General features: G+C 42.3%; 1 protein-coding gene across 1 annotated transcript; it reads right to left on the bottom strand.

Annotated features, from left to right (window-relative positions):
• Positions 1 to 12,795: 12,795 nt before the first annotated feature.
• LOC123087589 (ABC transporter G family member 48) lies at positions 12,796 to 21,286 on the bottom strand. Its single transcript, XM_044509632.1, has 19 exons — positions 20,665 to 21,286; positions 18,604 to 18,686; positions 18,359 to 18,443; positions 17,951 to 18,241; positions 17,771 to 17,861; positions 16,768 to 17,668; positions 16,528 to 16,688; positions 16,332 to 16,435; positions 16,037 to 16,202; positions 15,882 to 15,950; positions 15,699 to 15,799; positions 15,277 to 15,609; positions 14,885 to 15,175; positions 14,662 to 14,745; positions 14,368 to 14,501; positions 13,975 to 14,202; positions 13,705 to 13,876; positions 13,309 to 13,563; positions 12,796 to 13,224 (listed from the first exon to the last, which is right to left on the bottom strand). Exons 1-19 carry the CDS (start codon positions 21,178 to 21,180, stop codon positions 12,955 to 12,957), a joined length of 4,335 nt encoding a protein of 1,444 aa, XP_044365567.1. The 5' UTR covers positions 21,181 to 21,286; the 3' UTR covers positions 12,796 to 12,954.
• Positions 21,287 to 72,089: the final 50,803 nt, after the last annotated feature.

Here is a 72,089-nt window from a genome sequence, read left to right on the forward strand (position 1 = left end):
CCCTCCCGGCAGCCTCCGACATCACGTACCCACCCTCCCGGCGTCGATCAACTGCTTTGAGGTAGCAGATTCCTCCTCTGTGTCTGCTCCTGCAATTAACACTTTGAATGCAATTAACAATTTGAATGTTAACATGGGGCAAAGACAAGATGGATCAGTATATAACAATGGAGTACATGCACAATTAGATGTTCAAGCTGTTTAATGTCACTCCCATCATCACAATTTCATCTCAGGAAATGGAGTAGAATAGATTTAATTGGATGTTTGAATGATATGGTTACTTACAAGTGTCAGGGCTATTACGGTCAGTTAAGTAATTGCACCAGATTAAAGAGGAGCCAAAGAATTTACAAGTGGTCTAGTGCATATGCAAGTGCAAGTTACTCAGTTAAAATTCAGCACTCCATTGCCCAAAATAATTTAGTTACATTTTTGTTAAAAGATCACTCAATTAACCAAGTACTCCAAGTCAGGTCCAGTTACTCAATGCATAATTTCTAAACCTACCATCAATGAAAGGTCACAAATTTTAATTGAGCAGTAGCTAATTGAGGAAACACACTGAGCTTATGCATAACACATTAGCCGCAGAAAGTACTCACCTTGCGGTGATTATTTCACAGGGATAAACCTCCAAATATAACCACTATACCACACTATATAAATTGTGAATCAAGGAACTGCTGCAATTGACATGAGAAGATCAACAATATATGCTCACCTCCAGGAACAAAGTCAGCTCCATATATATGCTAGCTCGAGGGTAAATATGCCACAATATCACACCTTGTGAAAAGAGCATCTTATTAAACAGTCGGTCACAAACATTCTAATTTCTTAACATAATTACAGTAAGTTACTTACTTGCGGTATATACAGGGGATAATTATCATATTAATTAACTTGTTTGAGGTAAATTAATTGCTAAAGTTAACATAAAAATGTAAATTAGATGAACTGTAAACTGTTCAAGGAAACAGAAAGTGCAAACCGCATAACAAACAAAAATAGCAAGATTAGCCTCTTGTTTACCATTAAGTTTGGACTTTTGACTAAACGTGTTTTGATTGATCATACAGTAGATTTACGGGGCATCTCGCTGAAGGACGGGTCCTTGGCGATCTGCTCCGCCATCTCCTTGATGCTCGGGTCCTGCGCCCACGCCACAACAAAATCCACGATTCAAGTTAATTGTCACCCAAATTCCCATGAAATCGAAACAAATTCACAGGAAATTCGAGCTGGTATAAATAAATCTTCCCAAGAACTCAACTTTGACAATGAAGAGAACAGAGCAGAGTATTTCTAGTTTTGCAGAAACTGTAAAATGCTTCAGTCGAGCTTGGTTATATTGAGCAAGTTCGAATATGTTAAAATGGACGCAAATATCTTTAGTGAAACCCAACCAAATTAACAACCGATTCAAACCTGTAGTATATGTAAAATCCTCCAAGAACTCTCGTTTGAAAATGAACAGAACAAAACAGAGTATGAAACTGTAAACGCTTCATTCAGAGAATTCAGTATAAGCTCTTGGTTACATTCAGCAAGTTCATCATGGTGGAGAAGTCGAAGGGGCTGGCCGGAGCAGCCGCCCTGCACGTGGGCTGCCGCCTCTGCTCCTCCGCCATTTAGATCAGTAATGCATTTTATTTCTATCATCTACCTACCACAGATGGATATTAACCAATCATAACAATATCTATATGACATGGCTAAACAAATTGACGATCCCAAAAAATGCTCGAGAAACTCTGAGCGTACTCATTGACAGGGAGCAAAGTATTACATCATATACCTGTATATCCTGGAGACATTAGCACAGCGCCACCCAAAGTCTTGTATAGCAGTCTCAAGTTCAGAATTACTCATATACCCACGAATCATTTCTTCCCTAAATTTGTTGGAAAAATCATTGCGGGGCATGTTTCAACAAATATTCCCACGCAAGAAGAACATGAATAGAAAGTGAAAGCTCTGATTACGAAGCATACGTGATCTCAGGCTTATCCTGAAGAAGAGTACGCGAAAACGACCCATGTTTTTCATCGATGATACCTGGTTAACAATAGCAGATTATTACTTGGGTGAACACCATATGCTAGAAATTGCATGTGAAGTTTATGAAGAATGAATAGACGACCAAATCGATGCTGATTTTTTTTATTCTTATTTTTTTCAGGGAGCTGAATTAATCTATGGCAGGAAAGTGGCAAATCGATATGCGGCCGTGACTGATAAAGCGAGTTTGGGGAAACAGAGAAGATATTTATTTGGTAACATTAATTGCGGGAGCTGAATTAACATGTGGCCAGCAAGTGGCAAATGGATGCATAGTCTTGACTGATAGAGCAAGTTTGGTGACAGACAGAGAGAAGATATGTGCCGTTTCAGGAATCTAGGTTTATGAATTAGTGTAGGAGTCACTCCAAATCATGCATCGGAGAGCTCTTGCTCTTCATCACTGCCACTGCCAGTGCACTGACAGTCTGTCTTAACACCAGTCCCAGTCCGTGAATAACAGCAGCATAATCCACGAATCCAAGCCAACTAACGGATCCGCGTCCTATCGAGCTAGCCACATGTACGATATCGGTCGCCGGTCCAGCACGTGCGGCGTGCGTCGCTGCGCGCAAGGCCCCGGGAAACGGAATCCAGAGGACAAACACGGAGAGTGTGAGAGCGGAGAGAACCTGAGGGAGACGGGTCGAGGCCGCCTCTCGCGGCGGCCGAGATGGGGAGCGAGGCGAAGGCGCGGAGGAGGAGGAGGAGGAGCGGGAGCGGAGCATGGTGTAGATACTTTTAAGCTGGTGTTGCTAGGTTTTAGACCCATAGTAACCGTTTCGATGGCGAGCGGTTACAGTAGGTTTCCTAGTGATGCGTCAAACTCTCATTCGTCCTTTCCCTTCTCCTGATACTATTGTACTGGTGTATTTCCATTCAAGTAATGGAAAGGGGGTCAGTCCGGTTCGGGGAAAAATATAAGCGATTATTAATTCAACAAAAAATAAAATAAAATATATGCATAGAATTTAGCAAGACAAAAATATATTCCTATACACGGGATCAAAGTTTGCATGGCACATCAACCTTTCAGGGAGACAACAAAATGACTATATGAAAATAATACAGTATGTAGGAGAACTTACAACAGATTAGAGGATACTTGGCGAGCAATCCCCTATCGACCATTTGCATTTGTGGCCGAGCCTCCTTTTCTGCACACTTCATCTCGCAGGCATGTCGTATGCTATCGTTGCTCCGAAGTAGGGCCGTTGAACAGAGGATGAAGTGGTGCCATACAGATGCGTCATCTATTGAGCCCTATAATCGTTAATCTCACAATGTGGTCCTGATGGATGGTAGGTCTTGCATGGGCTTTAGGTAGATCATATAGGCAGGTGGAAAAGTTGGACGAAAGCTCGAACCTATGTCGTGCACTGATGATGCAAGAGGAGAACGGCAGCCCCTGGACACTCATGGAGAATCCGGTAAAGGCATGAGGAAGCAGACACGGATCGATGTGCTAATTACCACACCAGGTTATGTTCTCGTCGTTCACACGTACGTGCCGCCGTTGGCTTAGACTTGATGGCCTCTTGATGTAATACAGAACTAACCTGGCAAGGCTAGTCATCTCCTCGTGTTAGCATCCCCCCTCGTTTGCATCTCCTCAACTTCTCTAGAAAAATTTGAGAGGCCGTTAGCTTCCTGTAGGAGACAATGTTTACGTGGATTAAATTGGTGTGCTCTACCCGCAGGAGCTGCCGCTATTGATGAGTCATAATACTCATAGTAGGAGGAGGGCATGTGGTTTTTGCACCGATTTTGGGGACATAAGAGAACAACTACAGGAGTATGCCGTGGTTCTTCTTCCTTTAAAACCATGACGCCGTCAGTCTGTTGTAGATCGTAGTTCTTCCACTCACCAACCATGACGATTGTCTAATCTGATCCAGATGGCCGTGGATGCGCACGGCCGCACGCACGCCGCCGCATGCATCGCGATATTGCCTCTGAGCGCCCACCCGCCGCCACCTGTGCCGCACATCCAGCATACACCCTGCCGACGCATCACCAGAAATACAAACATTAGCTGGCTAGCATCTGCTTGTCAATCTCCAACTCTCGACACTATGCATAAGTTTACATGCAGCTCTAACCTCTTGTCTTCTTCTTCTTCTTCTTCTTCTTTTTTTTTTTGCGGGGTCTAACCTCTTGTCTTCAGTGCTAGCTCTCAAGCATCATGGAGGAGGAGGATGGAGGAGAGCGGCGGAGGAAAGGGGTCTGTCAGAGATTTGTTTTTCTGCCTATACCATATAAGAGTTCGGCAAGGATAAGACCATCGGGTGGGACAATGGGCAAGGACTCCGTGACATATACTTCATCCAACGGTTGTAACTAATTAATGGGAAGATCTAATGGACAATTTTGTTTAACTAGCAAAAGAGCCCGTGCGTTGCAACGGGAGAGAAAACATAAGACACGCTCTTAACCCAACAACCATCACTCAAGACCATAATAGGTCCATCTTCTTTATTTTTGCGAGACATCATATTTGTGTTGCCGCTTATCCTCCTTCTCACCCTCACCGGCGACTGTCTCGGTGTTCACACAAAACAAAACAAAAACGTGTTTGAATATGGTTAATCCTAAGGCGTCTCTCTCTCCCTCCCTCTCTCTCTCTCTCTCCCTCTCTCTCTCGCAATCTCTCACTCCCGCGATGAGAAATCTATTGTTTTCCCCTGTGACATTTTTCAGAGGTATGCATGTGTAGTTAACGATGTTTTCTTTTCTCTATATGGTTATAGTGGGGTGTTTATTTGCAAACCGGATCGCCGCCGGTATGAAAAAATTGGATCTTGCGCTATAAATTATAAGTTTGCTTCCAAAACAATATTTTAAAAATATTTAAAGGTAAAATTAACAACATATTTCGATTCCACACATTTTTCTAATAAAATTTCATATATAATATGTTAAAATCGAAGTTACGGTTTAAAAGATACGAATAATTTAGAAAATCATTTGTTTGACTTAAATATCTTCCAAAATAATATTTAAAATATTTAACAGGTAAAAATAATCTCATATTCATATTCTACATATTTTTCTAATCAAATTTCATATATAACATGTTTAAATCGGAGTTACGGTTTAAAAGATATGGATGATTTAAAAAAGTATTTGTTTGACTTAGATATGATGTGCGGATGAATTACCTAAAACATCGGAGGGGGGTTAGAAAAATGTAAAATAACAGTTCGTGTGTGACTTAAATCCGGACCGCGGGTTGATTTTATCAAAACATAGGGACTTTTCTGAAAAATGCCATGACGAACGACCGAAACCCAATTTGCTATTATTAGGTAAAGATTCCCATAATTAACGGGAGAGCTCGTATGGTGCCTCCAAATAGTGTGTGTGTGTCTCTCTCTCTCTCTGTATATATATATATATATATATATATATAAGAGTGCCCTAGTGTTTCACTTATATCTTTTTAGAGCACAGCGGTGGTTTTATTTTATAGAAATTGTTGATCTCTTATGCTTCACTTATATTATTTTGAGAGTCTTTTAGAACAACATGGTAATTTATTGTGGTTATAAAACTAATCCTAATATGATGGGCATCCAAGATGGGTATAATAAGAACTTTCATATAAAGTGCGTTGAATACTATGAGAGTCTTTATGACTAATGTTGAGTCCATGAATTATACGCACTCTCACCCTTCCACCATTGCTTGCCTCTCTAGTACCGCGTAACTTTCGCCGGTACCATACACCCACTATTACCTTTCTCAAAATAGCCACCATACCTACCTATTATGGCATTTCCATAGCCATTCTTAAATATATTGCCATGCAACTTTCCACCGTTCTGTTTATTATGACACACTTCATCATTGTCATATTGCATTGCATGATCATGTAGTTGACATCGTATTTGTGGCAAAGCCAACGTTCATAATTTTTCATACATGTCACTCTTGAATCATTGCACATCCCGGTACATCGCCGGAGGCATTCACATAGAGTCATATTTGTTCGAAGTATTGAGTTGTAATTCTTGAGTTGTAAGTAAATAAAAGTGTGATGATCTTGATTATTAGAGCATTGTCCCTGTGAGGAAAGGATGATGGAGACTATGATTCCCCCACAAGTTGGGATGAGACTCCGGACGAACAAAATAAAAAAAGAGATAAAAAAAGGCCATAAAAAAAGAGAAAAAGCCCAAATAGAAAAAAGAAGAGAAAAAGATAGAAGGGACAATGCTACTATTCTTTTTCCACACTTGTGCTTCAAAGTAGCACCATGATCTTCATGATAGAGAGTCTCCTATGTTGTCACTTTCATGTACTAGTGGGAATTTTTCATTATAGAACTTGGCTCATATATTCCAATGATGGGCTTCCTCAAAAGTGCCCTAGGTTTCGTGAGCAAGCAAGTTGGATGCACACCCACTTAGTTTCTTTTGTTGACCTTTCATACACTTATAGCTCTAGTGCATCCATTGCATGGCAATTCCTACTCACTCACATTGATATCTATGGATGGGCATATCCATAGCCCGTTGATACGCCTAGTTGATGTGAGACTATCTTCTCCTTTCTGCCTTCACCACAACCACCATTCTATTCCACCTATATTGCTATGTACATGGCTCACGCTCATGTATTGCGTGAAGATTGAAAAAGTTTGAGAACATCAAAAGTATAAAACAATTGTTTGGCTTGTCATCGGGGTTGTGCATGATTAAATACTCTATGTGATGAAGATAGAGCATAACCAGACTATATAATTTTGTAGGGATAGCTTTCTTTGGCCATGTTATTTTGAGAAGACATGATTGCTTTATTAGTAAGCTTGAAGTATTATTGTTTTTATGTTAATATTAAAATTTTGTCTTGAGTCTTTCGGAACACAATAAATAAAATTATATTGATAAATATGCTAGGTAGCATTCCACATTAAAAATTCTGTTTTTATCATTTACCCACTCGAGGACGATTAGGAATTAAGCTTGGGAATGCTTGATACGTCTCCAACGTATCAATAAGTTTTGATTGTTCCATGCTATTATATTATCTGTTTTGGATGTTTAATGGGCTTTAATATGCACTTTTATATTATTTTTGGAACTAACCTATTAACCGGAGGCCCAGTGCCAGTTTCTAATTTTTTTTCCTATTTTAGAGTTTTGCAGAAAAGGAATACCAAACAGAGTCCAAACGGAATGAAAACTTCGCGATGATCTTTCTTGGACCGAACGCAATCCAGAAGACTTGAAGTTGAAGTCAGAAACGCCACGAGGTAGGAGGGCGCGCCCAGGGGGGTAGGCGCGCCCCCACCCTCGTGGGCCCCTCGTAGCTCCACCGACGTACTTTTTTCGCCTATATATACTATTATACCCTAGAAACATCAGGGCGAGCCACGAAACCACTTTTCCACCGCCGCAACCTTCTGTACCCGTGAGATCCCATCTTGGGGCCTTTTCGGGCGATCTGCCGGAGGGGGAATCGATCACGGAGGGCTTCTACATCAACACCATTGCCTCTCTGATGAAGCGTGAGTAGTTTAGCACAGACCTTCGGGTCCATAGTTATTAGCTAGATGGTTTTTTTATCTCTCTTTGATTCGCAATACAAAGTTCTCCTCGATGTTCTTGGAGATCTATTCGATCTAATATTCTTTTGCGGTGTGTTTGCCGAGATCCGATGAATTGTGGATTTATGAACAAGGTTATCTGTGAATATTATTTGGTTCTTCTCTGAATTCTTATATGCATAATTTGATATCTTCGCAAGTCTCTTCGAATTATCGGTTTAGTTTGGCCTACTAGATTGATCTTTCTTGCAATAGGAGAAGTGCTTAGCTTTGGGTTCAATTTTGCGAAGTCCTTTCTCAGTGACAGTAGGGGCAGCAAGGCACGTATTGTATTGTTGCCATCGAGGATAAAAAGATGGGTTTATATCATATTGCTTGAGTTTATCCATCTACCTCATGTCATCTTGCTTAAAGCGTTACTCCGTTCTTATGAACTTAATACTCTAGATGCATGCTGGATAGCGGTCGATGTGTGAAGTAATAGTAGTAGATGCAGAATGTTTCGGTCTATTTGACACGGACGTGATGCCTATATTCATGATTATTGCCTTAGATATCTTCATAATTATGCGCTTTTCTATCAATTGCTCGGTAGTAATATGTTCACCCACCGGAATAAATACTATCTCGACAGAAGGCACTAGTGAAACCTATGGCCCCGGGTCTCTTTTCTATTATCTTACATCTCTTTTCCATTATATCGCCTCTTGTTTACTATTTTGCAATCTTTACTTTCCAATCTATACAACAAAAATACCAAAAATATTTACTTTACTATCTTTATTAGATCTCACTTTTGCGAGTGACCGTGAAGGGATTGATAACCCCTTTATCGCGTTGGTTGCAAGGTTCTTAATTGTTTGTGCAGGTACTAGGTGACTTGTGCGTCGTCTCCTACTGGATTGATACCTTGGTTATCAGAACTGAGGGAAATACTTATGCTACTTTGTTGCATCACCCTTTCCTTTTCAAGGGAAAACCCAACGCAAGCTCTAGAGGTACCAGATGTTCATAATACTGTTTAACCCATGCTTCCTCCACCTTCCAACTTGTATACCAGGATATGGATCGAGCACCCCACATCCAGGCTGTTGATATTGAAGGGGAATATTCTACGTGACCAGATCATCGGCAAAGAGGCTATAAGCCATGAATGTGTGACCCTCATTGTTCGCCGATTAGTACAGATCGAACGGACCAATTCAAAAATCGTGATTTTGCAATTTGGCGAAAGTTCATCTAGCCAGACTTTACGGTACATTCCTATGTGTGCTCTTATATATGCATGATTCCTACTTTCCCTAGGACGACAAGCTCTGACAATAATACAAATGTTTGCAGACACTCGTCATCCACAACATAGACCCAAAGTTCGCCGTTTCAGTCCAAACCGAACTCCTAATGGAGAACCACATCGACCAGTGTCGTATGGTATGTCACATATATAATTTTCCTGACTCCCATGCTCTTTTTCGTTTCAATCAACATTCATCATCTTCCACATTGAAATGCAGTTCATATTCCACAACCCTCTGCACTATGGATGGTGCTGTTATATCTTAGATATGCTGAGGAAGAGGATAGCTGTGCTCGACCCGCAAGGAGGCCCATTTGGATTTACGACCGACAGAGTCAAATTCCATGAACAAACCAGTCATGCCATCCGTGGGGCATTCTTTAGATGTCTGGAATCTGTCTTCTCAAGGTGTCCTTGCACCCCTGATGGATGGACAGGAAAGTATCCTACTTTGATGATAGAGAAAATTGCAAGGTTTGTTTAAATGTTTCTGTTCTTCAACTGATATACTTATTATCATCCTTGTATTCATGTCACCAGAAGTTAACATATTTTGCTACCGTCTTCAGTGAACAGTCCGGCATATATTCATTATTCATGGCAAGCCACTATGACGGCGAGACACTGCGGAGCCTGACGACGAATTTTTGCATACTATCAACTCTTCAATCGTTTCTAAGAAACACATTTAATCACATCAGTATGAAATTATATTCCAGGGAAACATATCTTCTTTTCGCCGAGCCATCCTCCAAGACACCATGAAGCTTGAGGATAACAAATCGGACGCACCATACAAGGCAATGTAGCACATCAGAGCAATTGTAAACAATTTGTATTTTGATAGACATTTTCAGTCAGCAGATGAGAAATGTACCCCCCCCCCCCCCCCCCCCCCCCGCCCCCTAGTCGGCTCATTAGTATTTCAAGTCAGTTAGCAGGAGTTTGGCTTGCACAAACCCCCTTTGGTAATGTACCATTTGCAATTGTTAACTGGACCAATGTTATCTATGACCACCAGTCATCGCTTGCATTTGCCTGTAGCCCATACAAGATGTTAAAAACAGAATGTTCACACGACAAGAACATCATTCATAGAAATTCAAGTTTGCGCACAAACACATGGTTACATTTTGCCACATCATAGCACTTAAAAACAACTTCCAGGGAGCTACAAACCATAAATTCAGACAGACAACCATTCATAAAAGATACATAAACTTAACTTAGGATAATTATTGCTAACGATTTTAAATGTAGACATCTTCATCAGTCCCCCAGATGGATGAAGACGCTGACTCCAATCACAATGCAAGCCACCGGCATCAAAACCAGCAGACCACGTTGTTGCTGGAACCTTGCTATTGACAGGCGCAAGCTGTCATGCATCTTAATGATCTTTAGCAGCAAGCACATCCGACGGGCGACCCCAAGTTGATGCAGTTGCTTCAATATGCTCGAGGTTTGGGCTGCGCCAGCCGTGCATGTTGCGATCAAGGATTCTGTTGCATGCTTCTAGAGCCCACACGACATTCCTGAGATCAAGCAGCAACTGGATGAGAAACGGGCTCGTTTCTTTGTCAACCCACTAGAAGAAACCACGATTGAAAGACTGTGCGTGCAGCATAATTTTAGCAACCAAAATGTATGAAAGATGCTTGCATATGAAAGATACAAGTTTTATCTGAGGAACTCACCCTCCCCTTCGGACAGGCAAGGTATCTTCTCCCTGGGTTGTTGTCGCTCCATGAGATCCACATCGGCGCTTTCGCCCTCGGAGCACAAAAACAGTACTTAGTTGGCTCGTAAGCCAAAGGAGCTTGCCGGTACGGTACCGGAGCGTGGCTTGGCCGGCGAGAAGATCGAGCGGACGACCTTGTGTGAGAGGAGTTGGACACGCTCCGATCTAGGGTTTGGAAGTTCTCGCACAAGAGGGGATTTTTTTTGGGACAGTGGATGCAAGACGTGCGACCAGCATTAGATGCTGGAACCGTATTTATGGCCACGCTGTAACGGCTGTCGCTCGGCCAGCCTCGATCACCTTTCCGGGCCACACCCGAAGCGCAAGTACAGTGTGCACCACCGCAGCCCAGCACCCCTCGTACATACTTTTCCCCGCGGCCGAAATAAGTTGCATGCTCGTCGTGCAGATCGAATCAATCAGCTGGTAAACGCCCAAGTCTTCGCACGCGCTCCATGCATGCATGCACACTGGCAAACTGGCCCTACTGCCACAGCTGGAGCCATCTAGTACATTTTACTCCCGACCTGCTTGCACACTAGCACACACCAACACCACCCCGCACTCTCCACTCTCACACGGTGCTGTTCACAGTACCAACATCCAAGTTCTTGAGTTGTCCATGCAAAATTGGGCCACGAACTCCATGGCCCAGAATGGCATGCATGTGCAAAATATTAACGGGCTCGTATTAGTTGAGTTGTCCTGCATCTAAGATTTTCGGGGAAAACAAATTAATACATTTTTTAACAAATGCAAGCATAGTCAAAGTTTTGGATTAATGTTATTCCATGTCATTGAAACTGCACCAATTTACAGCAGCTTATTTGTTATTCCATGTCATTGAAACCGCACAATGTTTATGCTGGCCCTACCCCATTTGCATGCACTTCACTTGCTCGGCCACAACAAGTTGTGCCATACAACGTACGTCATGGAAAGGGACCTGTTCTAAGTTCGGCCGCGAGCTAAGAAATCTGGAACAGGTGAAAGAGGTTTCGGGGGCGTAGCACGCGAGATACTGGACCGCAAGCGCGTGGTATATGTTCCACGTATTGCTCCATATCAAACGCTGTCGCTCATTTGGCCCCATCACGATGCATGCAGCGCACAGTGTGGATAAAGTGCGCCAATGCCGCCGTGCAATGAAAGTGCGCTCCGGGATTTTGTTGACCCTTTCCTTCCTTCCTTCCTTCCTTCCTTGCTCCTCCCAATGGGTTTTTAATTAATTAATTAATTATAGATAATAAATTGAATCACTTGCTTATTGGCTAGAGTACAATACTACAAAATCTCACTTCATTCATTCTACATCTACATATTAATGACGACAATCAGACAATAATAGATTACAGCCATCCCATGTATGATCAAACATAAATGTTGTAATCTAATTCATATGCACCTTGTTTTCTATCTCACACTTGGGCGGGGTTCCTTTATCCTCATATTTGTTCGTCGGAGCCAGAAAATCTATGCGGTCAATGTCATCTTTTAGAATCATTCTCTTCATAGTGTACAATAGTTGTACAGTAAATTTACGCTACTTTTCTAAAAAAAAAGTCACGTTTGTACATAGAAATGCCACTGCACGGAGCCGTTGCCTGCCTTCGTACCAGATGTCGGCTTGCACTCTGGTTGCTTTCCCTTGTCTCCAATTCCTTCTTTCCTTCCTTCATAAGCCTTTTATTCCTTTAGCTTATAAGTATTTATGCATCAGTTCTTCAAGTGGTCTCACATGTCCCCTCCCGCTTTTTTTATCATCATAACCGTATCCTTGTGAGAGTGTAGGCATCTTCTTACCACTTCTTGTTGTACCCAAGACCTAGCTGAATGAATGCTTCACGTGTTCGATTATACAATGGCAAATTATAACATGCTTCCTCTTGTACAATTACATCCCTAGTTGGCGACAAAGCAATATTACCCCTAAGACGGACTGCCTGCCTTTGAAAACAATCAAATCAAATCATGTGATTTAATTGAATTGATCCACATGGATAAATCTCTCAATCCCGTGAAGGAATTAACGGAGACCAATGATAAATCTACTGCCAGTGAGATAAAAAGAATTACATTAGGGTAACATTATGTTTACTAGACCAAAAATGAACCAAACTTACACTTTGACAACAAACGACAGGCCAAAAATGAACGTTTCCATAATAACGGTAAAAACAGGGCTGGCATATCACTACCAACTCTAAATAGCAGAGTTTATGCAACAATGTCTATGTATGTATCCTACTACTTCCACTATACAGATATACACACCAACTGTAGATTAGGACGTCTCCATTCCTAACGTTTCTGGAAGTTCAACATCTTGATGGAGTAGGCAAACACCAAGAAGAAGCCGATGACGTACGCGAAATGCGCGAGCACGACATACCCAAGGAAATCGTGCTTAATGCCCATACTGTCCTCCAAGAATTGCTTCACCACCACGGGGCTCCCACCGGTGGCTGACACGGGGCTGGAGTTATCGCCAAACTGCGACCCGATGACGCCATATATGGTCCAGGACACGGGGTTTGCCCAGTAGTACCACCTCCACCAAATTGGTATTAACTGCATGCAACAACCAACCAACCAACCATCATCACAACCTCGGTCAACGAATCTAGTTAATTTATCGACGACTGGCTTACTTACCGGTCTCGTAACGAGGAACCCAGCAAAAAGGTTCCAAAGAGGGAGTACAAAGGCTATGATTATGTTTGCGAGCATGGCAGATGAGCTCAGCGCCACCAGCATCATGCCAAATAATGTGAAGTAGTTGAAGCAGGAAATTATGAAGAAGAGGAAATAGAAGAACTTTGCAGCTTTCCACTCATATCCAATCATCGAATAGATGATTAATGTGTATTCAATCCCCTGCATGATGTTGTACATAACCTCCACGCATGTCTGCACAAATCAAAATTTGCACAATCTTGAGAATCGTACTAACTTTGGAATTTGTGCCTTTCATCCAAATAAGCTCAATGAATCTAAAAAATGAATGAATTTTCAATAAAAATGGTTATGAAATTAAGATCGATAAATTACCTGAGCGAATGCATAGGATAATGGAGAGTACATCCCTGCCGCCTTTTCACGGTAGAAAACTGTTCGCTCAATTGTCACAACAGGCTGAACTGTGGTACAGTTGGCAGACCCAAGGAAAAAGACAGCAGCATAAGTGGCTCCAAGTAGATTGAACAGATCTTGTTGCGAGCCTCTGCAAAAAAAATCAAACATAAGAAAAAAAGGCATTAGTGCCTCCACAGAAGCTAATACATTATCATTCAACAATCCCAACTAAGGATAGGATCATACATTTTTGTCCCCTTCTGCCAAAACACCATGCCAAATATAAGGGCATAGATCAAAGTCATAAGGAAGCGCATAGCATTGTGCGCTGGATTCTTCCAATAAGATATGTATTGCTTCCAGAAGTTTGCAACACATTGGTTGTAGAAATTCTGAGAATACTTTGTAGGAAAGAAGAGATCCTCGTAGCCTGGTGGGGCAACGCTTAATTCCTTGATAAGTTCTTGGTTTTTCCTGGTCATATTTGAGAAATAGGAACTGTTGATATTAGAAATGAAAACAACCGCAATCCTGGCACTCCATTTCAAGAAAATGTGTACTTGTTTTGAAGGAATTAACAGCTAATGGATAAAATTAGTGAAAGGTCGTGCTCAAGTTTTAACGAATGAAGCTACTTACCTATAAAGGTCAGAATTAGCATAAATGTCAGCAAAATTTATGTTCAGGTGAGCCTCGGCTAAAGGGGAGCTAACTTCCAACATCCATGTTGCAGGGTTATATCCTTCCGTGATCTTTTCAACACCTGGAATTGCCTGCAAAGCAATGACAACCTCTTCATTTAGGTTTTTCACTTTTCCAAGGAGTTCAAGGCCCACACAAGGCCTGTCATATTTGTAAGCAGGCCATCCGTTCAATTGCAAATTAGTGAAAATCTTGCTACCACACCTCAAAATGTGAAGTAAGGAAACAAACCTCAAAATATTCAACTATTTTATGAGAGTGGTGACCAAGTTCACCAGCATAAATAACCCGTCCTCCTCTTTTCATAAGCAGAAGCTACAAAGGAACCAATGGTGAGTTATTTGCATTTCTAAAAGTTGTAAGAGGATAGTGTGTGTGTGTGTGTGTGTGTGTGTGTGTGTGTGTGTGTGTGTGTGTGTGTGTGTGTGTGTGTGTGTGTGTGGAGAGAGAGTACCTCATCAAAAGACTCGAATATATCGATGCTAGGTTGATGAATTGTGCAAACCACAGTTCGCCCAGTGTTAACTGTATTTCTCACCGCCCGCATTACAATCGCCGCGGCTCTAGCATCAAGACCAGAAGTTGGCTCATCCATGAATATGATTGAAGGATTTGCTACCAGCTCCACGGCAATTGTCAGTCTCTTTCTTTGTTCAGTGGATAACCCGTCCACTCCAGGGAGACCAACCATAGCATTACGCAACACATCAAGCTCTACAAGAGTCATGACTTCCTCCACAAATATCTGTGAGGGCGAAGATTAGTCGGAAACAATTACTGTTTAAAGTTCAAACATAAAGAACACCTCATCTTTACTTGATTCTGAAATGTGGCTGGACAATATACCTTTCTCGTTTTTTCGTCAACATCTGAGGAAAGACGCAGCCAAGCAGAGTAGAGAATGGATTCATAGACAGTAACATTTGGTGAATGGATATCAGTCTGTTCACAGTAGCCGCTGATGCGTGCAAAAGTTTCTTGTTTTTTAGGGTAACCAGAGAGGGTGATGCTTCCCTCAACAGACCCACTAGTTTTCCTTCCTGCCAGGACATCCATTAGAGTGGTTTTCCCAGCTCCACTCACACCAACTAATGCTGTCAGAACACCTGGCCTAAAAGCACCACTTATATCAGAGAGCAACTGGAGACGACTTTCGGCGAATCCTTGCTCTCTCATTTCCTGAAACACAAGTTGAGAAATGTTATCATACATGTGATGAATTTACGACCTAACAAGATATGTGTGAGTAGATAGATAGCTATGCTTACTGCAGGCATGTCCACGTAATAGTTCACATGGTTGAAGGAAAGTGAAAGAGGCTGGAAAGGCAAGGTGATTTGTGATCGAGTTGGCCGATTTGTGGCTTCATCTGCAGAAATTGTTAACTAATTAGAACTATTGTTAATGACTTCAAGTGGCTTGATAAATAGTACAAAGACTTGATATCTCACCTATAGGCATTGAAGTGTTTGTCTCATTCTCGTTCTCCTTGTCTGAAACTGTGTTTGAGCTGCTGCCAACTAGATGAGAACAAATCATATATATCTTGCTCACTAAGGCATCAAACAATAAGTAAACAAACCAGAAGAAAACAAATGCTACTCACAGCTCAAATACGTAAGTGCCAGAAGGTACAATATGTTGAACAGAATAGCGAATCCTACAATGGCTCCAATGGAAACCCAAAATCCCCAATCTCTAGTAAACAATCCTCTAGATTTAAGAATAGCCTCGCCCATTGTTCGTGCAGCGATAGATGTATCATTGTTTGGCTGTAGTAAAAATGAAAAGGTCTAGATTAGTTGATATGTCGTCACCTTGACACCACTAGGATATAATGATCCCTTGCCATCCAGCTTAGAAGAAACTAAAAGAAAAACAGGGTTCTAAGAAAAACTCACGTTGGCCCACCTACTGGAAAGGAATTCATTGACTGATATCGCATTCTGACTGTACATCATAGGAGATGACCAGTAAGCCCAAATCCACCATGGTTGGATGTCACCTGTTCACGTTAAAAATGAGGACGGAGAAGGTTTATTTTCATCCATGCAAATGAGATTTATCGTGCCAAGCTTTTCATGACAGGGTGCTTACCCCTAGGTATGACAAATCCTCCAAATAAAAAAATAATAAGGATCACAAACATCCCCAAGGTGTTGGCCACAACCATTGATTTCAAAACAGCACCAAGAAATCGGAACAAACCCATTGCCATTTGGTGAGTAAGGAAGAAAGCTAAAAGCTGACGAAAGAACCTGCAATGAGCAAATAGATGAATAATGGAGTAACGAATCCAAAGATTAAATACAAAAGAGTTAATATACGGATGTATACCTTCCTGCAGCAGGTGCAAAGCCCATTACATAGTAGGTGAGGACAACCCAGACCGCGGACTCCACAAGCGAAACAGGAACTTTCGAGACGATGTTTACCAGTCCAAAGGTCCATGGAGGAAAGAACAAGAAATCCCTTTGTTTGTAGAACGTAGGAAGCATTTTAATAGTAAATTGTAGCTCAGCAAACCCATTGAACAAGACGATGATTAGACTGAAAGTCAAAGCACCAAAGTATTTGCCGCTGTCAGAAATCTGCCCATATGGCATCTTTGTTCTGAAGAACACAGTCATGGTCACGATCCCAAGGATGAGCAACTGGGTAACCTTGAAGATGTAGATGAAGGAGTTGCGCTTCATCAACAACATCTCTCTTGACATCACTGTCTTGAATGACTCCCAGCTGGATTGCCCATACTTATTGGTGGTCAACGCAGCAGGATGGGTTTTAGACTTGTCGAAAGGAATTTGTAGCTCCTTGAGCATCTGCTGGCCTACGTGGAATGACTTGAACCGTTCAACAAACTCTAGGACAGACACGTGACGATACCGCTCCTGGTCACGGTACCAATACTGTTGCTGGTCTTTCTTGGAAGTGACCTCTTGAAGGAAGTCAGCAACTCCTTTCCTTTCAGGGCACCTAAAACCAGCAGCTTCAAAGAATTCCAAGATGTTGTCGCGTGGCCCATGGTACACTATGTACCCTTCTGAGAGCAGAATAATGTCATCAAACAGGTTGTAGGTCTCTGGCGGTGGTTGTAGGAGGGAGATCATCACGGTCTCATTCATCACATGGACCAACTGCCCTATGTATTTCACAATCTGAAATGTGCTAGAGCTGTCCAAACCAGTGGAAATTTCATCCATGAACAAAGCTCGTGCAGGTCCTGTTAACATCTCCCCTGCCATGCCATCGATAGAACGAAGTAAACATAAAAAAAAATCAGACAAGCATAATATAAATTAAGTAAGAAAATTTTATGTATATAGGTATGCATGCATACCAGTGGTTACACGCTTCTTTTGGCCACCAGAAATTCCTCTGATCATGTCGTCACCAATGGGCATATCGGCACAAATGTCAAGCCCAAGCACCTGAGAGTGAGGTTTTTCTTCTTAGACTCAAACGGGCGAGATTTTGCTAGAGAGTTGCATGTCATTGACATAAATAATAGGGTAGTCACCTTGAGAGTAAGATCGGTAACAATATTGCTCTCCTGTCCTTGCACGGCAGTAGCTTTCATAAAAGCATCGATCTCAGGATCAGGCTTTATGCCAGCTTGGCGCTCCCTGACAGCGAGCTCAGAGAGCATGTCATATCTGGCACCGACGCCTAAGCAGCGCCTGGAGAAATCGAGTGTCTCCCTTACGGTCATCTCTGTGTTGTGGAGATCGTACTGACTAACGTACGCACTGGTCCTCTCAGGGTAGAACTCCTCAAACGTATGACCACAGTAAGTGATGTTGCCAGATACCTGGGTGTACATGTTGCAATATCCATATATATATGATGGTGGTTATTTAATTTTGGGATGTATGAGGACATAATGCATAAGCAGAATAAATGAAAAACAAGATGAGTTGAAATTAACCTTGAGGCTTTTGTCAAGCTTTCCAGTAAGGGCTCGCATAAGTGTGGACTTTCCTGATGATGGAGGTCCAAGAAGAAGGGTCATCCTGAAAAGCAACAAGAAGGATTTTGTTGCTGATTCAGAGTAGATGCTGAAAAGTGATTTTGACTATAGTGCTTTTGTTTTGTGATAGAGAAACAATAGTAGTACATAGGAAGAGTAATGATGTGAGGATTAATTATACACTAGTAGTATATAGTACGTACCTTGATGGTTTGATGATGCCATTGACGTTTTGGAGTATGTTGATGGTCTTCTTGTTGGAGGAAGCAAGGCATCCGACAAGACCCTGCAGGCCGGCAACAATCATGCATACATATCGTGTTTCATTTGTGTAAGCACTAAGCAAATGCAAATCATGTTTATTATGCAAGCTAGTAGTAGTAATTAAATCCATGTCGATCCATGCATGCATGATGCTTGTTATACTACGGACTAAGAGAAGTAGGAGTTGATGAATGTTGGATCCTGCCCCTACTCGCCCAGCCAATTCGCGGGCACGCCAAAAAGTTGGCGCACCTTTCAGCCGCCAGCAACTTGCCCATGATTTGGCATGAAAATGAACTAGGGAAGCTGTGGCAGCCCGGGCATGCCAATTTATTAGTCCAGAACCAAACAGGTGCCCACGCTCTGGTAAATGACCAAAATTTTGGCTCGGCTGCTCTAAGCTCTCATCCAAACACACCCTCAAATGTGAATGCTTGATGATACGTACTGCAAGGTAGGCCATGATATATAGGGGTTGTTTGGATTGAGTCATTGCTCGCCCTGCCAAACGTTGGCTCGCCAATTAATTAGCGAAGGAATCCGCCATCCCCGTCTCGCCAAAACTTTGGCTCAGAACTGAACTGGGGCTGCTGTGTAGGCGTGGGCGCGCCAATAATTTGGCATCCATCCAAAGGAGTGCCCAGGCTAGGTCAACGACCAATTTTTTGGCTTGGCTATGAGGGCGTCGATCCAAACAACCCCTAGACACGAGTATTAAGTTGGAAGAAAAGAAATGGTGAAAGCTCAAGAGGACGACATTAATTGGCTTGGCCGCGAGCTCATAGACATTTTGTCCAACACCTCAGTTAAGGGACACCATTGGAGAAGGCAACAACTAATTGGAGTCTTGTTGAGACGAAACTTGGCACTGCCCTCTAGAGTAGAGTAGAAGGGATTGATGGATGCTAGTGTCATGATCGATCTGTGGCTCCCCTGCCGCTGCGCGGGGCCGGTCCGGGAGGACCAGAGTTGGGTCACCAGGACAGGACAGGACAGGACGCCGTCGAGCAGTGGGAGATGCTGTTGCCGCCACCAAGAGGGACTTCTCTCGCAGGTCTGCTGGGGCAAGTTTGACAATTTTGACTTGTGAATAAAATCATTTCACAAAATGAACTGCTTCTAAAAAAATTTCACTCAACTGACTTTTTTGAGTGGCGCCCGACACAAAGGCGCCACACTACACTGTGCAACGCCTAACTGACAGGCGCTACACGCCTGGCCAGCGTCGCATCCCGGACTGCGTAAAAATTACCAAGTCAATGTGCAACGCCTAAGAGCTAGGCGCCCACACTATACAACGCCTAGAAGCTAGGCGTTACACTGTATAGTGTGAAGCCTAGATCTCAGGCGCTGCACAGTGACTTAGTAATTTTCGGATCGCACGGGTGCGACGCTGGCTAGGCGTGCAGCGCCTGTCAGTCAGGCGCTGCACAGTGTAGTGTGGCGCCTTCGTGTCGGGCGCCACTCAAAAAAGTCAGCAGAGTGAATTTTTTTAAAGGCAGTTCATTTTGTGAAATGATTTCATCCACAGGTCAAAATTGTTAAATTTGCCGTCTGCTGGTGTACCTTTGGCCTTCTCTTGTTGAGTGGACCTGGGAGGGGGAATGTGATGTGTCAGGCTGAAGCGTACGAATATGGCTGACGTGGCAGGATCAATGGCCACACCAGCGCACGTCTCTCTCTCTATCTAGTCTATTGGTGCGAATCTGGTGATGTGGCAGGCCATTATGATCACAATGTATCCATCCACCCATCGGTATCCCTGAAGACGTGAAAACCAAGTGTTTTTTTTTCTTTCTGCCTGACGAAAAGTTTCTAGTTCAACTCATGGCATGCATGCATGCATTAAAACAAACTTTTTGAGAAAAATTAGAAATTCGAAACTATGACATCAATCAATCAAATGAACATACGTACGTACATACATACATACATACATACATCAATCAATCAATAGTTTGTGGAAAAAAAAGGAAAAAGAAAAGGAATTAAGTTGGAACCTGGAGGAAGTTAGTGGCCGAGTTCCAGAGCGTGGGCAGCGCCCGGCTGCCGACGAAGGCGTCCACCTCCACGGAGAGGCCCTGGTACCTGACCTCGATGGCCGGCAGGTCGATGCCCACCCGGTCCACACGCTCCCTCAATCTTCTCAAGAAGCGCTCGCTGTCGTCCTGGAACACCCTCTCGAGCAGCGCACGGGCGGCGTCGCCGCTGGCCAGGTGGTCGATGTCCACCAGCCCTGCCTGGAGCTCATGACCGTCGGCGCCTTGAAGCCCAGGAGCATCATCCACATCCAGTGGGCGGGTGGGGATGACTGCGCGGCGCATGCGGTCGTAGGTGGGCAGCTTCTCGAGCGCGGCCCATCGGAGGTTCTCCTCGTCGTCGTCGCGGCCCTGCTGCGAGGCGGCGCGGCGGAAAGGATCCGCCGCCTGACTGGGACTATGCAGGGATAAGGATCTGCCCGCGTAGCGGCGGGAGGCAGCACTGGCGCTGCGGCGGCTGCCCGATGTGAGCTCCATGGCTGCTTCTTCTTGTTGTTGTTGTTGTTGCCTGTTGGTAGTAATTTAAGCAAAGCGAAGCATATATATAGGTTAGGGGATGTTTTGGCCGGCCGCATCGGCAAGCTCGTTGGTTTGGTTTGGTTTGGTTTCCGCATCCGCATGAAACGAAGGAACCAAGGAAAGAAAGAAACTTCCTACGACGACGACTGGTCAGCATGCGTGCATGCCAGGCACATGCATGCAGAGAAAAAGTTAAGCGTGAGTTTGGCAGGTCAAACTTTGTACTACGTAGTCTGCATATGAGCCATCGGGCATCTAGAAGGAAGGAAGCATAGCAAGGCCGAGTCTTGCATTGATTCGATTATTGTTTCAGGGCCAAGTAGCCAACATGCAGATGCAGGACTAGTCTTCTATCCTGTCTAATTTCTACGGCAGTGCAGTGCAGTGCAGGTCACAATCCAGAGTTCTAGTTGTGCTGCTTCCAAGCTTCCTTGTACTTTCCTTCCCTTTTCCCCTTCCTTCTCAGCACACACAGTTTTTCTCTTCTTTTCTTGTGCGATTTTTTTATCTATTCATTAAATAGCATGGCACGGCAAGGGCCTCCATGCGTTTTGGTGTGTGAATAATCATACTCGTGACAAATTAAGGAAGAAATGTCAATTCAACATCTCTTCTCTGTTCTCTGCTCTCCTGTTTGTATGTCTGTCTGGCTGGCTACTATTCATCAATTTGCCTGCTAAATCTAACTGTGCCTTCTACATTAAGGAAGAAATGTGCCTTAACCGTGCGTGCATTTCTTCCTTAATTTGTCACGAGTATGCACAGTTAGATTTAGCAGGCACAGTTAGATTTCTGGCTACTATTCCACGGTTTAGAAGGCACAGTTAGATTTACGCGCATTTTCAAAATAGACAAGATTTAAGAGAAGACAAGAGATGATCTCTTAGCACAATATTAAAGATAAAGCTAAGAAATGCCTCATTGTAGACATGTTTTTTTTATCACCTCTAATTTAGATGCAAAATTTAAGATAAGACTATCTTATCAAGGACCACGGCGGATACCTCTGTCTGCCGCTACCGGATCAATGACATGCTCCTAAAATTAAAGTGGGGTTACCAAAATTCCAACGCTCAAAGGCACCGGTAGGCGGCGCAAGACCGATCGAGGCGGCTGAGCGTTTGCCCTAGGCGGAGGCAACCGAGCGAGCACTGGAGCGCGCGGCGGCGGCTGCTCAGAGTTGTCATGACGCCTCGAAGGTATTGCCGGCCTACAAGGAAATGTCTATGAGGTTAATTAATTTGCCAACGTTCTTTCTTCAACTAGTAGACTAGACTAGACTAGACTAGATGCATCCCCTCGTTGATTGATTGACTTGATTCTTTCTTCAACTAGACTAGACTAGCTAGATGCATCCCCTCGTAAAGAAAAAGATGAATCCTTTTCATCTACTCTAGAAGGAGTATCTATTTAGAATAAGGAGTAGTACCTCCGTCCAGGTTTATTGGTCCCCATTGTATTTCGTGACAAAATTTGATCATAGATTAAACTAATAAAATGTTCACGCATGCCACCAAACATTATATTTTTGAAAACTATGTTTAAATACGAATCCAATGAGATAATTTTTCTTAACATGCATTAACATTTTGTTAGTTAAATCTTTAGTCAAAATTTGGCACAAACTACAAAGGGGACCTATAAACCAGGACGGAGGTGCAGGATCGGAGAGGATGATGCACTATAGTAGAGATAAGTATTTTCTTCAGTTAAGAACCAAGGTTATCAATCTAGTAGGAAAACCACGCAACACTTCGTGAACAACACCTGCACACGAAGTAACAAATACTTGCACCCAACACGAACAAGGAGTTGTCAATCCCTCGGTGGTTAATTGCAAGGTTCAAATCTTCACTAGTAGAAAACTACTTTACCTGAGACACATTAGTCCCGGTTTTTAAACGAACCGGCACTAATGTGACCATTAGTGACGGTTCCACTAGCTAGGTGGGCAGGCATCATTAGTCCCGGTTCGTGTTGAACCTCTAGTACCGGTTCGTACCACGAATCAGGACTAAAGAGGTGGTGGCAGGCTGGTGTCAGGCTGGGGCCCCACCAACCCCTTTAGTCCCGGTTCGTGGCATGAACCGATACTAGAGCCTCACCTTTAGTACCGGTTTGTGTCATGAACCGGGAAAAGGTTTTCCTATATAAACCCTTCGTCCAGCCCGCGATCGAGCTCTCTGTTCTCCCCCTTTCCTCTCCTTTCTGTTATTCCTCAAAGCTCGAGCTCATCCTTCATTTTGCCCAAAATTTGTCAAGATTTGAAGGCCCCCCATCCATCCAAGTGATCACAAAGGTTAGCAACTTTTTCCTTTTATTTCTCATTGCTAGATTAGCTCTTGCAATGCTCTATAAGTATAGTGATTTGTGGGTTTTAGTTTGGGAGTAATTAGTGGTAGTTTATTTGATTTATATGCAATTTGAGCTCAAATTAACTCTTAGTTTGCATATATAGGTGTGGTTTACTTAGTGCCTTCCCGTCCCCGTCCTAACCACCGTCGATCGCCCGCACCGTCCCGTCGCCGGCACCACCTTGGTGAACCTCTTGTTCTTATATTTTTTATAAAAAAAATCATGTTTGTGTAATTTAGATATATAGTTACAAGTACATTTTTCTTACCCGTACGTTGTTTGTTATACATAGTGGCATGTTTTTGATATCTGTCTCCGTCGGCCCTCACCCGGTTTATGATTTTCATGTGGTATATTCTCTTCTATAACTATTTGTTGCATTTCATGTTTATGACAAATTATGTCAATCAAGTTGACATAGATATTTTTTATCTAGGAGGTATGTGAACCGGAAATTCCAACCGACCCTCTTGTCGAGAGGTTAAATTTAGTTGAAAAAGAAAACGAGTATTTGAAAGAAAAATTGAAAAAAATGAAGAAGAGAAGATGAAATTGGAGTTGTATGTTGCCGATGTCGACGATGATGACAAGATCAAGATGAAGAAAATACGCCTGAAGATTAGAAAGATTAGAAAATATGCCATTGATTGTGAGGCTTGGTATCATTATGCTATTGGATCAATTGTTACCTTAGTTGCGATCTTGATCGCATTTGTTGTTGCATTTAAATGCTTTAGGTAGAGAGTTTGTATGTTGTTTTATGAGAATAAGTGTGTATGAACTTGTATTAATTTGGTCTTTTCGATGTTGTGTAATGAAGATGAGCCGGCAATGAATGTATGATGACCGATGTGATAGCCTGGATTTGCCTTCTCTCTTTTTCCGGATTTTCTTTTGCATTTGCTTTGGATTTGGAATTTTATAAATTTGAATCAATTCAAATGGACTTGATCACTTGAGCCAACCCTTGATCTACACTCAAGTGACCCATCCACCCCTAGCTCATCTTTCCTTCTCTGAATAACTCCAACAAAAGCCCAAGGAATATTTTACATAAAAGAAAAATAATCATTTTCTTCCATGAAAATCACTTCAGAGAAGTATGTTCCAAAGAGACCCCTAGTTTTCTTGCTCCTAAAATCCTGAAAAAATTAAAAATATTCTTTGAACCCTAGGGCACCTCCCTGAGCAAAAATATTGCATAAATTTTTGGAATATTTTGGCTACAGAAAATCATTTCTGTTCTGGACAGAATGACCACATTACACAACAAGTATATTTTTCCTTGATCTTTTGGGGCTGATATTTTCTGAGCTTCATTACCTTCCTTAGAGATTGCTAAACTCCAAAGCACAGCCCTTAATTCTCACTAGATCTTTCTCAGCAAAGCTCACAAGTTTCTGTCCAGAAACTTGCCAGGAAGAAACCCACTTAGACAGTTCACCTGTGACCGAGCCAAGCGTGCAAAATAACCAAAACTACTAAGGACTACATGCCAGACATAGTGTTTGCTCTTAGCTCAGCCTGATGCCAAAGTTCACTCCGTGACCACGTTCGTCCAAGGGGTTGGCATGCGGCCGACGCGCTCTGCGGTGCACCAGCGTCTCTGTTTCGCGCGTGCTCGCTGCCCCAGTCGCTGCACCCTGCCAAACCGCGCCCCCATCCTTGTCTGCACCTCCTTAACTCAGCCCTGGCGCTCACCGACGCCGGAGCTCGCCGCAGTGAGCACGGGCACGGCACGGCCAAGCCAACAGTGCGCCCGTGCCCTTGTGCTCATCGCGTACCGCGCTCATGTGCTCGTCGCTGCTCGCCTACAGTCCCCGCATGATCTTCGGCGCCTTCTCCCCCTCTCACTGACGCCATTCGTCGTCGGGCGCCACTCCAGAGAGCTCCGGCGAGCTCTCGATCCCCGCCTCGGCCTCGCCTATAAATAGAGCCCCCGAGCTCGTTTCTCTCCACACACTCTCTCACCACACCTCCACGACGCCGTAGGAGTCGCAGCCCGGCCGGGCAGGCCTCTGGCCGCCGTTCCCGCCACGAGCTCGCTGGCGATCCCCGTCCACTGCCCCCTCCCTCTCCAGAGCCGCTCGAGCTCTACTGACTTCTCCGCCGTGTCTGTGGTGGTCCACTAGTGCGTGCTGGTGCCGTTGGAGTTGCTGGACTGGCCCCGCATCGCCAGAATCACCATCTCCGGCGAGCTCCGCACGCTGCCGCAGCTGGAGAGCTTCGTTCCGACCCCGTCCGGCCATCCCTAGCCACGCTACAGGTACGAGCAGGTGCGCCCCGATCTCCTCTCCATTCCTATCCTCTCAGATCTCGTCGTCGGGCACTCCTTGCCGGAGAAATCGCCGCCGCCGCGCTGCCCGACTCTGCTTCTCCCCCCTCCCCCTCCGACCTGACCGTTGGGGCCCGCTGTCAGCCTCTCATGCTGCGCCCGAAGCGGTATAAGTGGTGGCGCCCCGCTGGTTTACGCCTTTGACGTCACCCCCCCAAGTTTTTCTTTTTCTTTTTCTATTTCAGAATATAACAGAATCTTTGAAATGCAATAACTTTTATTCTACAAGTCCAAATGAGTTGATTCTTTTTTGCATTGTGTTCTTATTGGAAAATCATAGCAGCACACCCAAGATGAGATTTTTCTCTATTGTCTAGAATTTCTGATAATTTTCAAAAGTGTTCTTGATATTTTCCTTTTGTCATTTGAATTATTTTCAGAAGATGAAGCTTGTCTTGAAGACATCCAGGAGGAGTGCGAAGCTCATCTACACTAAGGCAAGCCACAACAACATTTTCATGGTGTCTTTGCAACGTCCATGATTTTCCACTTGAATATATATGATATTCATTGAATATAGTATTAAAATAAATAATGCTTGTGTTTTTTAGTTTGTCATGATCAAGATGCTTACTTAACAGAAATGAATGGTTGAACTAGTGAGATATAGCTTGAGTAGTTGGACTAAGTGAGTTTGTCATGACTATGGTAATATGAGCATCGGTATTATTTTTCTTTTATGCATGATTAATTTCATATGACAAATGCCAACTAAAAAGTGATGAGTATAGATGACCAGTATGTAAGGACCAGAAATGTTGAAAGATGAGTTTGTGCAAGTAGAACTTTGAATGAGGTTGATCTGTTGTTTCTAAGTGATATGTGATGCATGTTATATGGTTGCACAAGCATGGCATATAGCGACTCGAGCATTTTATTTCAAGTTAAACCTGATGATAATTGAACTTGAACATAAAGTTGGTCGGGTCATGGTGCCACTGAATCGGGTGGACGAGTGCAACCACATTTTCCTTAGTATGGGGAGGCCGTTAGTCGGCCCGTTGTCATGCCTTTTGTCAGTCCCTCCAACGAGGGAAGATTATGGGTGTGCGTTACCCTGGTCCGGTAAACAGACATAACCTTGTGAGCCCGTTGTTGTAATGGTACCTTGTCCCGTTTAGGACCGTTTATTTGCCACGACGGTGGCCGTTTTGCCTTTGGTAGGATGGGGCCACCCATGACTTAGCCCAGTGGGGAGTTGGTCGGAGTGGGCAAAAGAGTGTCATGGCAATGGGAGAGTTCTGTCAGAATGCCGTTGGTCCACCCAAATGGGAGTGCGAGGCCATGGGTTCCGTGGTGTGGGTAAAGTGTGCTACCTCTGCAGAGTGTATTAATCTATCGATAGCCGCGCTCGCGGATAAGGGCCCAGTTAGTAAGTAAGTCACACCATGGATCAACTTTTGTAAAGAAATCTTGCACACTAAGTTATTTTCATTGCACTGGTTGAATCATGATGATGTCAGTGAGACTGACTGCTGTGGTATCATTTGTGATCCGTGAGTGATCACCGTTTGGTTACAAGATAACCCGTTGAACCGAGTATGGTTTTGTTTGTGATCTGTTATGATCACCGTTTGGTTACAAGATAACCCGTTGAACCGAGTATGGTTTTGTTTGTGATCTGTTATGATCACCGTTTGGTTGCAAGGCAACCCATTGGTAAGAGAGTCCGAGTGACTCAGCGCACAAGTTTGCTTTCACTGCATGAGTAGCATGTTGCTATTTACATTTATCTTGATTAAATGTCTTGATATTGTTTGCCATTATGGTTATGCTTGTTGTGAGCTTGCAAGTACATTCAATGTACTAACCTGGCGTGTTATGCCAGATTTCAGGAAAGTCTAACTGGATCGGAGTGCTGCCGTGTCTAGACCGTGTCCACATCAGTGTCCCTGTGCTATGGAGTCCCGCTACATCGTTATTCCGCTCCTGTGTAGATGTCGTGCTCGAGGCCCCTTTATGTTCACTAAATAATGTACATATTGTTCAGCCGCACCGAGTGTGCCGTTTGGCCTCGCTACTTGATGTAACATCGCACTATGCTTCTGCTAGTTTCAATAAAGCGGTTATCTTCTGTACCAAGATGTTGTGTATTGCCAGAAGACACGATCCCTGGGTTGGCAATGCAAGGTAAAGCGGTTGCTCTTAGCCGGGGTGCCACATTGCTTGGTATTAGAGCTGCGCTGACTGTGGGACACACTAGACCCCGACACGTGAAGAAAACGCTAGTTAGTTTGCTAAATAAGTGTCGTTAGTGTTTGCATCTAGTTGCTGCATTACATGCATTAGATTTATTGTTATTTCTAAACGGTTAATTGTTGTGAGTGTAGATGGCTCTGGTGCCGTATCCATGTCAGTTGGAGCTGATGCCATACACTTCACCGCATCTCCTTCGTAACATGTGGCGTCGACTGTAATGTCACAGTGACGACCCAACATATCGGGTGTACCGGGAGCGTCTAGCCGACTCCATGTATGAGTATCACGCCGTGGTTACCCTGCGCACCAGTTCATCAACAGGCTCTTACACACGTACCTCTCGGAGCGGTTATGCATCCACCGCCGCTCAGGTTGTCCAGTATGCTGCATTCGAGATTCTTGTTGAGCTACGCTATACAGAGGCTCGAATACAGAACCACCCAGGTTTTCGCTTCTATCCATCTTTGCACGATGGTGGTCGTGTTCGCTTTCCTTCCATTGATCCGGCATCTGATAGTGACACTAGCCACCTTTCTCGATATATCACTGCTATTTATCTTCTGATTCATGAGTTGGCTCGAGAGATGATCATGCTCGTTCTGCTTTTGTCTCTGCTAGATCCGACCCTACTCCACCTTCTATGGGATTTACTCCTTATATTGTGCCTAGTTCTAGCTCGCCTATTTCCCCGGTTACTCCCCCGAGTAGCTCGCGCACCTCGTTGGTGAACCCACACAGTGCTCCTGCTGAGTGGGCATCTCTTCTTGCTACCCCCGCAGCTCCCATGATCCCTTCTCATCCTGCACCTACACCTGATGGAGAGCCCTCGAGGTAGCGTCGTCGTATTACCTTTAACCCGGAGGTCTCGGTTAACACCGTCAGTTCAGGATCTGAGTCTGACTCAGGAGAGGATCCGACAACACCAGCAGAGTCCTAGAGTGTCTGAGTATCCACAGTGGTCATGTAATGTACGGATGTAGTTGTATGAGCCATGATGTATCGTTGCATGTATGCGAGTAGTCGCACCAGTCATGATGTCTATCTTTCATGTATGAGTCTATGTATAATTATGTTGGAGCTTTTTATTCGATCGCCGTGTTTCTCGATTCTTTCGTTTTGCTCTTTCGGGTTTGTCACTGGCTTTTCTTCCCATTTTTGGATGTTGCTCATCGTGGTTGCACTTATTGGGAAAATAAACAGTAGGATGACGCGGGGAGACAGCAACACGCAGGCTTGTGAGGATGTCCTTGTTCGTCGCTCAACAAGACAGGCAGGATACTCCCCCAAGCCATATCCGCAACCACCGCCTCCACCGCCAAATCCACCCTCCACTGAACAAATTATGCACATGTTTGAAGAAAGAAGGAACAATGATCTGATTGAGCTGTTAAAAAGTGTGCAAGCTATGGTTGGGCAGAATGGCACTACTAGGAAAATGCTTATAGGTAGACATTTAGCAGTAGCGTTGGTTATATACCCCACGCTACTGCTACTTAGCAGTAGCGCCGGCCAAAACCAGCACTGCAAGCGCACGTTAACAGTAGCACGTGTTCTCCCGGCCAGCGCCGCTGTTAATGGGCCACGCACTCGCCCCCCTGTTGCAGCTTCAGTTATAGAGCTGGGCCTCCTCCCCCACGCTGCTGCTAAGCCCACCTCTACTTCCTCCCTCCGGCCCGCGCGCGCCCCCTCTCTCTCGCTCACTCTCCCACTCACACGCTCACACTCACACCCCCTCAATCCCCTGCTCCGGCTGCCGCCCCATGTCCTACGCCGGCGCCCTCCCCCGCGCGGGAAGCTCCACCCCAGCCGGCCGCCTTCCCCCCACGCTGGCCCTCCTCCCCCGCGCCGGCCATCCTCAACCGCCCCCCCTCCCCCACGCCGGCCCTCTTCCACTGAGAGGAACTCCTCCCTCCTTCCTCCTCCTCCTCCCTCCCTCCCTCGTTATAATTATTGGAGAGTAGTTATTTTGAATCCTATATAGTTGAAAAAAATGTAGGTTCTTAGAATAATGTAGGTTATGATCTGATAACCCACAAGTGTAGGGGATCGCAATAGCTTTCGAGGGTAAAGTACAAAACCCAAATTTATTGATTCGACACAAGGGGAGCCAAAGAATATTCTTGAGTATTAGCAGTTGAGTTGTCAATTCAACCACACCTGGATAACTTAGTATCTGCAGCAAAGTATTTAGTAGCAAAGTAATATGATAATAAAGGTAGCAGTAGCAAAAGTAAAGATAATAGTTTTTGAGTTTTTGTAGTAGTTGTAACAGCAGCAACGGAAAAGTAAATAAGCGAAGAACAATATGTGAAAAGCTCGTAGGAAATGGATCAGTGATGGATAATTATGCCGGATGCCATTCCTCATGTAATAGCTATAACATAGGGTGACACTGAACTAGCTCCAGTTCATCAATGTAATGTAGGCATGTATTCCGTAAATAGTCATACGTGCTTATGGAAAAGAACTTGCATGCCATCTTTTGTCCTACCCTCCCGTGGCAGCGGGGTCCTAGCGGAAACTAAGGGATATTAAGGCCTCCTTTTAATAGAGAATCGGAACAAAGCATTAGCACATAGTGAATACATGAACTCCTCAAACTACGGTCATCACCGAGAAGTATCTCGATTATTGTCACTTCGGGGTTGTCGGATCATAACACACAATAGGTGACTATAGACTTGCAAGATAGGATCAAAAACACACATATATTCATGAAAACATAATAGGTTATAATCTGAAATCATGGCACTCGGGCCCTAGTGACAAGCATTAAGCATAGCAAAGTCATAGCAACATCAATCTCAGAACATAGTGGATACTAGGGATCACACCCTAACAAAACTAACTTGATTACATGGTAAATCTCATCCAACCCATCACCGTCCAGCAAGCCTACGATGGAATTACTCACGCACGGCGGTGAGCATCATGAAATTGGTGATAGAGGATGGTTGATGATGATGACAGCAACGAATCCCCATCTCCGGAGCCCCAAACGGACTCCAGACCAGCCCTCCCGAGAGAGATTAGGGCTTGGCGGTGGCTCCGTGTCGTAAAACGCGATGAAACTTTCTCTTTGATTTTTTCTCCCTGAACGTGAATATATGGAGTTCGAGTTGAGGTCGGTGGAGGTCCAGGGGGCCCACGAGATAGGGGGGCGCGCCCTATAGGGGGGGCGCCCCCTGTCTCGTGGACAGGGTGTGGGCCCCCTGGTGTATTTCTTTCGTCCAGAAATTCTTATTAATTCCAAAAAGTGCCTCCGTGGATTTTCAGGACATTCCGAGAACTTTTCTTTTCTACACATAAAACAACATCATGGCAGTTCTGCTGAAAACAGCGTCAGTCCGGGTTAGTTTCATTCATATCATGCAAGTTAGAGTCCAAAACAAGGGCAAAAGTGTTTGGAAAAGTAGATACGTTGGAGATGTATCAACTCCCCCAAGCTTAAACCTTTGCTTGTCCTCAAGCAATTCAGTTGATAAACTGAAAGTGATAAAGAAAAACTTTTACAAACTCTGTTTGCTCTTGTTGTTGTAAACATGAAAAGCCAGCATTCAAGTTTCAGCAAATACTATGAACTAACCATACTAACAATAACACCTAGGTCTCATAATTACTCATATCAATAGCATAATCAGCTAGCAAGTAATAATAATAAAACTCGGATGACAACACTTTCTCAAAATAATCATAACATGATATAACAAAATGGTATCTCGCTTTCCCTTTCTGAGACCGCAAGACATAAATGCAGAGCACCTTTAAAGATCAAGGACTGACTAAACATTGTAATTCATGGTAAAAGAGATCCAGTCAAGTCATACCCAATATAAACCAATAGTAATGAATGCAAATGACAGTGTGCTCTCCAGCGGGTGCTTTTAATAAGAAGGGTGATGACTCAACATAAAAGTAAATAGATAGGCCCTTCGCAGAGGGAAGCAGGGATTTGTAGAGGTGCCAGAGCTCGATTGTAAAATAGAGATTGAATAACATTTTGAGTGGCATACTTTCATGGTCAGCGCAACAACTATGAGATTGCTGTATCTTCCATACTACATGCATTATAGGCAGTTCCCAAACAGAATGGTAAATGTTTATACTCCCGCAACCACCAACAAGCATCAATCCATGGCTTGCTCGAAACAACGAGTGCCTCCAACTAACAACAGCCCTGGGGGAGTTTTGTTTAATTATTTTGATTTGCTTTGATCTTTTTGGATCATGGGACTAGGCATCCTGGTTACCGGCCCTTTCTCATGAATGGGCGGAGTCCACTCCTGTTGAGAATAACCCACCTAGCATGGAAGATATAGGCAGCCCTAGTTGTAACATGAGCTGCTCGAGCATACAAAACAAAATTTCATTTGAAGGTTTGGAGTTTGGCACATACAAATTTACTTGGAACGGCAGGTAAATACCGCATATAGGAAGGTATAGTGGACTCATATGGATCAACTTTGGGGTTTAAGGAGTTTGGATGCACAAGCAGTATTCCCGCTTAGTACAGGTGAAGGCTAGCAAAAGACTGGGAAGCGACCAATTGAGAGAGCGACAACAGTCGTAAGCATGCATTAAAATTAATTCACACCAAGTACAAGCATGAGTAGGATATAATCCACCATGAACATAAATATCATGAAGGCTATGTTGATTTGATTCAACTACATGCGTGAACATGTGCCTAGTCGAGTCACTCAATACATTCAAAGGAGGATACCATCCCATCATATCACATCATAATCATTCTAATAGCATGTTGGCACGCAAGGTAAACCATTATAACTCATAGCTAATCAAGCATGGCACAAGCAACTATAATCCCTAAATGTCATTGCAAATATGTTTACCTCATAATAGGCTGACTCAGAAATGATGAACTCATCATATTTACAAAAACAAGTGAGGTCGAGTTCATACCAGCTTTTCTCATCCCAATAAGTCCATCATATATCGTCATTATTGCCTTTCACTTGCACGACCGAACGATGTGTATAATAATAAGAGTGTGCGTGCATTGGACTAAGCTGGAATATACAAGCATTCAACTCAAGAGAGAAGACAAGTAATATGGGCTCTAAGTTAAATAAACAATCATGCATATGAGAGCCACTAAGCATTTTCAATATGGTCTTCTCGACCCCCAAAGAAAAAAAAAGAAAAGAAAACTATTTACACGGGAAAGCTCCCAACAAGTAAAAAGAAGAACTAGAAATCTTTTTGGGTTTTCATTTTAATTCTACTATAAGCAAGGAAATTAAACTAACTAATTTTTTGGGTTTTCTTAAGATTTATCAAACACACAAGAAGAAAACTAGAAAAAGAAATTTAAACTAGCATGGATAATACAATGAAAGAGTATGAGCACCGACGACTAGTGTGTGAACATGAATGTAAAGTTGGTGAGAAATACGTACTCCCCCAAGCTTAGGCTTTTGGCCTAAGTTGGTCTAGTACCAAGGACCGCCTGGATGATATCCGTAAGTGAAACTGGGGTCATACTGAGATGCAGCAGCAACCGCCTCCTGAGCTGCAGCGTGTTGGTGAGCTGCCTCCGCTCTCCTCTCGTGTTCAGCTGCTTCCTCCCTGGTGACAACATATCTTCCTTTTGCCTGATAATCAAAAAAGTAGGGAGCAGGAAGAGTAACATGGACGACGTTGCGTCTATCATAGATAAGTCGATATTGGAGGAATTGTTCATTCCTCCCAAGAAATTGATGATGGACCAAAGCTTTAGAATCCAAATAAACAGGAGGTATTATCATATCTCCCTCTCGTGGGGCTACACCAAGATAATTAGCCACACGGGTTGCATAAATTCCTCCAAATAAATTTCCCTTTCTACTATTATTCCGTAACCTACGTGCAACTATTGCCCCCAAGTTATAACCTTTATAACCTAACACAACACTCTTGAGGACACACAGATCAGGGACACACATGTGACATGCTTCGTCTTTACCGTTAATGCATCTACCAATAAAGAGAGCAAAATAATGTATAGCAGGAAAATGAATGCTCCCGATGGTAGCTTGTGCTATGTCCCTAGATTCTCCCATAGTAATACTAGCAAGAAAATCTCTAAATTCAGATTTGTGAGGATCATTAATATTACCCCACTGCGGGAGTTTGCAAGCAGTTGTGAAATCCTCTAAATCCATGGTATAAGATGCATCATAAATATCAAATATGACACTAGGAGAATTATGCGCATAGTTATATTTGAACCTCCGCACAAAAGAATTAGTCAATTGATAGTACCGCGGACACTTATCTTGTAAGAAGTCCTCCAGCTCAGCATTACGCACATACGCGTCAAATTCCTCCTTGCACTACTAGGGAAAAGCCTATACACAGAATCTTATCAGCAGCATGCTTTAAAATAAGTCGCTGCTGCTAATTAGCAGTAGCGTGCCCAGCCGAAACTCACTGCTGAAACAAATATAGCAGTAGCGCGCCCTCTCAAAGATGCGTTGCTGCTATAATTCCCACGAGGCCGCCGCGAGGCTAGTTATAGCAGCAACGCGTTATGCCGACGCGCGCTACTGCTACGTATCATAGTAGCAGCGCATTTCTCAGATAAGCGCTACTGCTAAGTTTCCTACAAAAATTTAGTCCCACCTCACTCCGTGAAGAGAGTTTCTACCACCTTAAATATGTTACTTCTCAAGCTTTGACAAGCACATGGTCTTCATTGAACTCTATGTGTAGAATTTGTGGCTGCAATATGAGTCTTCACCTGTTCCTAAACTGGTGAGGACTCATATTGACAAACCAGATTGTACACAAAAAGATCGTTGATGATCAATGTATTTTTGATATATTGAACAAAGTCTATGTTTACATGCTGACACATAGCAGTAGTGCTTTATTGTGAAAGGCGCTGCTAGATAGCTTAGTAGTAGCGTCTTTTCCTATAGCGCGCTACTACTAAGCCATTCATCTCCCACCTCCTCTATCTGATCCACTCACACAGTCACACACTCAATCCTCCGTCTGCGCCGCGCGCCGGTCCATCCCCGTCGCCCCTCCTCCGTCTGCGCCGCGCGCCGTCACCTCCTCCTCCTTGTTGGACTTGGTACCGGCCTCCTCCTCCGTCCTCACTCTCCACTCGCCGCTGGCCGGCCCCTCCTCGCTCCGCCTTCCTCCTCCGTCCTCCCTCAACTGGCCGCGCCGGCCGGTCGCTCCTCGCTCCGCCTTCCTCCTCTGTCCTCCCTCAACTGGCCGCGCCGGCCGGCCCCTCCTCGCTCCGCCTTCCTCCTCCATCCTACTCTCTTCTCCCTCCTCGAGTCGGCCCTCCTTCACCCTCCTGCTCATATGCAACATTTTGATTTAGTTGACATAATTTAGTTGATTTAGTAGGCTAGTTGATTTAGTTGACTTAGAACATTTTGATTTAGTTGATTTAGTAGGCTAGTTCATTTAGTTGATTTAGTTGACTTAAAACATTTTGATTTAGTTGATTTAGTAGGCTAGTTCATTTAGTTGATTTAGAACACTTTGATTTAGTTGATTTAGTAGGCTAGTTGATTTAGTTGATTTAGAACATTTTGATTTAGTTGATTTAGTAGGCTAGTTGATTTAGTTGACTTAGAACATTTTGATTTAGTTGATTTAGTAGGCTAGTTCATATGCAACATTTTGATTTTGTTGATTTAGTAGGCTAGTTGATTTAGTTGACTGAGAACATTTTGATTTAGTTCATTTAGTAGGCTAGTTAATTTAGTTGATTTAGAACATTTTGATTTAGTTGATTTAGTAGGCTAGTTGATTTAGTTCACTTAGAACATTTTGATTTAGTTGATCGTTAATCCTTTGCTCATATTGCTTTAGGAAAAATGGCGCTACCACCACCACCACTATGTCGACTGTGCAAGTCAAGATGCGCCAGCAGCCTTGCAACTGGCAAGCTGTTCGGCATCTACTTCCAGCCGAGTTTTCATCATGCGGCGGTAAGAAATTAGATGAAATGTAATAACTATTTTATTTTTAGTGTTGGCATTACTGCATTGTCATTTTGCTTATTTTACACAGATCGTCCCGTGCAATGTGAGGTTGAAATTCAACAAGCTGACAGGAGACACTATGACATTTGAGGCTCCTGGGGGGCCGTACACTATGGAGGTCGAGAAAGGATGCAATATGTCGTAGATTGGAGGAGATGGATGGGCCCGTTTCGTCGCTCGCATGCGTCTTACTGGTGGTTAGTTGACCAGCTTCTCCTTCCGAGCAGAAAGACCCAAGCTAGCTGTCATTTATCTGAACCTGGTGGAAGATGACGAAGATGATGAAGATGATGAAGATAATGAGGACCCACTCGATGAAGATGATGAGGACCCACTTCATGAAGCCATCGTAGCTCAAAGAACAAGGCTGAGTGAGGAGGAGGTGTCCAACCTGTGGGACATAATTCCGCCACGCGCTAACTTTGTCGGGGTGCCATTCGTGACCCGCTTGAGAAGTACCATGGTTGATCGACATGATATGGTATGTTATACTTACAAATGCAAATTATCCGATGAATTACTTAGTGTACACTCCAATGATATGGTATGTTGTGTGGAATCTAGTCGATGATATGTTTTAGTGTAGAGTTCGATCACATGCTTATTTGTGTAGAATCTAAGGAAACTATTAATAGTGTAGATAATCCATATGTACTTATTTGTGAGGCTATTTATTAATTGATATGTTTTTCTTATTCAGAAATTGGCAAAGAGCATATCTGTGAGTTATGGTATCGATCCTAATGAAGAAGGCTCAGCTGGACTACGCCTTACTGCAAGGGGCTCCGTCACAACCTGTACTTACCGCGTGGACACGGACGGTCGCACACACTTAAACTCGGTTGGGTGGAAGAAATTCGTCGATGGCAAGAATCTTCGTGTTGGACAGGCCATCCTAATTACTATCAGAAACACCAACCGCCCAGGCTTGAGGATGATGATTGTCTTCAATATCATCTAGAACTACATATGTGTGTGTGTGGCTATATCATCTAGAACTACATATGTGTGTGTGGCTATATCATCTAGAACTACATATGATGATCGTCGTCGATATCATCTAGAACTACATATGATGATGGCCGTTGATATGACCTTGTACTGCTTGAGGATGCATGTTGACTATGCATGAAATTGTTATCTAGTACTCCCTTCGTTCCAAATTACTCGTCGTGGTTTGAACTAAAACCACGACGAGTAATTTGGAACGAAGGGAGTACTACCTAGTAATGGTTTATGAATTTGATATCTACTAGCAGTACCTAGTAGGGAAACTGAAAGGGAAAGGGGTAATGGGAAAATGATGAAAGATATAGCAGTAGCGAGGGATGGCGAAATCGCTACAACTAGTTAATAGTAGCGCGTTCCTAAAAAGCGCTGCTGATATCGTCAACAGTAGTAGCGCGGGTTAGGGCCGCGCTACTACTATGAGTTAGCTGTAGCGCCTTATTAGTAGCGCGGCCACCCGCACTGCTGCTAGCCTCAAAACCCGCGCTACTACTAGGGTTTTCCCTAGTAGTGTTGAAGCCTGCTTCGACCATAAAATCATCGGATGGCCACTCACAAGCTCGTACATCCGCGTCCCTTGGCAATTCAACATCTTGCTCACGTATAGCAATCCTGGGCCCTTTCTTCGCCGAGGAACCACCTTGGTACATTCTCCTAAACATAATTCTTTTTTTGAAAAATTTCTGAAATTTTAGTAACTTCAAAATAAAAGTGAATAAAACTAAACAAGATTGGTAGCAGCTACTATTACAAGTGCCTAGAGCCTATATCATGCATTAGGATTGCTTGGGACCTCATAAATTTAGCATGCAAGCTAAAGAACATGGTCACCTTTGCAGCAAAAATTTGCAATGAACAAAGCACTAGAACAAAAACTAATTGGTCCAATGGAGGAGTCACATACCAAGCAACAATCTCCCAAAGCAGTTTTATAAATGGAGCTTTAAGCAAGGAGATTGAAAATCACACCAAAATGAGCTAGAACTCGTGCTTGAGCTGGATGGGGATTTTTTTGGGTAGAAGATGAAGTGTGTGGGTGCTGGCATAAGTGGAGGGGGGCCACCAGGGGCCCACGAGACAGGGGGCACGCCTTATGGGGGGGGCCTCCACCCTCGTGGCCTGGTGCTTGCCCCTCCTCCAGTGTTTTCAGTGCCTGAAATCCTCAAATATTCCATAAAAAATCATACTAAATTTGCAGGGCAATTGGAGCACTTTTATTTTCTGGATATTTTTTAATGCACGTATAATTCAGAAAACAGACGGATAATACTATTTTTTCTTTATTTATTCTAAATAACAGAAAGTAAAAAGTGGGTACAGAAGGTTGTGCCTTCTAGTTTCGTCCATCTCATGATCATCAAAATGAATCCACTAACAAGGTTGATCAAGTCTTGTTAACAAGCTCATTCCGAATAACATGGAACCCGAGAAATTTCGAATAACACTAAGTTACCTCAACGGGGATATGAAAATCCCCAACAATTAGAATATCATACTTTTTCTTGACAGTAGGGAGAGGAAATTCAAAACCTCCAATAATAATAGTTGGAACTTTTCCAATAGAATTGATGCTATGAACTTGAGATTGTTTCCTCGGAAAGTGTACCGTATGCTCATTACCATTAACATGAAAAGTGACATTGCCTTTGTTGCAATCAATCACTAGTAGAAAAAGAGGCTTCCGTCCAGCCCCATTAGTCGCGAAACTGTAGGAACCGCGACTAATGAAGTCTTTAGTCGCGGTTCGGCAGATGAACCGCGACCAAATGCTTGGGCCCAGGGCGCTCGCGGGCTTTAGTCGCGGTTGGCCAGGCCAACCGCGACTAAAGGTGCCCAAAGGCCTTTAGTCGCGGTTGGCCAGGCCAACCGCGACTAAAGCTCCTCCCTTTTAGTCGCGGTTTGTGGCACGAACCGGAACTAATGGGGTTGAGACCTTTAGTCCCGGTTCGTGCCACGAACCGGTACTAAAGGTCCCATTTTCAAACTCTACCCCCCCCCCCCCCGGGATCGCCTTTTCAGTTTTAAAAAAAATAAAAGAAAATAATGGAAATGTCAAAAAAATAAAAGAAAATAAGTTTCTCATGTGATATGTGGTCTAGTTGTTGGGAAAATTTGCAAATGTGAATTTTGACTTTATTTGCAAAATCTCTCTGAAATTTGTAAAAATGGGCATAACTTTTGCATACTAACTCGGATGAAAAAGTTTTTTATATGAAAAATCATCTACTCGAAAAGTTACATCCAAATTTAACTGGGGGAACCCCGTTAAACATTTCCAAAATCCTCAAAAACCTAATAGAAAAAAAGTTCCGGGGCTTGTAAGATCTAGAGTGGAAAAAATTGAAAAATATTCAAACAGTGGGCAAACTATGGTCAAACAATGGTCAAACTAATTATTCTAGAATATTAGTGTTACTAAATAATTATTTTAATTATTTCAATTTTGGTCAAATCTGGTCAAACTGTGGTCAACTGTGGTCAAACTGTGGTCAAACAATGGTCAAACTAATTATTCAAGAAATATTAGTGTTACTAAATAATTATTGTTTTTTAAAACAATAGTTTCAAACTCAAACAGTGAAATGTGTCACTTCATGCTCAAGCAAAATTCCTGAAGGTTAATAGGATTGACATCTTATTATTGTCAGGAAAACAACAAGTGCAGACTTGGAGCGTGGGAGAATAGAACCCGGAAGTTAAGCGTGCTTGGGCTGGAGTAGTGAGAGGGATGGGTGACCGGTTGGGAAGTTAGATGATTTGGAATGATGAGGGGTGATAAAAGAATAAATTGAGAAGTGATGAGGGGTGGTGATTAGAGACTAGAGGTTAAAATAATTCAGAAATTTGAAAAAAAAAATTCAATTTTTTTTTTCAAAAACCTGTGGCGGCCTTTAGTCGCGGTTAGCCACAAGAACCGCGACTAAAGGTCCTCCGCCCACGTGGACGGGCCTTTAGTCGCGGTTCTTAAGCAACCGCGACTAAAGGGGGGGGCCTTTAGTCGCGCCCGTCTGGTCGCGGTTGCGCAACCGCGACTAATGGCAGTTGCGAACCGCGACCAAAGGCCCTTTTTCCACCAGTGAATAACAGCCCCTGCAGTGTTAAGAAAAGGTCTACCAAGGATAATAGACATACTATCGTCCTCGGGAATATCAAGGATAACAAAATCAGTTAAGATAGTGACATTTGCAACTACAACAGGCACATCCTCACAAATACCGACAGGTATAGCAGTTGATTTATCAGCCATTTGCAAAGATATTTCAGTAGGTGTCAACTTTCAATTCAAGTCTACGATATAAAGAGAGAGGCATAACACTAACACCGACTCCAATATCACATAAAGCAGTTCTAACATAATTTCTTTTAATGGAGCATGGTATAGTTGGTTCTCCCGGATCTCCAAGTTTCTTTGGTATTCCACCCTTAAAAGTGTAATTAGCAAGCATGGTGGAAATTTCAGCTTCCGGTATCTTTCTTTTGTTTGTAATGATATCCTTCATATACTTAGCATAGGGATTTACTTTGAGCATATCAGTTAAGCGCATACGTAAGAAAATAGGTCTAATCATTTCAGCAAAGCGCTCAAAATCCTCATCATCCTTTGTCTTGGATGGTTTAGGAGGAAAGGGCATGGGTTTCTGAACCCATGGTTCTCTTTCTCTACCGTGCTTCCTAGGAACAAAATCTCTCTTATCATAACGTTGATTCTTTGATTGTGGGTTATCAAGATCAACAGCAGGTTCGATCTCTACTTCATTGTTTTTGCTAGGTTGGGCATCAACATGAAGATTATCATTAACATTATTACTAGGTTCATGTTCATCACCTAATTGTGTTTCAGCATCAGAAATAGAAATCTCATTGGGATTCTCAGGTGTGTCTACAATAGGTTCACTAGAAGCATGCAAAGTTCTATCGTTTTTCTTTTTCTTCTTTTTAGAAGAACTAGGTGCCTCTAAATTATTTCTCTGAGAATCTTGCTCGATTCTCTTAGGGTGGCCTTCAGGATACAAAGGTTCCTGAGTCATTCTACCAGTTCTAGTAGCCACTCTAACAGCAAAGTCATTTTTATTATTTAATTCATCAAGCAAATCATTTTGAGCTTTAAGTACTTGCTCAGCTTGAGTAGCAACCATAGAAGTATATTTGCTAATGAGTTTGAGTTCACCTTTAACTCTAGCCATATTATCGCTCACACGTCCTATCTCGAAAGCATTATTCTTTAACTCTCTACCAACATAAGCATTAAAACTTTCTTGTCTAGCCATAAAGTCATCAAATTCATCTAAGCATGGGCTATGAAATTTAGAAGAGGGGATTTCAACTTTATCATATCTATAGAGAGAATTTACCTTTACTACTTGTGTCGGATTATCAAGACAATATGGTTCTTCAACAGGCGGTATATTAAGACCATGTATTTCTTCAATAGGTGGTAAATTCTTAACATCTTCAGCTTTAATACCTTTTTCTTTCATTGATTTCTTTGCCTCTTGCATATCTTCAGGACTGAGAAATAAAACACCTCTCTTCTTCGGAGTGGGTTTAGGAATAGGCTCGAGAGTTGGCTTAATTGGTTCAGGAATTGATTAAGGAATTGGCTCAGGGAGAGTCCAATTATTTTCATTAGTCAACATATTATTCAATAGTATTTCAGCTTCGTCGACTGTTCTTTCCCCGAAAACACAACCAGCACAACTATCCAAGTAGTCCTTGGAAGCATCGGTTAGTCCATTATAAATGATATCAAGTATCTCATTTTTCTGAGAGGATGATCAGGCAAAGCATTAAGTAACCCGCAAGGCACATCAAGCTTGTGGGAGACTCTCTTCTTTGATTTGCACAAAATTATATATTTCCCGCAAGGCAGCTTGTTTCTTATGAGCAGGGAAATATTTAGCAGAGAAGTAATAAATCATATCCTGGGGACTACGCACACAACCAGGAGAAAGAGAATTATACCAAGTCTTACCATCACCCTTTAGTGAGAACGGAAATATCTTAAGTATATAATAATAGCGAGACTTCTCATCATTAGTAAACAGGGTGGCTATATCATTTAACTTGGTAAGATGTGCCACAACAGTTTCAGATTCAAGGCATAAAAAGGATCAGATTCAACTAAAGTAATAATCTCAGGATCAACAGAGAATTCATAATCCTTACCAGTAACACATATAGGTGAAGTAGCAAAAGCAGGGTCAGGTTTCATTCTAGCATTAAGAGACTGCTGCTTCCATTTAGCTAATAATTTCTTAAGATCATATCTATCATTGCAAGCAAAGATAGCTCTAGCAGCTTCTTTATTCATAAAACATAACCCTCAGGAACAACAGGCAATACATAATCATTGGGAGAATTTTCATCATCACTATCATCAATAATAGCATCTTCAATATTTTCAGTCCCCCTAACTCTAGCAAGTTGTTCATCAAGAAATTCACCTAAAGGAAAAGTAGTATCACGCACAGAAGTAGTTTCATCATGCATAGCAGAAGTGGCATCATCAATAACATGCGACATATCAGAATTCATAGCAGTAGCAGGTTTAGGTGTTGCAAGTTTACTAGTAACAGAAGGAGAATCTAGTGCAGAGTTAGATGGCAGTTCCTTACATCCCCTCGTAGTTGAGGGAAAAATCGTAGTTCTGTCGTCTTTCAAGTTCTTCATAGTGATCAACAGATATAAATCCCAAGTGACTTAGAGAATAGAGCTATATTCCCCGGCAACGGCGCCAGAAATTAGTCTTGATAACCCACAAGTGTAGGGGATCGCAACAACTTTCGAGAGTAAAGTACAACCCAAATTTATTGATTCGACACAAGGGGAGCCAAAGAATATTCTTGAGTATTAGCAGCTGAGTTGTCAATTCAACCACACCTGGATAACTTAGTATCTGCAGCAAAGTATTTAGTAGCAAAGTAATATGATAATAAAGGTAACAGTAGCAAAAGTAAAGATAATAGTTTTTGGGTTTTTGTAGTAGATGTAACAGCAGCAACGGAAAAGTAAATAAGCGAAGAACAATATGTTAAAAGCTCGTAGGCAATGGATTAGTGATGGATAATTATGCCGGATGCGATTCCTCATGTAATAGCTATAACATAGTGTCACACAGAACTAGCTCCAGTTCATCAATGTAATGTAGGCATGTATTCCGTAAATAGTCATACGTGCTTATGGAAAAGAACTTGCATGACATCTTTTGTCCTACTCTCCCGTGGCAGCGGGGTCCTATTTGAAACTAAGGGATATTAAGGCCTCCTTTTAATAGAGAACTGGAACAAAGCATTAGCACATAGTGAGTAAATGAACTCCTCAAACTACGGTCATCACCGAGAAGTATCCCGATTATTGTCACTTCGGGGTTGTCGGATCATAACACATAATAGGTGACTATAGACTTGCAAGATAGGATCAAGAACACACATATATTCATGAAAACATAATAGGTTCATATCTAAAATCATGGCACTCGGGCCCCAGTGACAAGCATTAAGCATAACAAAGTCATAGCAACATCAATCTCAGAACATAGTGGATACTAGGGATCAAACCCTAACAAAACTAACTTGATTACATGGTAAATCTCATCCAACCCATCACCGTCTAGCAAACCTATGATGTAATTACTCACACACGGCGGTGAGCATCATGAAATTGGTGATGGAGGATGGTTGATGATGACGACGATGACGAATCCCCCCTCTCCGGAGCCCCGAACAGACTCCAGATCATCCCTCCGAAGAGAGATTAGGGCTTGGCGGCGGCTCCGTGCCGTAAAACGCGATCAAACTTTCTCTTTGATTTTTTTCTCCCCAAACGTGAATATATGGAGTTGGAGTTGAGGTCGGTGGAGGTCCAGGGGGCCCACGAGATAGGGGGCGCGCCCTATGGGGGGGGGGCGCCCCATGTCTCGTGGACAGGGTGTGGGGCCCCTGGTGTATTTCTTTCACCCAGAAATTCTTATTAATTCCAAAAAGCGCCTCCATGGATTTTCAGGACATTCCGAGAACTTTTCTTTTCTACACATAAAAAAAGATCATGGCAGTTCTGCTGAAAACAACGTCAGTCCGGGTTAGTTTCATTCAATTCATGCAAGTTAGAGTCCAAAACAAGGGCAAAAGTGTTTGGAAAAGTAGATACATTGGAAACGTATCATGATCGAACCCTAGCTAGGACAGATTAGGTAGTATGAACCCTAGTTAATTTGTATGAACCCTAGGTTTTTAAATTAGCTAGGTTTCAAAATTAGGACAGAAATTTATCTAGGTTTTTAAATTAGGACAAAAATTTATCTAGGTTTTTAATTAGGTGTAGTTAATAGAATTTAGGTGTTTTCGGTGTATTTAACATAACTCTAGGTGTTTTAGTTGTTTTAGGGGTAGTTAACAAATTCTATGTATTTATTAAGTTAAAGCAATTCTTGTTATTTTTTTAGTTAAAGAAAATTTTCCTGTTATATGCAAATTTGCAGTGGACATGTCATATGTTGAACATGTCACATTTTGGACATGTCTCATATTCTTCCGAGTGGCCTATGTTTTGCCATATTTTTAGGTTATGGCAAATTTCGGGCACTCGATATGTCCTGCTTTTAGCAAAGGTCATGCCGAATTTTGCTAAGTGTTTATTAATTTTGTTTTCATAATTAAGCATTTGTTCTCGAAGTCGATGATGCCCGGCCCGCATCCTCATCGTCGACTCGGTGGAGGAGGCTTGCCTTATTATAGGGGCCATGTCCGGGACTAGGCTCCGCCTGGCTAGTACTGGGAGGTGCTACCTTCCGGAGCGCACAGCTTGGTGAGGAGGCAGCCCGTCGTCGACCCAGACCTTATTTGGTGGTGGTCGCGTGGGCCAGTGATGGTGGGGAGGCCTTCGTCCAGCGCAGAGGTGGTATCTCACCGTGTCAGCGAGGAGGATGAGCACGTCCATCGCTACATGGTTGCGTTGGAGGGCAGGTCCGACAGTACCTGGATGGTTCTTCAGGGATCTCACTGGAGCTATGATCCTGTGATGGTCCCTTCTCTTTGGGTGTCCACTGCCCGCGCTGATATCCGTCGTTCGCTAGGGTTCTAGGTGTATTAGTGATGTTATATGTATGGTACAATTCGAGATGTATTAGTGATAATATTCGACGATGTACGGACGCAAGAGATGATTTAATTTTCTTATTGAATGCATGCTAATTTGAATACTAATTCGTTTTATGATTTAGTTTTGCTTATTGTATGCACGTCTATTTCAACTATATGAACATAGGAAATGTTTGATGACGATAGCGAAAGGGAATTCGGTATGTGCGTATACTGCGAAGATGAGCGCCGCCAGTGCGACAGGCCTCACCTAGTTGCTGGTAGGTGCTTCATCATCAAGCTGGATGAGAACTTCGAAGTTCAGACTGTAAGTCACAACGACAAGTCTTTTTTCGTAATTAAGCATGACTTTGCATCTTTTGCTTTAACTTATAATTTAATTTTTTTCTATTCTACTAGCGTATCCCCTGCCATGCAAGAATATATGTCTTGGATAAGATTTGTTTTAGTACTATGGAAACTATGGAGGTAAAAAGAGTTAACTTGAGGACCGTGCATGGTTATAGTTTTCTCGGAAAATTATACAATACAGACGCCTGTAGTTTGAGCCTGATATGCTTATCACCGTTGATATTCGTCCGGAAGATGATATTGAAGATAATATCGACAGCTGGGTCGATGTGCAGATGCCTCCAGTTCTACCTTTATGTAAGTTTCTCAATCATATTTATGTCTTGGATATTGTTTATTCAAAAATAGTTGACAACTAATTTCTATTGACAGCTTATTTCCATTCAAGCAAACATGTCCGGCGCTTGGTAGACATGACCTACTACTGTCCCGGGGCTGAACTAAACTGCGAGGAGACAAGCCATTATGTTTCATGGCTTGAGAATCTTCATACTGTCAAGACAAATTATTTTCCTGGACTTAGAAATGTTAGTAATCAAAATGTGCGACCAATAGTGTTCGTAATGAACTACGGTCACATCTATTTAGGAAAGATGGTAAGATTTTTACTATTTGTCCTCAGTGCATCTTTTGCATACATTGTTTTTTAAGCTAAACTTCATTGCTAAGTATGTTACTACGATGTTCTTCAACAGGGACTCCTGATGATAGTTGTGCCTCAGTGGATCGAAGCTAAAGGTCGCATGTCCATGGTTAGCATATGGCCAAGACTTCCTACATTGCACATGAATGCATTCAGTATTTCTAGAAGTGAGCAAGTCTTAATAGTCAAAGACTGAGACAAAATAGTGAAGGATCGCACAGAAGTACTAGGGGGCAGCAATCAGAAGCATAGCCCACAATTAGGAGACAGGTTCATCTGCATGCTTCAATATGATGAATCAGGACCGCTCCACATGTTCTATGCTATTTTACCTGAGAGAGAGCAGTAGGATTGATTAGCAAGCTAGAATGAACTTCAAGATGATGATGATGTGTTACACTATGTAGCTATGATGATTAGACAATGTTGGTGGTAATGACTAGCTATGATGATTATTAGCTAGTGTCGGTGGTAATTTTCCCTTACTTGCAACTCCTATGCTGAATTAGAGGCTATGTTGATGCTACTACTAATCATTGTTGGTGACGCAAATGCATCTGAATTTCCATCCATGAATACTGCATTTGAATATTTTTTTAATTTCTAATTAATTAGCTGTAGCGTGGGGTGGAGAATGAGGCGCTACTAGTACATACGATAGTAGTAGCGTGTGTGGAGAAAGAAGCGCTACTAGTACTTAGCATATCTGCAGCGTGGGGTAGAAAACGCGCTACTGCTAATATTTAGCTGTAGCGCCGTAGCAGTAGCACGGGCACCCACGCTACTGGTACGCAAAAAGCCCATGCTACTGGTAAGGTTTTTCCTAGTAGTGTGGGAATCAAAATGGCCATCACTCCAAGCTATCAGATTTTCAAAGGACTAAGCCTCGCAGTTTCAGTCAGGTGTTTGACCCTTTGGAAGCATATGATTGGTTACGAACTATTAAGAAGAAACTTGAAATTGCTAACACTGACGAAGCTGACAAGGCTCCGTTCGCTACCCACTATCTTGAAGGAGCCACTGCTATATGGTGGCATAATGCTAAAGCTCCATGGCCTGCGGGAGAAGAAATCACGTGGACTAATTTCAAGGACCAATTCCTCAAGTACCATATTCCAGCTGGTATCATGAAGGTCAAGCAACCTCAATTCCTTGGTCTCACTCAAGGAAGTCTGTCAATAAGTGAATATTTGCACAAGTTCAACCATCTGGCCCGTTATTCCCACTATGATGCGGCCATGGAAGAAAGGAAGATTGACAGGTTCCTTGGAGGATTAAATCAACACCTCAGGAGTGCTCTTCGCATGCTCGACTTTCCAGATTTTCAGTCTCTGGTAAACAAGGCCCTCATCACGGAAAGAGAGTACAAGCTTGTGCAAGAGAACCTACCTGTGAAAGAGAGTACAAGTGTAAATTCGAGCCGAAGAAGGACGGACAACCCGTGCAGAAGGCCCGTACCTGGCAACAGACTCAAGTGGAGTACAAACCAAACTGGCAGCAGAATGTGAACAAGACCATGACTCAAGTCAAATATGTCGTGACCAGTCTAGTGCGCAAAGATTGTCAGCGCAACAACTCCTTCTTTAATTGTGGACAGACCAGACATTATGCCAGACTGTGTCCCAAGAAATCAAATGCCCCTTTCCGACCGCAAGTCAACCACATGGGGCCATATCATACCCAGAAGATCGTCCAAGGGCAAGTTCATCACCTCTTCGCAGATGAAGCCCAGGAAACCCCCGAAGTCGTCATTGGTATGTTTCCTATTAATGATGTACCCGCAATAATTTTATTTGACTGTGGGGCTTCCCACTCTTTTGTTTCTTGGAGCTTTGTTGCCCAAAACAAATTTCCTTGCTCGCTTTTGGAAAAAAGTATGATGGTTCAATCCCTGGGATCAATGCTCAAAATCAATCTGGTCTGCCAAAATTTGGAAATTGATATCAAGGGAGTCCGTTTTCCAACTGCTTTGATTGTCATCGAGTCTGCCAAGTTGGACATTATTTTGGGAATGAACTGGTTGACCCAATATCTAGTATGCATAAATTGTGCGACCCGAGAAGTCACCTTGACAAATCAGGAAGGGCAATCCATGAAATTCTATGCCCGCAAAAGAATACCCAAAGGTGAACTGGTCTTCACAGCAGTAGACGAAAAACTGGATCTGATTCGTGTGGTCAATGAATTTCCCGTTGTATTCCCCGAGGAATTACCCGGAATGCCTCCAGACAAAGAGCTTGAGTTTGCAATTGAACTTGTGCCTGGCACTGCACCATTGTACAAAAAGTATTACCAAGCTCGTCACCATGGGGATCACCCGCAATATTCGTACACAAGAAAGACACCAGTCTTAGAATGTGCGTGGACTACCGTTTAGTTGAATGATGTCACCATCAAGAACAAATACCCGCTACCAAGGATTGATGATTTGTTCAATCAACTCAGCGGGCCAAAAGTATTTTCCAAGGTTGATTTAAGGACCGGATATCATCAACTCAAGATCAAGAAGGGAGATATTCCTAGCTAAGACTGCGCTCACTACTCGTTACAGTCTCTATGAATATACGGTGATGTCTTTCGGTCTCACAAATGCCCCCGCCTTTTTCATGGATATGATGAATAAGGTGTTCATGGAATTCTTGGATAAGTTTGTGGTGGTTTTCATCGATGAACACAAGGAACACCTCCGAGCAGTCTTACAGAGGCTCCATGACCATCAGCTTTATGGAAAATTCAGCAAGTGTGTGTTTTGGCTCAAACAAGTCGGATTTCTGGGTCATGTTCTATCAGCAGAAGGTATCGCAGTGGATCCCAACAAAGTAAAACACATGCTTGATTGGGAAGCACCCACGACGGTATCCGAAATTCGGAGTTTTCTTGGATTAGCCGGATACTACCATCGGTTCATCGAAGGATTCTCCAAGATTGGCAAGGCGATGACAGAGCTCCTCAAGAAAGACAAAAAGTTTGAATGGACGAAGGATTGTGAGAAGAGCTTTAACGAGCTAAAAACAAGATTGACATCAGCACCAGTACTGACTCTCCCAGACATTTACCGCAGCTTTGATGTGTATTGTGACGCATCCAGAAAGGGAATTGGGTGCATACTTATGCAAGATGGCAAGGTGGTAGCTTACGCATCTCGCCAGCTACGACCTCACGAAGGAAATTATCCTACACATGATTTGGTACTGGCCGCTGTTGTGCACTCTCTAAAGATTCGGAGACATTACCTCATTGGAAAAAAGATGTCAAATATTACCGACCACAAGAGTCTCAGATATATATTTCCTCAGCCAGACTTAAATCTCCGACAGCGAAGATTGCTTGAGTTGGTCAAGGACTATGATCTGGGAATAAATAACCATCCGGGAAAAGCTAACGTGGTTGCTCATGCCCTCAGTCGCAAGCCTGCCAGTTTAAATGCCATGATGGAGTCCCTGCCTCCGGAACTCCAACAAGAGATCGCTCAGCTCAACTTGGTAATTGTAAATGTCGGTCTAGCAAATATTTTGGAAGTAACTCCTACTCCCGAAGAGGAGATTCGCATGGCCCAGGCTAACGTCGAGATTCTACAAGGACATTTCCAATGTCTGCGAGAAGGCAAGACTCAAGATTTCTCTGAGGATGCACTGGGTACACTCAGGTTTTGAGGACGAATATGTGTACTCGAGCAAGCAGACTTGAGAAAGAAAATTTTAGCATAAGCACACGAGTCCTCATATTCGATACACCCGGAGGCACTAAAATGTACGAAGACCTTCGATAAATATTTTGGTGGGATGAAATGAAAAGGGACATCACATATTTTGTCGCTTGTTGTGACATCTATAACAAAGTGAAGGCGGAACACCAAAAACCCGCCGGACTTCTCCAACCTCTACCCGTCTCGCAATGGAAATGGGATGATGTCTGCATGGATTTATCACCGGTCTACCCAGGACTCACCGGGTCATAGTGGACACACTGACTAAAGTGGCTCACTTTATTCCCATCCGCACCACATATCGCGCTGATCAACTTGCACAATTATATGTGTCCCGGATTGTCAGTTTGCATGGAGTGCCAAAAACAATCACTTCAAACCGAGGTTCGCTCTTTACCTCCACATTCTGGTCCCGACTCCATCAAGCTTTGGGGACCGCCCTCAAATACAACACAGCTTATCACCCACAGACAGACGGTCAGACTGAGCGGGTAAATCAAATCCTTCAATACATGCTTCGAGCTTGTGCTTTAGCCCATGGGCCCAAATGGGAAGATTGTCTGCCATATGTGGAATTCTCATACAACAACAGTTTCCAAACCATTCTGAAGATGTCACCATTTGAAGCTTTGTACGGCCATAAGTGCCGCACTCCATTAAATTGGTCTCAAACTGGAGACAGCCGTCTCTTCAGTGCTGATTTGATATTGGAGGCACAAAAACAAGTCAAGGAAATTTGAGATAGACTGCAACTGCCTAAGTCACGATAGAAGAGTTATTATGATGCCAAACACCGGCAACTCAGTTTTGAGCCCGGTGAACACGTGTATCTCTGAGTCCCACCCATGAAGGGAATCAAGCGATTTCAGACCCAAGGCAAATTGGCACCAAAATATATTGGTCCGTTCCCAGTCATGACCCGAGTTGGCACAGTTGCTTATCAGTTGGAATTGCCACCAGAATTGTCAGAAGTACTCAACGTGTTCCACGTATCACAGCTGAGAAGGTGTATTTCACCACCCGATAAGAGGACTGATATGTCAGAAATTGAGCTTGCCAGGGATTTAACCTATGAGGAGAGACCGTTCAGAATCTTGGATGAGGCAGAAAGGGTCACACGCAGCAAAGCGATCAAGTTTTATAAGGTCCAGTGGGAGCATCACACCGAGGAAGAAGCCACTAGGGAAAGAGAGGAATTTATAAGGACAACCTACCCAGAATTGTTTTCCCAAGCAACCGAATCTCGATGATGAGATTCATCCTAAGTGGGGGAAGTTTGTGACAGCCTGGATTTGCATTGTCTCTTTTTCCAGACTTTCTTTTGCATTTGCTTTGAATTTGGAATTTTGAATCAATTCAAATGGACTTAATCACTTGAGCCTACCCTTGATCTTCACTCAAGTGACCCACCCACCCCTACCTCATCTTTCCTTCTCTAAATAACTCCAACAAAAGCCCAAGGAATATTTTTCATAAAAGAAAAATATTCATTTTTCTTCCCTCAAAATCACTTCAGAGAAGTATTTCCAAAGCAACCCCTAGTTTTCTTGCTCCTAAAATCCTGAATAAATTAACGAATATTCTTTGAACCCTAGGGCACCTCCCTGAGCAAAAATATTGCAGAACATGTTGAAATATTTTTTCTGCAGAAAATCATTTCTGTTCTAGATAGAATGACCACATTACACAACAAGTATATTTTTCCTTGACCTTTTGGGGGCTGATCTGTTCTGAGCTTCATTACCTTCCTAAGAGATTGCTAAACCCCAAAGCACAACCCTTAATTCTCACTAGATCTTTTTCAGCAAAGCTCACTGGTTTCTGTCCAGAAACTTGCCAGGAAGAAACCCACTCACATAGTTCACCTGTGACCCAGCCAAGCGTGCACCTTGGCAAACCGTGCCACCATCCTTGCCTGCACCTCCTTCACTAAGCCTTGGCGGTCGCTGACACCGGAGCTCGCCGCAGCAAGCATGGGCACGGCGCGGCCAAGCCAACAATGCGCCCATGCCCCTGTGCTCGTCGCGTACCGCGCTCATGTGCTCGTCGCTGCTCGCCTAGAGTCCTCGTATGATCTTCGGCGCCTTCTCCCCCTCTCACTGATGCCATTCATCGCCGGGCACCACTCCAGAGAGCTCCGGCGAGCTCTCGATCCCCGCCTCGACCTCGCCTATAAATAGAGCCCCCCGAGCTCGTTTCTCTCCACACACGTTCTCACCACACCTCCATGACGCCATAGGAAGCCGCAGCCTGGCCGGGCAGGCCTCTGGCCTCCATTCCTGCCCCGAGCTCGCCCGCGATCCCCGTCCACTGCCCCTCCCTCTCCAGAGCCGCTTGAGCTCTACTGACTTCTTCGGCGTGTCCGTGGTGGTCCACTGGTGCGTGCTGGTGCTATTGGAGCTGCTGGATTGGGCCTGCCTTGCCGGAATCACCATCTCCGACGAGCTCCGCCCGCTGCCGCCGCTGGAGAGCTTCGTTCCCACCCCGTCCGGCCATCCATAGCCATGCTATGGGTACGAGCAGGTGCGCCTGGATCTCCTCTCCATTCCTATCCTCTCAGATCTCGTCGCTGGACACTCCTTGCTGGAGAAATCGCCGCCGCTGCGCCGCCTGACTCTGCTTCTCTCCCTCTGCCCCTCTGACCTGACCGCTGGGGCCCGCTGTTAGCCACTCATGTTGCACTTGAAGCGGTATAAGTGGTGGTGCCCCGCTGGTTTACTCCTTCGACGTCACCCCCAAGTTTTTTTCTTTTTCTATTTCAGAATATAACAGAAACTTTGAAATGCAATAACTTTTATTCTACAAGTCCAAATGAGTTGATTCTTTTTGCATTGTGTTCTTACTGGAAAATCCTATCAGCACACCCAAGATGAGATTTTTCTCTGCTGTCTAGAATGTTTGGTAATTTTCAGAAGTGTTCTTGATATTTTCTTTTTGTCATTTGAATTATTTTCAGAAGGTGAAGCTTGTCTTGAAGACATCCAAGAGGAGTGTGAAGCTCCTCTGCACTAAGGTAAGCGACAACAACATTTTCATGGTGTCTTTGCAATATCCATGATTTTCCACTTGAATATATATGATATTCATTGCATATAGTACTAATATAAATAATGCTTGTGTTATTTAGTTTGTCATGATCAAGATGCTTAGTTAACAGAAATGAATGCTTGAACTAGTGAGAATAGCTTGAGTAGTTGGACGAAGTGAGTTTTTCATGACTATGGTAATATGAGCATCGGTATTATTTTTTATTATATGCATGATGAGTTTTGTATGATAAATGCCAACTAAAAAGTGATGAGTATAGATGACCTGCAAGTAAGGACTAGAAATGTTGAAATATGAGTTTGTGCAAGTATAACTTCTAATGAGGTTGATCTGTTGTTTCTAAGTGATATGTGATGCATGTTATATGCCTGCATAAGCATGACATATAGTCACTCGAGAATTTTATTTCAAGTTAAGCCCGATGATAATTGAACTTGAACATAAAGTTGGTCGGGTCATGGTGCCATTGAAGCGGGCCGACCAGTGCAACCACATTTGCCATAGTATGGGGAGGACGTTAGTCGACCCGTTGTCATGCCTTCTGTCGGTGCCTCCAACGAGGGAAGGTTATGGGCGTGCATTACCCTGGCCTGGTAAGCAGACATAACCTTGTGAGCCCGTTGTTGTAATGGTACCTTGTCCCCATTTGGGACCGTTTATTTGCCACGACAGTGGCCGTTTTGCCTTTGGTAGGCTGGGGCCACCCATGACTTAGCCCAGTGCGGAGTTGGTCGGAGTGGCCAAAAGAGTGTCATGGCAATGGGAGAGTTCTATCGGAATGCCGTTGGTCCACCCAAATGTGAGTGCGAGGCCATGGGTTCCGTGGTGTGGGTAAAGTGTGCTATCTCTGTAGAGTGTATTAATCTATCGATAGCCGCGCCTGCGGATAAGGGCCCAGTTCGCAAGTAAGTCACACCATGGATCAACTTTTATAAACAAATCTTGCACACTAAGTTATTTGCATTGCACTGGTTGAATCATGATGATGTCAGAGACTGACTGTTGTGGTATCATTTGTGATCTGTGAGTGATCACCATTTGGTTACAAGGTAACCCATTGAACCGAGTATGGTTCCGTTTGTGATCCATTATGATCCCTGTTTGGTTACAAGGCAACCTGTTAGTAAGAGTGTCCGAGTGACTCAATGCACAAGTTTGGTTTCACTTCACGAGTAGCATGTTGCTGTTTGCATTTAACTTGATTAAATGTCATGATATTGTTTGCCATTATGGTTAAGCTTGTTGTGCGCTTGCAAGTACATTCAATGTACTGACCTGGCATGTTATGCCAGATTTTAGGAAAGTCCAACTGGATCGGAGTGCTGCCATGTCTAAACCGTGTCCACATTGGTGTCCCTATGCTATGGAGTCCTGCTACATCGTTGATCCGCTGCTGTGTAGATGACGTGCTCGAGGCCCCTTTATGTTCACTAAATAATCTACATAGTGTTTAGCCGCACCGAGTGTGCCGCTTGGCCTTGCTACTTGATGTAACATCGCACTATACTTCCGCTAGTTTCAATAAAGCGGTTATTTTCTGTACCAAGATGTTGTGTATTGCCAGAAGACATGATCTCTGGGTTGGCAATGCAAGGTAAACTGGTTGCTCTGAGCCGGGGTGCCACAACCGATGCTCTCCCCAGTTCGTTAATTGCGTGCGTACTTTTCTGCTTGCGGCTGAGGCAAACAAGCGGGCGAATGGTTTTAGGTGTTGTCCATGTGTTGTGTGTAAGAATGATCAGAATTACTCTAAGTCAAGAACCATTCACGTCCACCTGTTTGAGTCCGGTTTCTTGCCCCACTATAATGTTTCGACCAAGCACGGAGAAAGGGCAGTCCTAATGGAAGAGACTGAAGAAGAAGAGGACGACGACGACTATCCTGGCCATGGGTTCCCTGAATACGATGGTACAACAATGGGGGAAGAAGCTATCTGGCAATGGGGGAAGAAGTTGAAGAACATGCATCAGCCCGCTGATGATCTTGGTCAGGCCATTGCCGATGCAAAGAGAAACTACACAACTGAAAAGTAGAGGTGAAGTTGCAGCAGAAGTTAGTGGATCACAAGAAATTGTTGTACCCAAATTGCGAAGCTGACAAGAAAAAGTTGGGCATGACACTAGAATTGCTGCAATGGAAGGCAGAGAATGGTGTATATGACAAGGGATTTGAAAAGTTGCTGGTAATGTTAAAGAAGATGCTTCCAAAGACAACAATTCCCCGACAGTACATACGAAGCAAAAAAGGCTGCCTGCCCTCTAGGATTAGAGGTGTAGAAGATACATGCATCCCCTAATGACTGCATCCTATACCGCGATGAGTATGAGGATTTGAATGCATGCCCGGTATGTGGTGTAATACGCTATAAGATCAACCGCGATGACCCTCGTGATGTTGAGAGCGAGCGCCCCAGGAAGAAGTTTCCTGCCAAGGTGATGTGGTATGCTCTGATACGTCTCTGTCATATCTATAATTTTTTATTATTTCATGCCAATATTATTCAACTTTTACATACTTTTGGTAACTTTTAATATGATTTATTTGGACTAACTTACTTATCCAGTGCCCAATACCAGTTCCTGTTTGTTGCATGTTTTTGTATCACAAAAAAACAATATCAAACAAAGTCCAAATGTGATGCAACTCCATGGAGAATTATTTTGGAATATTTTTGATTTTTGAGAGTTGGAATCACCGCAAAAGGAGGCCCGCACGGACCACGATACACCAGGGCGCGCCCCAGGACCCTGGAGTATGGTGGCGGGTTGTACTCACCTTGTACGTCGGTTGGAGCTGTACGTTGGGCGCAAGGAAACTTATACCTGGAAAAAATCGTGTAAAAATATCACCGCAGTCGGAGTTACGGATCTTCGGGAATATAAGTAACGGTTTTCGGCCAGATCTAGAGAACGCGAAACAGAAGTGAACAGAGAGGGAGATCCAATCTCGGAGGGGCTCCTGCCCCTCCGCTACCATGGAGGCCATGGACCAGAGGGGAAACCCTCCTCCCATGTAGGGGGAGGTCAAGGAAGAAGAAGAAGGAGGGGGGCTCTCTCCCCCTCTCTCCCGTTGGCGCCGGAACACCGCCGGGGCTAGGATCATGATGGCGATTACATCAACAACCTTGCTACATTCAACACCAACTTTCTCCCCCTCTATGCAGCGGTGTAACACCCCTTCCCCCCGCTATAATCTCTACTTAAACATGGTGCTCAACTCCATATATTATTTCCCAATGATCTACGGTTATCCTATGATGTTTGAGTAGATTCATTTTGTCCTATGGGTTAATCGTGATCTTGGTTGGTATGATTGTATATTTTATTTATGGTGTTGTCCTATGGTGCCCTCCGTCTCGCGCAAACATGAGGGCCCCCCGCTATAGGGTGTTGCAATATGTTCATGGTTCGCTTACGGTGGGTTGCGAGAGTGACATAAACTTAAACCCGAGTAGGTGGGGTATGACATATGGAAGTAAAGACGACTTGATACTTAATGCTATGGTTGGGTTTAACGACCTTAATGATATTTAGTAGTTGTGGATGCTTGCTAGAGTTCCAATCATAAGTGCATATGATCCAAGTAGAGAAAGTATGTTTGCTCATGTCTCTCCCTCATATAAAATTACAACAATGATTACCTATACTTGTTATCGATTGCCTAGGGACAAATGATTTTCTTGTTGACAAAAGCTATCTACTTTTATTACGTTGCAATTTATTCTTAGTTTTATTCTCATAAAGTACTCGTAGTTTTATTCTCGCAAAATAGTTTCATGCTTGTTTTAGATAAAGCAAACATCAAGCGTGCGTAGAGTTGTATCGGTGGTCGATAGAACTTGAGGGAATATTTGTTCTACCTTTAGCTCCTCGTTGGTTTCGACACTCTTACTTTCGAAAGAGGCTACAATTGATCCCCTATACTTGTGGGTTATCAAGACCTTTTTCTGGCGCCGTTGCTGTTGAGCCATAGCGTGGGGTGAATATTCTCGTGTGTGCTTGTTTTCTTTATCACTAAGTAGTTATTATTTCCTGTTCTACGTTGTTCTCTATCTTTAGTTATGGATATAGAACATGAAACACCAAAAAAATTAGTTGTACTTGCTACTCATGGAGATGGGGAACCTCCTAAAACCCTCGATGCTCGTTATTTAGAAGATATTATGCACTACTTTGATAATCCTGATAAAACCCCATTCAACTATATAATGGGAGTAACGTTGGATCAACGTGAATACTTTAGGGATTATCGCTTCACACAAAAAGGGAAACTTTTATGGGATCAAATTTATATGTTGCATTGGTATGCTCAAGATTTATGCTTGAGATATGATTTTACTTGTTGCTCTGGGATGAATGCTCCACACCTTCCCTTTTCATATGAATTTAATGATAATAAAACCTTGGCTTCTTATGTTGGAGGTATATATGATTATTATGATGTGGAACAGATAGTAGAATTTGTTGCTTTTAAGGGTGCTTACGAAATTGAATCTTTGTTTGAAAAGTTTGAAGCTTTAGATGATGATGTTTATAGGCCTGAAAATTTTGTCGTCCTTAAATATTGCTATTATAATTATAAATTCAATTCCGATATTGATGCATTTATTGAGAAATCTCCGCTGTCCAAGAAGAGACTAATATTTTGCAGGAGTCTATGAAAGAAGGAATTGATAAAACTGTGAGCTCATTGGATGAAAAATATGATGAGGAGAGCGAAGAACAAGTGGACGAAGAACAGATTAGCTACACATGCCTACCTTCTAATGAGAGTAACCCTCCAACTCATGCATTATTTAATTCCCATTTGTTCTTACCGAAGGATGAATGCTATGATAATTGCTATGATCTAGTTGATTCATTTGAAATATCACTTTTTGATGAACTTGATGCTTGTTATGCTTGTGGCCAAGTTGCCAATATGAATTATGCTTATGGAGATGAACTTGCTATAGTTCCTTATGTTAAGAATGAAATTGTTGCTATTGCACCCACACATGATAGTCCTATTATCTTTTTGAATTGTCCAAACTACACTATATAGGAGAAGTTTGCTCTTATTAAGGATTATGTTGATGGGTTGCATTTTACCGTTGAACAAGATGATTTTGATGAATGTAATATGCATATTGTTGCTGCTCCTACTTGCAATTATTATGAGAGAGGAGGTAAATCTCCGCCTCTTTATGTTTCCAACATGATAAAATTGCAAGAAACTGCTTATGCTATGTATTGGCCTTTACTTGACGTTCATGAATTGTTCTTATATGACATGCCGATGCATAGGAAGAGAGTTAGACTTCGTCATTGCTTGATATATGTTGCTTTGTGATCACTACTAAATGCCAAATCATTGTTAATTAAAATTTGCTTTGATATACCTTGGGATCCGGGTGGATCCATTACTTGAGCACTTTATGCCTAACTTAATGTCTTTAAAGAAAGCGCTGCAGGGGGAGACAATCCGGAAGTTTTAGAGAGTCATATATTTCTGTTGAGTGCTTTTAAAAAGTTTAAAAACAAAAAAATTATAGAGGGGAAACTTAAAACTTCATTAAATGAAAAGTGAAAGTGAGAGGGACGAGCATTGTGAAAGTGGGAGCTAGCCTTGAACTTTGTTCATGCCCATGGAAACTTTGTGAATCTCACATTATAGAAACTTTAAAAAAATAATAATTATCCACTTGTACAATTCCATCTATTTATATATAAAAAGTGCTTGACGGGTTAATCAGAAAAAAGATAAATAAGCTAAAAATTATCACAATAATTAGAAACATCTGGTCGTTGATTTGGTGGACCCATAACTTAAAATACGTAATTAATGGATTAGATCTAAGACCTCTCAAAAAGAAAAAAAACACTCAATGAAAAATTACCCACCATTGCCATTACATAAAAATACATGTTCAACATAACGAAAGAAAGACCAGAAAACTACTCACGAGCTTCTGTCAAAAAAAACATCAAGTTAAAAAAATCACCACGTCATCCCTGATCCCTAAAAAAACGATCACGAGGCCCATTGAGCCTCTCGCTCCATCGTGCAGCCGCCAGCCTCCTCTACATCTTGCCGCCTCACGGCTTCGTCGGGTTGTGCCGGAGGAAAATCCTCAACCCAGCCCTGCCTCCTCATCACTTACTCTCCCCATGGCCTGCTCCAAAGGGATTTCTTATCATCACCACCGAGGGGCATCAATGTCACATGCTTGCCTAGCCAAAGTTTCAATCGCAGGTTCTAAAACTCCGCAGCATGAAGGAAGCAATTGCAATCCATGGATGTGGACTTCTTGAGTACACGATGAATTTGAGAACAAAGTAACTCGGTATATACTTCACAATTTGCATCGCTAACCCATGTCCTACAGATAGCTCCTTTTCCCCCCTTCTTTGGTGCTTTCATGCGGATGCCCAATCGCATGGATGGCTCGCTCATGCCGGTGTCTAATTTGATCTAACAAGGTATGCATAATCTCTTTACCTAGCTCCAGCAGTTATGCATCAACAAAATTTTAGTTTGTACCCTTTTATTGTGTAAAGACTAGGATCATGTTTGTGACATATGTTTATTGCTAATAACCTATAGCTATATGTGATGATTCATAGTGCTAATTGTACAAAGATAGTGTATACCTGCTTGAAATACAAGAATGGGAGCCATCCGGCCATAGTGAATTGTAAACTTGAGGAAGTCCTAACAAGCAAGGCTATTTTCTATTAAAAAATCTACTGCACAATTCACCTTCAATTTTTTCAGGTCATGGCTAGCCGATTAAGCCTATGGGAGGCCTGCAGCACATCGACAAGATTGTGCTCAACCCGTACCATTAATGTATTGTTCGATACACCACCGTTCGCCATCTTGATTCCCTTATCCATGAGTGTGCACATGATGCCCTTGGCATTCCAGTACAGGCTGGACACCTCCCTCTTTGCAGTGGCATTCACTGATGGATGAAATCCAACGACAGTTGGTAACCGGGTGAAGCGGCCAAGCCAAATCAAGGTGACTGCACTGCATCTATAAAGGCTGGAGACGGCCAATTTCAGCAGCATCTTCCCGGACACCATGTTGAAACTAAAAAGTGAAGGTAGTCCAGATTATTACCTTATCAGTTCATTAACTGTGACTGCAGATTTGCAATTTTTGCAATTTTTGTCATACTAATTATAGTTTGCCTTACAATTTTTGACTGGATTGATCTATAATTGGTGACCTTTTCCCTTATTAGTTTACAAATTTTAACTTTACAGATGCAGATATTCTTGAAGACCCTCACTGGCAAGACTATCACCACGAGGTTATGTTCTTTCTCAATTTGTCCTTGATTACAATTGCTTTGGGGTTGCCTATACGAGGTCTCGATTTAGTATAGAATGGTGGTTCAGATGGTAACATGCAACCGGTCAAGATAGAAAAGTGAAACAATCCATCTATGTTGTGTGGTGTCTGGTGCTGCCGAGTAATCTCTTTCATAGTGAACCACTAAATATATTAGTGATTATGCAGTAATTACCAGGAGGATATCGAACCAGAATCCCCCTATTTGCGACTCTTTGATTTAGTCATTCTTATTCATTTCATGTTGTATTTTCCTTTTCTGGCGATGCATTGTCCGGACAACACGACCCGTCTTCACATTTTGGAGAACATGTCAACATGATATATTCACTTTAGTTTTTGTTTCAGAGTGAACACAAAAATCCATCCAAGAAAGATTTGTTCTATACCCTGGCTCGAGCAAGGTTCATGGTTCTGCGGCAACCACGGCAACACAGACGAGCGATGCTCCGCAACAGCATGCTGCTCCAGAGCTCACTGAGACCTTAGTATGCAATGCCAAGTGTGAGCTCATGCGACACTGCGGACGCTTCAAGGACACACACAGCGGTCGCCACTGCACAGCAACGGTGCTCCTACGGCCCTAGCAAGGTACGTCCTTTTCTTTCTAACCTTCCGGCTCTAGCTGGTGCTAATAGGTCCGGATTGTATATCAACATAGTACCTACACCGATGGATGGTCATCTTTCTAGGAATACTTACATGGTACCTGCCTACATGTATATATAATTCTGGCTTTAATCATCCGTGCATCACAACAGTGAGGATATTACTACAGGAGTGAGTATCTCTGAATAATAAACAAAGTACCTCTAAAGAGCAAATCATATAGTTGAGCTACGTACATCTAGGATATAAAAGAATTATCTACTGTTAGTCAGTACAACAATTGCCTGGATTAAAAATAAAAAATATATAGAACAGAAACGAACAAAACTCGACCCTCTTGCACAAAGAGATGACTCCTGCGAGGCGCCCCACACATGTTAGCGCAGGATCACTCGCTCACACCCTTTGCTAGTACATAGTAATCATCAACTCGCGGTCACACTGTTATTTGGCATATTCATCTTATAGTGTACAAAAATATATGTGTCAGTGATATTATGTGTTAACAAATTATATAAATATGGGAGATACATCGATAGTATCATTAATTAGTACTATCATGCATCAGAACACTAATATCACTAATGTAATCATTTTTAATCTCTCTCTCTCAAAGTTGGACGGAACCAATCGTTATGGTTAAATTTCATGAAAATTTGCCTATCATTTACTTGAATGAAACCAAAAAATTGGTGATTTTTTTAGCTTGATGGTCATTAGTTATAACCAGAATTGTTCGAGAAACAATATTGTTTTTAGGACGAGCCATATACTTGAGAAGCAAAAAAATACGCAATTTCCTCCGTAACTTAAGAAATTGTGGTTAGAGAGGATGCACTTTAGAATTTATGAATTGGCAAAATCACTTTGAGTTGTGCTCGCTGTCATTTAGTAGAATCTGAGGAGTATCCTTTTTTTTGTCTAAACACTTTGCTAAATCAAAAAATTTATATCCTTTGTGTTTTCTGTACAGATGCGCATGTTTTCAAAGGAAAATATGGTTATTAGGTAGATGACACCAACCAATTTTTTCTGGCCTTGCAAGTTAGAAGTTTTGAGATTGTCATTTGAGAAACAAGCACTTATGAAATTGACATTTGAGATAATAAGCTTCATATTTAAGGCGCAATGAATTTAGCTTAAATACAAAGTGGTACATATGTAGTTATAACAAAAAGAGGCTTGCTTCCAACTATCCTTATTTCTTATGTGGTTGCACTGCATTGACATACGGTCTAAGTTAGTAGAGATCAACTACTATACGACGTTAGTAGAGATCATGTCCATGTAATAAGTTTCGAAACTGATGAGAACCAAAAGGTCGCATATGTGGCATGTTACATGATATTGATTTGAATTTTTTAAAGAAGGAAAAAACTAGGATGGAAAATGTAAACGAGTTAAAGTAAAGTAACAAGTACTAACATATGTATATTGTCCTATCATTTAATTTTCCTGCCATGTTACCCTTTACGGAATCACAAAAATGCGTACTGCATTGTTAGTTTGTAGGGATTGTGTCCACGTAATAAGGATCAAAATTGATGTGTACCATAAAGGGTCATATTTGGAATGTTAGTATTATTCATTTGGTTTTCTGAAACAAAAAAAAATGTGATTTAAAATGTGAACGAGTTAAAAGTCTTATTGCATGTTCATTTTCCTCTGTGATACTTCCTCCATCCCAAAATAAGTGTCTCGGCTTTAGTACAATCTTCACTAAAGTTGAGACACTTATTTCGGGCAGAGGGAGTATAAATTATGAGCGCAAAAATATTAAAATATGTACGCATTTTACATACATTTCAATTTTAATACCCTGTAATCATTTATGTGATATGATGGGAAAATAATCTTCTTTTTGCTACTTCTATTACTTGGTGCCCATAATCTTCTTGGGTCCCCCTCCAAGACTTGAAATATCATTATTGATCCTATTGGGGACACCACGTGGACGACAAAATATCAGCATGAACTTTTACATATGATGTAAGATTCATTCCAAAGGTTGCCAACAACTAAAACCAAATATGCATTTCGATTTATTATTTATGCTTTCCAAGAGTTTTCTTCCTTGGATTTCTAATTTATAAGTTACTTTTTGAAGAATGCTTAATTGCCGATGATGCTCACGGATGGTCCCATGAAACCATTGTCGTTCAGTACATAGTAGTTTGTCCACATTTTTTAGACAAGAAGTGTGGACAATGTTTATTTTTTCAAAAAGTGTGGAAAATGTTATAGAAAACTTTCCTTACATGAAAATATGAGCCAACATTTGTCATTCTTAGTGCATGTGCCTTAAATTAACAAAAAAAATGAGCGTGCAAAGAAATACCAAACACGGCCGTTTTAATGGGTATATAGCATATAAATGCACTGTAACATCATACACCTAATTTTAAAAACAGTTATAGTAAAAAATAAAAAAAAATAAAAAACTATATGTCAATCTTGCACAGGTTAGCAATATACATATTCCTATACAAAAGCAACAAGTACTAATAAATTTGGGTTCCAAGAAAAAATAGTATACAACGCAAGATGCTAAAAATGCGAGAACAATGACATAGATATAATTTGCACAAAACCACTAATCATAGAAATACAGTTAATATAGTATGAATAATGAGAACATAAATAAAAAATGGAAAACATATATATTTATATACACGTAAAAGAATTAAACATACATATGACAATATTGTGTTCGCAGAAGTCTTAAGTTGTAAGTGTCATCACATTTAGTTTCAGTTCTTATTTGAACAACTCATATTAAACTTTATAAAATTCTAGCCCGCGCATCGAGCGGGCCACTTTGCTAGTTGTATTACAAAAGTAATGTGCCAAGATTTGCCTTTAGGATGGTAGATTGCTTGTTGGTTTGTGCGGTGTAAAACAGAAACTTTGGCTGTAGTGCACGATTTTACATTTTTTTACTGGAACGTTTAACGGTTCTGAAATTTTTTGCACTGTCTTTCTATACAAAATGTTTATTTTTTCATATTTTTCAAAAAAAATTAGAGTTACAGAAGTATGGTGGATGTTCAAATCTTTACAGATTGCTGTTATAGCTTCATTATTTGCATATGTTTGAATTCTTGTTAATGCCTCCTTGACTTGGGGCCATAGAATTGTGATAGTATTCAATGGGTAATCTTTGTTTATAATTATACAATAATGTTGCAGCAGTACATGATGGGATTTCATTGCCATTTTCACTAACCCCACCACTAAAAGTTCTTTATGTTTTGTGTGGATGAAGTGATCAAAGATCGAGGAGGTCTCGATATGAGGAGAAGGAGGAGTGGCAAGAGCTCAACCTTGGGGATGCCCAAGGCACCCCATGTAAATATTCAAGGAGAGTCAAGCGTCTAATCTTGGGGTTGCCTCGGAAGGCATCCCATCTTTCTTCAACAAGTATCAGTATGTTTTCATCTTCGTTTCGTTCATGTGATATGTGCAAATCTTGGAGTGTCTTTTGCATTTAGTTTTCACTTTTATTTTATGCACCATGCTGGTATGAGATAGTCCATTGTTGATTTATAGAATTTTCATTGCACTTCACTTATATCTTTTGAGTATGGCTTTACACTAGTAGAAAAACACCTAATAGTCCCGGTTCGTAAGGGCCTTTAGTCCCGGTTCATGAACCGGGACTAATGGGTCGTTACTAATACCTCCACCCATTAGTCCCGGTTCAAACACGAACCGGGACCAATGTGCCTCCACGTGGCCCTGTGCGCCGAGCCCATTCAGGGGGCCTTTGGTCCCGGTTGGTGGCCCCAACCGGGACCAAAAGTCATTTTTTTTCAAAAGTGGCTGCTTTAGGGGTTTGGGGGTTATTTTTAGGTTGTTATTATAGCTAGCTAATAGAGAGAAGTGTCCTCTCTTATATCTTCATCCTTGGTTTATCAACGCTGCTGCTATGTTCATTGCACCCGTAGATATAACATGCTCATGCATGCTTGCATCATACATCATCATATATATATAATAACAAGTCCTACTAATCATGCATCATCATACAACTTCTACTCATTATTAATAATAAGTCATACGATCATCATCCTCATAGTCATCGAACCCAACCCTACATAATTGTTCTTAGCACATGATCATCAGTATCAGGTAGGACCTAAACACCCTTAAGGTAAAATAGCATAAAACAATATAGACCCTGACTCTCCATTATGAAGAATGGCGATCATCCTGTCTCCAATTCTTGCCCTTCGCTGCTTATTGCTTCCAAGAAACTCCTTACGACTGTCCATACATTTTTTTCATTCTTTGATTGTTATGTCTCCACTTCTTTTAGAAACCCGGTATGGACAGTTGAGATTCGTAGGACAACCTGGTTGTATGTTCAAAACATGAAGGTACCATGCGTATACATCAGATGAGGCACATAATCATTTGGGATTATCTGTTGAAAAACATGGTCAATAACGTCGTAGTTAGCAAGGATGTACTAGTTTTAGAAGTGTGCAAAAAGATGCACGGATGTTGTAATAGTAAAAAAAATCTTACCAGGGTATCTCCATGGTAGTTACCGTAGTTCAACACGTGCACTAGTGGCACGTATTGACCATAATGTTGAGGAGTTTGATTGTAGATATTGTAATTCTCAAGATTAGTACAAAATGCGACCAAATGATTTTTCTCCTGATAAGTTAATTCGGAGCCTTCGGTGTAGTAGGTTCTGTCTACCATCTTCTGCACATTCTTTGAAGAATGAAAATAAGCTGTCAATGGAGATAAGTTGTCAACTATATATTTTGAAATAAACAATATAAATTACTTAATAACTATGTTAAGCTCACATGGGGGAAGAATTGGACGTGTATCCACAAGGACCCAAATCGAAGGTCTCTCTTGCTCGATTGTAGGATCACCAAGATCCATGGTGACAAGCATACCCTCATCAAGACCATACATCTTGCAAAGTGCTTCCCAATTTTTGCAACCAAAATGGATTACACTCTGAGCATTGTACAACTTTACTTGAAAATCCACACCACGATGGGTACTTAGGATAATTTTTTTGGTTTCGAAACTTTAATGGTCTTCAAAACCCATCCACTTCAAGACATAGCGTCTTGCAAAGCATGGGATAAGCTAGTCGAATTGGAAAAGATGAAAAATACACGTTAAAATAGTTGAAATCGTGCTTAATTACGAAAAAAACTATTGTCGTCGTTGCGTACCGTATGAACATTGCAGGTCTCCTCGAGCTTAATGCTGAAGCGCCGATCTTCGTCCAGCTCAATGAACCCGTCGCAGATACCTCGGTCGCCGTGGCACCAGTCGCACTCCCCCCGGGTGGTTTTCGTCGTCCGATGAGTACGACATTTCCGGCCTACGTTCATAATTCAAATATTAAACTAGATCATTATTATTAATCACGGGTTGACTATCGATGATCGATGTACGTAGCTCCTACTTTCATTCCCGAATGCATTATTATACCAAATTGTCTAGCACACGGGAATGAAGGAGAACTTATTCAATATGAGCATTCAATAAGCAAAACCAAATCATAAAATAAGCAAAACCAAATCATAAAATAAAGTATAGTATTCAAATTAGCATGCATTCAATAATTATAAGCAAAAGTACATCATCTCTTGGTGTCCGTACATCGTCGAATATTATCACTAATACAACTAGAACCGTAGCGCCCGACGGGTATCGACGCGGGAGGTGGACACCCAAAGATAAGGAACCATCACAGGATCATAGCTCCAGTGAGATCCCTGAAGAACCTGCCAGGTATTGTTGAACCTCCCCTCCAATGCAAGCATGTAGCGACGGACGTGCTCGCCCTCCTCGCTGACACGGTGACGTACCACCTCCGCGGTGTCTGGATGACTCACCACCGTCACTGGCCCACGTGACCGCCACCAAACAAGGATCGGGTCAACAACGGGCTGCCTCCTCACCAACCTACGTCCCCCGGAAGGTAGCACCTCCCAATACCAGCCCGGCGGAGCCCAGTCCCGAACATGGCCCTGATCAAGCAGGCCTCCACCGCCGAGTCGACGACAACGAGGATGCGGGATAGGCATCACCGACGTCGACGCGGGAACTACTTCTATATATAGTTAAATAAAAGTAGTTTTATTAATTAAATCAACTATCTAGTTCAACTACTAAGCACTTACTATAAATAAATAAGTAGTACTTACGAAAAACAAAATACTTCTATATATAGTAAAATAAAGTAGTTTATTAAATCAACTAGCTAGTTCAACTATATATAAACTACTTCTTATTTTTTCCTTTTTCTAAATACTATGAAAAAAAATCATTAAAATTCCATGAACAAAATTAATTAGACAATCTAAATATCACCAAAAAAAATCTATTAACAATAATATCACCAAACATGCATATGCAATAATAATATCACCAAAAAAATCTATTAACAGAAAAAAAATCTAACATAATATGAACAAATTAATTACTACACATCTAATCTAACAAAAAAATCTAATTAATCTAACAAAAAAAATCTAACATAATATGAACAAATTAATTACTACACATGTAATCTAACAAAAAAAATCTAATCTACCAAAAAAAAATTATGAACTAGATATCTAAATTACTACACATCTAAAGTAACAAAAAAATCTATGAACTACAAAAAAAATCTAAAAAAAACTAACAAAAATAAAAAAATGCTCACGTACGGCCGGCGATGGCGACGACGAAGGCGATAGTGAGGTGCGGAGCGGGGCGGCGACGGCGTCGAGGCGGCGCAGGGCAGGGGCGACGACGGGCTCGGGGCGGCGCGGGGCAGGGGCGACGAGGACGGCGGGCTCGGGGCGGCGCGGGGCAGGGGCGACGAGGCTCGGAGCGGCACGGGGCAGGGCGACGAGGACGGCGGGCTCGGGGCGGCGACGGGGATGGCGGGCTCGGGGCAGCGCGGGGCAGGGGCGACGGCGGGGGTGGCGACGACGTCGGGGCGGCACGGGCAATGACGGGGCGGCACGGGACGCGGGCGGTGATGGGGGCGGCGACGACGTGCGCGGGCGACGACGAGGAGGAGCAGGGCGTCGGGGCAGAGCGCGGCGTCTGCGGCGGGGATGAGGAACTGAATGAAATTTTTGCAAAGTGTTGTATATATAGCAAGACCATTGGTCCCGGTTCGTAAAAACAACCGGGACTAATGCCCCCCTTTAGTCTCGGTTGGTGCCACCAACCGGGACCAAAGGCCTTTTTCAGCAGCCCAAAGGGCGGGAAACGAAGACCTTTGGTCCCGGTTGGTGGCTCCAACCGGGACTAAAGAGAAGCATTCGTCCCGGTTGGTTGAACCAACCGGGACCAAAGAGTGGCATTGGTACCGGTTGGTGCCATGAACCGGTACCAATGGACCTGTCTAACTACTTTTTTATTTTCTGCAGCTGTTTTTTTGTTGATTCTTCCTGCAGCTATTTCTTTAGTCCCACCTCGCCAAGCGAGAGGCACTCGCAGCTGTTTATAAGCCCTGAGTGCAGAGACGATGACAAAGAGGCTCAATGCTCCTGCATGTTGGTTAGCTTCAAGCCTTGAGGAATACGGTAGACTGCACAGAGCTATGTGCAGTGCAGTTGACACTATTCCAAATGGCTTGAAGCAAATTAACGAGCATTGTGCCTCTTTTTTATTTTTAATGACTTATTACAACTCAGAAATAAAAAGAAAAAAATAAATGTAGCAGAAAAGAAAAAAACTAGATAAAAACCACTCAGAAATAAAAAGGAGAAAAAATAATTTTGATTAACTTTACTAAAAAAATAAGCATATATGCTTATTTTTAATGACTTATTACAACTCAGAAATAAAAAGAAAAAAACAAATGAAGCGGAAAAGAAAAAACTATATAAAAAACCACTCAGAAATAAATAGAAGAAAAAAATAATTTTGATTAACTTTACTAAAAAAATGAGCATAGATGCTTATTTTTAATGACTTATTACAACTCAGAAATAAAAAGAAAAGAATAAATATAGCAGAAAAGAAAAAAAACTATATAGAAAACTACTCAGAAATGAATAGAAGCAAAAAATAGTTGTGATTAACTGTACTAAAAAAGGAGCATATATGCTTATTTTTAATGGCTTATTACAACTCAGAAATAAAAACAAAAAATAAATATAGCAGAAAAGAAAAAAGACTATAATAAAAACTACTCAGAAATGAATAGAAGAAAAAATAGCTGTGATTAACTGTACTAAAAAAGGAGCATAGATGCTTATTTTTAATGACTTATTACAACTCAGAAATAAAAAGAAAAAAATAGTTGTGAAATAAATATAGAAGAAAAGAAAAAAACACTATATAAAAAACTACTCAGAAATGAGCATAGATGCGCTTATAGAGGAAATTCAACTTAAATTCATAACGAATTTCAAGAGAAATTCGTATGAATTTAGGCTAAATTCCCTATATAAGGGCATCTATTTTCATTTTCAGAGGAGCTCAATAAAGCAGAGAGGGAGGGGCTTATAAACCGGTCTGATTTCCGTTCGGTTGGCGAGGTGGGACTAAACTCTGGCCGCAACTAGGACCAACCCTTTAGTCCCGGTTGGTGGCATGAACCGGGACTAAAGGGAGGCCTTTGGTCCCGTTTCGAGTCACCAACCGGGGCCAATGGTGGTGGGCCAGGAGCGAGGGACATTGGTCCCGGTTTGTCCCACCAACCGGGACCAATAGGTCCAGACGAACCGGGACCAATGGCCCACGTGGCCCGGCCGGCCCCTGGGGCTCACGAACCGGGTCCAATGCCCCCATTGGTCCCGGTTCTGGATTGAACCGGGACTAATGGGCTGGATCGGCCTGGACCATTGGCCCCTTTTCTACTAGTGTTATAGAATGCTTCATGTGCTTCACTTATATCATTTGAAGTTTGGATTTCTTGTTTCTCTTCACATAGAAAACTGATGTTCGTAGAATGCTCTTTTGCTTCACTTATATTTGTTAGAGCATGGTCTTTTGTAGAAAGAATTAAAATCTCATTCTTCACTTATATCTATTTAGAGAGACAAATGGAATTGGTCAATTGCATGGTTAGTCACAAAATTCTACATAAAACTTATGGATCACTGAATATGATATGTTTGATTTCTTGCAATAGTTTTGCAATATAGAGATGATAAATATGTGGGACGTACTAGTAAACGGTTGTGGTTAGTAAGAATATTGGTGTTAAGGTTTGTGATTCCCGAAGCATGCACGTATAATCTCTCGTTATGCTATGGAAGTTGGAGCGCAATTTATCCTTGATTGTCTTTCTTATGAGTGGTGGTCGGGGACGAGAGATGGTCTTTTCCTACCAATCTATCCCCCTAGGGGCATGTGTAGTAGTACTTTGTTTTGAGGGATAATAAACTTTTGCAATAAGTATATGAGTTCTTTATGACTAAGGTGAGTCCATGGATTATACACACTCTTACCTTTCCGCAATTTGCTAGCCTCTACGGTACCGTGCATTGCCCTTTCTCACCTCGAGACGTGGTGCAAACTTTGCCGGTGCATCCAGACCCCGTGATATGATACACTCTATCACACATAAGCCTTATTATATCTTCCTCAAAACAGCCACCATACCTACCTATTATGGCTTTTCCATGGCCATTCCGAGATATATTGCCATGCAACTTCCAACACTTCCATTTGATGACTTGAGCATTCATTGTCATATTGCTTTGCATGATCATTTAGCTGACATAGTAGTTGTGGCTCAGCCACCGTGCATCATTTTTATACATGTTACGCTAGATCATCTGTCAGAGGCATTCATATAGACTCATATTTTGTTATAGGTATCGAGTTGTAATTTTTATTTCTGTTGAGTTATAAGTAAATAGAAGTGTGATGATCATCATTTTTAAAGCAGTGCGCCAGTGAGGAAAGGATGATGGAGACTATGATGCCCCCAGAAGTCGGGATAAGACTCCGGACATTGAGGGGAAAAAAGAGAAAAATAAAAAAAGAAATAAAAAAGAAATAAAAAAGGAAAAATAATAAAAGAGAGAAGGGGCATTGTTAGTATCCTTTACCACACTTGTGCTTCAAAGTAGCACCACGTTTTTCATATGGAGAGTCTCCTATGTTGTCACTTTCATATACTAGTGGGAATATTTCATTATAGGATTAGATGCACACCCACTTAGTTTTCATATGGAGCATTCATACACTTATAGCTCTTAGTGCATTCGTTGCATGGCAATCCCTACTCCTCACGTTGATATCAATTGATGAGCATCTCCATAGCCCGTTGGTTATCCGCGTCGATGTGAGACTTTCTTACCTTTTTCTCTTCTTTATATTTACCCCCATCATCTTACTCTATTCCACCCGCAGTGCTATATCCATGGCTTGTTCTCATGTATTGCATAAGGGTTGAAAAAGCTGAAGCACGTTAAAAAGTATAAACCAATTGCTCGGCTTGTCATTGGGGTTTGTACATGATTTATATTTTGTGTTAAGTAGACAGAGCATGACAACACTATATGATTTTGTAGGGATAACTTTCTTTAGCGTTGATATTCTGAAAGACATAATTGTTTGTTGGGATGCGTGAGTATTGATGTCTTTATGTCAAATTATAGCCTATTGCTTTGAATCGCTTATGTCTTAATATTCATGCCATGACTAGATATATGATCAAGTTTATGTTAGGTAGCATTCCACGTCAAAAATTATCTTTTTTATCATTTATCTACTTGAGGACGAGCAGGAATTAAGCTTGGGGATGCTGATACGTCTCCGTCGTATCTATAATTTTTGATTGTTTCATGCCAATATTATTCAACTTTTACATACTTTTCGCAACTTTTTTATGATTTATTTGGACTAACTTACTTATCCAGTGCCCAGTGCCAGTTCCTGTTTGTTGAATGTTTTTGTATTGCAAAAAATCCATATCAAACGAAGTCCAAACATGATGCAACTCCACTGTGAATTATTTTGGATTTTTTTTGATTTTTGGGAGTTGCAATCACCAAAAACGGAGGCCCACATGGACCAAGATACACCAGGGTGCGCGGTGATGGGTTGTGTTCACCTCGTAAATCGGTTGGAGCTATACTTCGGGCGCAAGGAAGCTTATATCTGGAAAAAAATCATGTAAAAAGATCAGCGCAATCGGAGTTATGGATCTCCGGGAATATAAGAAACG

This window comes from Triticum aestivum, chromosome 4A (genome assembly GCF_018294505.1).
Source record: "Triticum aestivum cultivar Chinese Spring chromosome 4A, IWGSC CS RefSeq v2.1, whole genome shotgun sequence".
NCBI classification, from domain to species: Eukaryota; Viridiplantae; Streptophyta; class Magnoliopsida; order Poales; family Poaceae; genus Triticum; species Triticum aestivum.

What these genes read in the sequence shown, in the direction of transcription:
- LOC123087589 (XM_044509632.1), bottom strand. Translation starts at nt 21,180, where the DNA reads ATGGAGCTCACATCGGGCAGCCGCCGCAGCGCCAGTGCTGCCTCCCGC. An exon ending in GGCACTTACGTATTTGAGCT is followed by an intron (nt 15,951 to 16,036) that starts GTGAGTAGCATT and finishes GTTCTCATCTAG; the next exon opens with TTGGCAGCAGCTCAAACACA. An exon ending in TATCCTATGCATTCGCTCAG is followed by an intron (nt 13,564 to 13,704) that starts GTAATTTATCGA and finishes TGATTTGTGCAG; the next exon opens with ACATGCGTGGAGGTTATGTA.